Genomic DNA, 72,089 nt, shown 5'->3' on the forward strand with positions numbered 1-72,089 from the left:
GGAGGAATGGTTGCCAAGGAAACTGCACAATTGCATCAAACACTTCTGACTGTAGTCAACCATTTGTCAGGGCGTGAGGAGTTTGTCACATTAGGATGGAGGTCTGGGAGCGGGACAGCTTTCTCTGTTGCTTGTAGTTAGTGATTTTTTTCCCCCTAAGATGAATTAGAAAGCGAAATCTTGGATGAGTTGGCAGTTTGTTTCAAAAAGAGCTGAGGTATAATATCTTGGACTAGAACATGTGGGAAGCAGGCTTTACTTCCAAATATGTTGTGTTTGTTAGGCCCAGGTATGTATAAATAAGTATAGGTTCTCTATTCATGTGGGTTGATTTGAGTATTTGTGTATATGTGTTCATAACACTGTGTAGAAAGGGTAGGCTGGTTTGGGGAAGGGACAGGGAACTCCCCACTTCGATGGATTCTTCCAGGCCTCTTTTGCAGGTGAAGAAAATTTCTGTGGGGTCCCCAGGAACCACATGGTTACTCACTCTTCTGGACTACCTGGCTCTACTTGTAAATTGGGATTCAAACAATTTGTTGTGCAGTCCAGGAACATGCACTTTTACAAGCTCCCCGGGGAGTCGTGTTGTTGATGATATATGGACCAAACCCGAGGAATCTCAAGTTTAGGAAACATCCAAAGATTGATTGACATATGTCAAACTTAGGCATCTATCTCCACATGGTCCAATTGCGTGTCCTTCCACTTTTGAGCGCGTGCGGCGGGGGGCAATTAAAGAGCAAGGGATAGGGAAGTGCATTTTAGAGAGTACCCTCAGCTAGCCCTCTTTCTCCAAAGTCCAAAGGAGTCATGAGGTCAACTGTCTTTTTAAGGTTCAAATTCCATATTGCTAAACGCCAAATTCTGGTTTCATACCACATTGGAATGCAGCTTACATCCCCTTAAAAAAAAAAGGTGTGTGTAGGAGGGGGTGGGATGGACGACTTACTTGACAGTGTTACAAGGAGACAACTGGAAGCAAACATTTGACACTCCAGCCCTGGAATGCTGTAAAAATTTAATTAGGTGGATCCATTAGTCATGCCCACATGCGGGTTTCATACAGGGCTTACAAAAATGCAGGCTGCTGAAGGGGCCTTTCAGCCCTTCCTGTAAATGCCATTTCCCTCCTTATTGGGAAATGTGCTCTCCCTGGGACTTTGGAGTCAGGCTTTGTATTTAGAAAATAGAGTTAGGGTGAGATTAACTTATTTTTTTCTGAAAGGGGCTGGTAGGTCCAAATGGGAGCCCACTTTTAATAAGGGAGTTTGTCTAGCCTGACTGCCTCTGATTCAGCAGGGGCGAAAGAGGTGATGCTGGGGTCCTGCCTTTGATTACTTCCTGACTCTAGTTTCCAGGTTTCAGGTGGCAGAAATGAGGTCATGTTGGGGACTGCCTGGAGATGAGCCTGAGTCTGTAGCTTGTCTTAGCCAAAGGGCCAAGAGGCAACAAGTGTGGCTCTGTTTCCAAGTTGAAAAGATACAGATTCTCAATTTCCAAACCAGGGTATGGAAGGGGCCTTGGACCTAGAAAGCAGACTTTGGTAAAGTTGAGGACCTTCCATGCACATAGCTTGACTTGCAAGCAGACATTTCCTGCTTAGGAACACTCTGGTTTTAAGTCTATTTATCCAGTGTGAGAAAGTAGAGGAGAGCTATTGTCAGGATAAGGAATCGGGCCTTCTTTGACATCCGCAATCCAGGAGCTTCATCCTCATGGGGTGCTGAGCACCCAGCTGACTGCAAAGGACTTCAGCACAATATTGTTATTTAGGGGCCAGGGTCCCCTGCAGATGGGCGGGGAACATGTCTTCAAGCATTTCTTCACACTCTCAATTAAGATGCGTATGTTAATAAGTCACTGTTCCTGTCCAAGAGGAGGCCAGTGTGTCACAGGGAAGAGGGATTTCTAAGCAAATAACTACAGTGGACTTTGATACTAACTATAGCACTTGTGAGTGAATAGGCAAAACATCAAGTGACTTAGGTCCATTAGTATACAGACACACACACACACACACACACACACACACACACAGAGAGAGAGAGAGAGACAGAGACAGAGACAGAGACAGAGACAGAGAGAGACACACACACACACACACACAGAGACAGACAGAGAGACAGACAGACAGACAGACACTAGGTCCCAAGTTTGGAGAAGCATAGGCTTCTCTGTGGCTTCCTTGTGTCACTGGAAGTGGCCTGACAGTTCAAAAAATTTTGCCAATAGTTTACTCTCTGCTTTCTGTTTTTGGCTCAAGATGTGGCTCTTAGCATCCTGCTCCAGCCCGTGGCTGCTGCTTGTGGACATGCTGGACTCTTCCTCCTGTAGAGCCAGGAGCCTAAGTAAACCCTTCTGTCTATAAATTACCTTGGTCATGGTGTTTTATCAGAGCAATAGAAATGTAATTAATACACACACACACACACATGTCTATATAATTTTTAAAGTAGTTTTAGTCTTTGAGATGGCTCAGTGATTAAAAACACTTGACTCATAAGCCTTGTGACCCGACTTCCACACATCGAACCCATAGAAAGGTTCTCTGTAGAGTTGTTCTCTATCTTCCACAGTGTACGCAATAAAATAAAAAAAAATTAAAGCTGAGAATGCAATCTAGAAATGTATTAGTTTTGAATTCAGTTAAACATGAGGAAATTGAGAGCCTCACAGTTATAGAGACACAAACTTAGAGAGCCGGAGAAGGGGAGGGAGAGGCAGAGGGAAAAGGGAGTTCCAGTACACTTCCATTGAGAGCAATTAGCAGCAACAACAACAACGAACCTAGATTTTACTGTAGCTAGTCTTTCTATTTTTTGGGTTCTTCTTTTTCCTAACCTTTATCCCCCTAGTTTCATCCTCTTATCACCAGATAGGTGAGAAAGAAGGATAAAGGAGAGAGAAAAAGAGATAGAGATCCCTGAATCTATTTTCTCTCTCATTGTTTCTTCTTTGAACACAAACTACTAACAAAGCACAATCAACCTCCTGAACCACCAATAGCCATCAATCACACCTCTGGGGTCCCAGCATTTATCTGTCCTCTGAAAAGCTCCCAGAATTCCAAAAGTCACATAATCACAGAAGCTATGAGTAGTAGTCAAAAACACACTTTCTGCTAGCGCGAGAGGCAAATCATAGCTGTTGTGGACAGTCCAAAGCATCCCCACATCCCCACACCTGTGATTAAAACAAACACATATTCTTATAATATTTCTGTGTTTTTTTTTAAAGAAACTAAAATTCCAAAATTGTCACTACATTTTACCAACCATATTGCTGAACCTTAGAAACTTAGGAAAGACTCCGACCCACTCACATGTACACATAACATTAACATACCTTATACATACAATATTAACATACCTGTACATACAAGATTAGCATACAGCTTCAATATAATAATATACCTGTATTTATGATATTAACATGTCTGTATACATAATATTAACATACCTGTACATATGTTAACACTGCTGTATATATAATGTTAACACACTCATATATACAATATTAATATACCCACACATACAATATAAACACACCTGCAAATACAATATTAATATATCCAAATGAAAACAAATCCTTACTGCAATATTTGTCAATTAAACAGAAAAGCTAACTTTTTTCCCCAAAATGTTTTCAAAGTTTAACGTTTCCACTGCGATCTGTAGAATGCATCCCATGTAGACATTAGACACATTTAAAGACTAGAGATAAAACATCAAGAAATGACAGAACTGAGGTTTGAATCTACGATTGTCTCACAATATTAAACCACAGCATATCCCAGTGTCATCTCAGCATGAGGGGTATTACAATCCAGCAATGTGTGCTGCTGTATTTCTAAGTCAATCTGGTTTGGGAGCTCTTGAGGGATGAACAGGAGCCCACAGATGTCTTGCTGGGTGAAGCTACCACAGTGTATAATATTCTGGGTCCTTGTTCCTTCTAAGATAATTTTTCTTTGAGATAACGAATCACTTTCACAACTAATGACCAATTGTCTGTGAAGATTCTGGAGTTTGGCCACTTTTTGATGAAGATCCAACCTCGAGCAAACTCTTTGGCTTGGTGAGATTTCAGACTTCAAGCAGTGGTTCTTGGACTGCATGTTGGGTATGACGTGAATAGAGAAAACACTAACTCTGGGGAGGAGGAGCCCTTGGGGGAAGCTATTGGGTAAACCATGATGTACAACTGGATAGAGACTGTGGGCCTCAGAGACTCAGTAAAGTGTGGTCTTTGTGCTTTCATTATCCAGGTATCTGCAGGCATCTTATCTTGGTTCCTCTTGGATTTCTACATACATGATGTATGTGGGGCCTGTCACCATTTTGTTTGTATAGTCGCCCAAGGAAAGTTAATAGACCAGTCTGCCCAAATATCATTGTTCTCAGTTTCTCCAAAACTTTTTTTTTAATCTTGCTTTTAACTCTTAGACTTCTTTCCAATGTCTGAATGTTCACACTCATATGTGCACATGGACACACGCTTGTGTGAATTGTGCAAGCATGCATATGTGTGTATGTGTGTTCATGTGCCCATGTGTGTGAGCACATATATGTGGCTGGCAGAGAACAACCTCAGATGTTATTTCTTTAGACACTCTCTACTTTGTTTCTCAGTGGTCTAGAACTTGCCAAGTAGGCTAAGCTGGCAGGCTAGAGAGCCCCAGGGATCCATCTGCCTCTACCTCTCCAGGGTTGGGATTGCCAGCGCAGTGTATCCTACCTGTCTCTTTTTATGAGTTCTGGGAATCAAAATCATCTCTTCACACTTGTATAGCAAGCACTTTGTTGACTAACCTTTCTTACCAGCCCTAGGACAAGGTTTCTTAAGCACACTGCTCAGAAGCAAGGAATGGTTCACATTACAGCCTTAGCACTGGTGTTCAGTGCCCAACTGACCTCTACAAAGAGTGTCTTGACCTTTTTCAGAGCCGTTTGCCCTTATCCTGAACACAGTAACTTGCTGGCTTCCACTCTGATCCCAACCTCAAGTGAGCTAGCCCTTCTCATGATATCCATGGGGACTGAAACCTGAGGTTTGCATAGGTTTAGGTCGGCCTTGCCGAACTGGCTTTTGGGCTGAGTCGGCTCAAACTAAATGTACATCATGTGACAAGTGGACTCAGTGACAGCATACCCTGGTGATCCAGAGCAATGATCCTGGGCTCAAGCGTATATGGAATTATTGGAAACAATTAGTTTGCTTGTGTATGGGGATTGGATTGCTCACTCTGGGGATGGCTTGAGACTGATGCTTGCAGTCACCATATTTCTATATCGGGGGCATCCAGGAAAAGCATAAAGGCTACTCTGAGGTAAGGAAATCTGGGTCCACTGGGACAGAACCCTGAGGATATGATTGCAATTAAAGTACCCAGCTGTGGCATATGACCTGCATAGATAAAGAATCCAGTTATGCTAGAGGCCAGGGTCATCACTGGATTTCCCAGACTGTGAACTAGTCAGTCATTTGGGGTATGTTCCTAAGCTAAGTTGAGTTGAAGCGAGTCTCCTGAGTCCTGGTAGCACTTCTGTTTAGGATGCCCCAGGCCGTTTCTACGTACCTTAAAGTCTGCTATGAAATTCTCAAGATGTATATAAAATTTATAACGAGTTCATTTTAATTTAAGATAGGGATTCATGAGTGAGATATAAATGTCTTTAAATTGTAAAAATGGTGACAGGGTGACAAAAAACGGGGCATCATTGACTTCCTGGTGACTGCTGATGCTGTTGCTTAGCAGTCCACCACAAGACCTTCAAACCACACTGTCACATGACCTGTATAGATAAAGAGTTGGCCTGTGTGCAAAATCTAAACCCAGTTTACATCTCTGAGTTTACATCTTGAGTTTTCACTTTACGCTTTTTCTATTGATCGTATCATGAAGGGATCCATTTTAGATACATCAGGACAAATTGTATTTATTCAAATCAGTGTCTTTTTTTTTTTTTTTTGCTTTTTATGGTATGACTGCTTGACTGTACTAAAATACATACATGGATTACACACCAGAGCTGTACTGCTGGATCGACAAAAGTTACAAGACTTTACTCTGTCTAACCACAACCAGCTTCCTTGACACTTCTGAGATAAAATCTTGGAGGGAAGTTTCCTGAAGAAGGATGTTCTAAGGGAGGAAAAACAACCCACCTCCACTTGCTAAGCTTAGCAAATTGGCATCGCAAAGCTTCAGGAAGTCCCTGAAACTGACCAGATTCACTTGGCCCTTCCCTCCTCAAGCATACACAAGCCCACTGCTGAGAGACACTCTGAGAAGAAGTCAAAGTACCTGGAAGAGACTCAGACAAGCTGAGTCATCTGGGAAAGACAAATTGTGTGATACACTTCAGTTTTCCAGCTTTCATGAACTGACATTCATGCTGGGGTAGATTTTTGGTGATATAGTCATGGTTGACTCATTTCTGCTCCTGCAAATAACCCCAATAAATTCATAGATGCATCAAGATGGATTTTGGGGGTTTTAACCTTACTTTTTGTTTATTACTGTTCCTTGTCTGGAGTGAATTGACTTTTTGTTTTGTTTTTTTTTGTTTGTTTGTTTGTTTGTTTTGTTTTTTAATATCCTCAGGAATAGTGCCACACAACATAGGACTCTCCCTTAGACTGTGATTGACTCTGGGGAAGAAATCAGAATTAAATCCACTTCCCACCCCCACCTTGTCATCACAGTCTCTTTGCTGTTTGAAGGTAGCACTTCAATTCTTCTTATAACTTCTCTTTTCTTGGCCAGATTTTTCTCCTTCACCCCACTCTGGGTACATTTCAAGGGCCCAGGGATCACCTTAGTATAGTGTTCATCGTTCTTCCCAGAATACCAGCTGTCAGCATAGCATTGAAGGTTTTACCTTTCTACCCTGGGTACCGTATTTCTAAGTGACCTATGGCTGGTGATCTCTCTGGAAACCACAGACAGTTCTCAGAAGTGAGTGACTAGATAACGTCTGGGGCCAGAGACCTGTGCTTCACCAAGAGCTGTAGACTCACAGAAACAAGCATGAGAAAAGCAGATGATACTCAATGTCTTTAAAATCACCTGATTTTCAGCCACCCTTGGGAAATATGGGTACAGGATATCTCACTGCTTTTCTCCTTCTCCTCTTGTTTTTTTTTTCTTCTGTTTCCTTTGTCTTTTCCTTTTCCTCAATTGCAAACACATCTGCTGCTGTTACTGTACCCCAATTTGGATTCATGACTAGAGTCTGCCACCTCTCTCTCCAGTTTGTCAGCATTCTACTACTCTTTATCCAGAACCCTGATGTTAATGTTGAAAAGCCTACAACCAGAATGAGACCTTGGCTCCTTCTCATTTCTTGGGTCACACTATTCTTTCTCTGTCTTTCCTATGTCTTTGACATTCTCCCTTGTCTTCCAAAGAATGCTCCTGAGCAATCAACGCTTTGTCTCTACTTTAATTTCCCCTCTACCAGAAAATGGGTTCAAGGTTGGGCCTCTAAGTTCCCTGGACTTAGAGATGTCTCAGTTACATTAACGAACCCATATTTTCTCCATAGCACAATCCCCAGTTAGGGTTGCTTTGACCCCTGAGAAATTCGGCCAGGTTGGACACTTTCTTCTTGTGACATCTTGGGGTGCTACTGGAATGCCATGGGCAGAGGTCAAAGATGCTAAGAAGCATATGATATAATAAGAAGCCAGGAGGATTCATTTGTCTCTGAATATTGCTAATACCTGAGATTGATAAACCACCCTGTTATGCTTTGATCTATACAAGTCTGCCTGTCTCTGTCTCTGTCTCTCTGTCTCTCTGTCTGTCTCTGTCTCTGTCTGTCTCTGTCTCTGTCTCTGTCTCTCTCTCTCTCTCTCTCTCTCTCTCTCTGTGTGTGTGTGTGTGTGTGTGTGTGTGTGTGTGTGTGTGTGTGTGATTGAACCCAGGGCTTTATACATGCTAGGCAAGTGTCCTATAGATGACTACTCTCCAAGCTCTAAATTTCTCTTGCTTATCAATTTTACCTCCAACTGCATGCCCTGCCCTAGGGACAAGCTGAATCAATATATTTGTTGAACAAATAAGGGACATCTCCTTCCTGGAGGAAACATGAGACGATCAAACCAAGGTCACTTGCAGGTTCCTGGTTTTCTGTCTCAGGAAGGAGTCTCACTGAGGGGTGGTACAGGGAAAGGTCCATGGGCAGGCTTCTTGCTGAATAGATAGACCAGCCTCTTTGTTAGCACACACATTAGCAATTAATACTCATGTTTTCCAAAGTGCTTATAAACCACTAAGACACTTTGCGCCTCTAAGTCAGCTGAGTGTTCACCTTTTGAGATCTTATTGCCCTATTAATTTGCCACATAATATGATTTTTATTAGCTGCGCGAACTTGAGCCATTTAGCTGCTCTCAGCTCAGTTTCTTCAAGATGTCTGTGCAGATGATCATACTCCCTCAGCCCCAGGGAGGAGGAGTCAGGTGATGCTTAGAAAGTGCTCAGAACATTGCATGGCCTGTCTTGGCAATTATAAATGCCTTTTTTATTACCAACAACCCTTCCGTGAAACCAATAAGTATAACTTCCTGGGATGCACAGTACCTGGACTAGGACTGGTAGATGGCCTTATATGTGCATGCACAAGGAGGGCAGTACCAGGTGCCTTCCTTAATCCTGCTCCACCTTATTCAATCTTAAAGATTTATTTTTTTATCTATATATATATACACGCGCGCGTGCATTGTATCTGTGTGTGTGTGTGTGTGTGTGTGTGTGCGTGTGTGTGTATACATGCATGTGGATACTTGGTTGTGGTGGTAGTGGTGGGGCAAAATAGAGTACTGGATCCCCTGGTGCTGGACTTACAACAGGCAGTGTGTTATGGGTACTGGGAAACTGACTATGGGTACAGTCTAACTAACGCAAGAGTAGAGAGTATTCTTAACCCCTGAGCAATCTTTCCAGTCACCTACTTTGTTTTTGGAGACAGAATTTCTTACTGATCCAGTAGTTCCAGATAGGCTGGACTAGCTAGCTGGTAAGTATCCTGTCTCTGTGTTCCCACACACACACTGCTACAGTCAGACTTTACGTGGTGGTGGGGGTTGACCGGAGGGTCTTACATTTGCACAGCAAGCTTCTTCTCAGCTGAGCCATTTCCCCATCTTGTGGATGGCAATGAATGGTTTTTTATAAATGAAGATAAATTCTTGACTGGGATACTGAGGAATCTTTAAAAATGCAGTTTTGTTTTGTTTTGTTTTGTTTTTCTGAAGTTTCCAAGCTTTGAAATATTGGAAATATGGGAAAGAAGTTGCCCAAACCACTCAGTGTGAAGCTCCATATATATATTTTTTAAAACACACAGTCAGAAAATTCTTTCAGTACTTTTAGAGATTCCCAAAGGGGTGGGCTGCTGAAGAGGGCCCTAGAGTTCTGTTGAGATGGACAGCATTTGAATTCTTGGTGGAAAGCAGCACACCTCCATATAGGATTCTGAACAAGGATTTTGGCCCGAAGACTTACATATAGAACCCCTTCCAGGTTGCCTTTCTCAAACTTTCTACATAGAAATGGCATTGGTTTGGAGCCAGAGGATGGCTTCTTTGCTACAGTTGGCGAGAAGGGTGAATGAGTGCCCCTGGAGCCAATGAGTCATTCTGGCCTGGCACAGCATCCCCAAGCCCTTGTGGGGAAACAAACAGACTTTGTTGGAAGAGACCATTTTTTTTGTGCATGAATGGTCCCTAGTCAACACTCTCGAGGAGGCCTGTAACCTGTGCCTGCCCCTGGCTTGACTCGGAGAAGCCACAGTGGCTGAGGAATGGGGGTGGATATATGGGGCTTGGGCCTTGGTTGTTGGTATGGAACAAAGAAGATCGGCATCTGTGTCCTGGGGGACACTTTTGGTATGCTCAACACTATCAGAGGACGGAGAGAGATTTCCTTGGGATTGCAGGGTGTCTAAAGAGATGCTAGCTTCTGACTCCAGCTATGTTTGCATGCCTGATCAGGATCAAGGACCAGACTCAACATTCAAGTCCTATTCCTTCTTCACCCTTTAGGTGGGTTATGGCCCTGTGTCATTTCCGGAGTTCACTTCGGCCGTGTTTATCCACTTTTATCCAGGAACTTCCTGATGAAACTCAGCTTGGTGATGTCACAGCGTAAGAATTATTTTCATTGTCTTGGCAGCTGTCATGAGAATTTCTTATAAGTAGACACCCACTCTTTGGAGAGCAGTAGTCAAAAAGGTCCCTTAGGGAGATGTGGTGGGAACTGCTTTCCCTTGGTATAAATGTGGACATGTTTGTGTCCAGAGGCAGACTGTATGTTACTCATGAGAGGATAGGAAGGAGACTATGAGAGTAAGCTGAAGGCAGAATCCAGTGGCGTCACCAGAGTCTGATTATAAAACCTTTCCTGTGTCCAGGAACCCCTTAATGAAATCATTAAACGCCAATGAGTAGACACATTGTATTCGGAAATTGTTCTAAGAAATAGGATTTTTAAAAGAAGTTTTATGTGTATGGTTGCTTTGCCTGCATGTATGTCTCTGCCCTGCTTACATGCCAGGTGCCCTTGGAGGCTAGAAGAGGGTATCAGATTCCCCTGGGATTGGAGTTACAGATGCTTATGAGTGCTGGGAATCAAACTCAGGTCTTCTAGAAAAGCATTCAGTACTCTTAACTACTGAGTCGTTTCCTTAGCCCAAGAAATGGGGATTTTAGCACATTTGACAGAGGCAGAGTGAAGTCACCTGCAGGTAATTTGTGAATTTAGAAGCCAAGAGAAGAACCATGAGGAAATAAATGTCTGGGATTCACAGCAATTCTCAGATAGCTCTGGATTCTTGTGAGTGTATGAAATTAGGGTTTGGGGTGATTTTTACAGGAATGCTCTAGGAGCGAGAGCCATGTGTAGCATCTGACATACATCATGAACAGCCTTCTACTATGTTGTCCCACTGATAACATCTTTTCTCCCCCTCTTCCTCTAACGAAGACCAGGGTCCTGAGCTTAATCTGCTGAGACTCCTTGTGATCAAAGGTATAGTCTGGTCTCCAAGGAGGAGGCTATGCACCTAGGGCGAAGCATGTCCTAGTTTACGCATTCCTTGGAGCAGGACAATGAACTGAAGCTGCATGGCAGGCACGTGGTGAGCCTTGCACTCATTAACCCAGATGGAGGTCACAGCTCCGTGCAGGCAGCTGCTAGGAGACAACAACTTGTCAAAACTTCAGGCGAGAGAGAGCACAGGGTTCCAGTTCATTGGAACCCAATTCCTAGATGAGCCCCGGCAGAAGAAGAAGCTGTGCTTGACTAGCCCCAGAAAGGCCCAGCAGATGTTGTGTGGGCCTCCTCACTGCTGAGCTCAAGTGGAGCCTGGGCTCATCACCCAAACAGGGCCCCTGGGAGTACACTGATGAGGCTCTCACAGTGCCAGAAGCACCCCCAGTGCAAGGCTGTCCCCATTCCCTCTGGGTTCTTCTGGCCCCCTGCCAGCTCCTTTGGAAGGGAGGGGCGGGGACGGGCAAGCAGTCTCACAGACGGAGGACTCTTGCAAAAGACACAGCAATGCTTCTGTATGACACCACTTGGTCACAGGCTGCAGAGACTCCAGTGGGGCTGGGTTGGGGAGAAGATGGAAGTTGGGTGTTTGGGGACAGCTCAGGTGTTATCCTTCCTCAGGGGAGGGAGGGAGAGCTGAGCCTGTGCAATGCAAACAGGTCTCAGAGCTGCTCTGCCCTTGGCTGTGGCTGGGAGAATTCTCCCAGCCTCCTTGAGGCCAAACAGTTGCCTGCCTCAGAACCAGAAACACACTCCAGAAAGAAGTGACGTGTGTGTGTGTGTGTGTGTGTGTGTGTGTGTGTGTGCATGTGTGTTTGTGTGTATATGTATATGTAACTTGACATCTACTGCCAATGTTCTCTATGGATATGTATGTACATGCATTCATTTCCTGTGCATGTAAACAGTAAGAGTGTATGTACATTGTGTATGTTTTAATGTGTTTGCCTATTAAGTGTATTGGAAAGTGTACACAGTTCAATGTTTCATATGTAACCATGGACAGTGAGTAGGCTGTGTATTTTCTTCATGTGCCTTTAGTGTCAGCATTATAAGTATGTTTATGTGTTGCAGGAATACGTGTGTGTGTGTGTGTGTGTGTGTGTTTGTATATACATAGAAATCATGCATATTGCATATACAGGCTTCCACATAAGTGTCTCCGTGTGTGTATGTGTATGTTTGGCCACATGGTTAATGATGTATTTATTTCTATATGTACATATTCAGGCCTACACCTGTGTGCACTTAGATCATAAATGTATGTTTTTATACATGTAGTTCCAAGATGTCTCTGTCATCCTCTTTGGTATGCAGTGCATGCATCCAGCTGTTGCACGTGTCCCAGGTGTGTGTAGCTTCTGTGTGTCTGGATTGTTCATGAGCTTGCTGAGTGAATGGGAGCAAAGCTCAAGGTGGACTCAAGAGTGTGTCTGTGCCGACCATTGAAGCATCCTCAGCCCCAGTACTGCAGGGCCTTCCCTGTAGACCTTGCTTCACTTTATTCAACCCCATGAGATTGATTGTAGATCTTGAATGAACCAGTTGGTGCCTCTGGACCTTTTCACACATCATTTCGTGTCCCAGAATGCTCCCCTTCCCCATCTTTCTGACAAGCATCCACTGTTCACTTTTTTCTTGTAAATTGCGTGCGCGATATAGAGTTCCATTTCAATCTATTTCAGTTCTTTCCAATGTCTCCTTGAAATGGCCCCTCCCAGGCTTCAATTATGGCTTTGAATACATCTCCTTCAAAGCAGTGCTAACACTGAGGGCTCTTACTTTCCTGTCTAAGCTGGTAACCACAAAGACAATGGTGGTAACCCTGTCCTCTGCTTTTGAGATTCTTATTACCCCAGGCCACTGGTTCTTAACCTTCCTAATGCTCTCCAATCTTTTAATACAGTTTGTCATATTGTGGCAACCCCAACGATGCAATTATTCTAGTTGCTACTCCATAACCATCATTTTGCTACTGGATTAGGATTATGAGTCCTAATGTAAATATCTTATACAGGATATCTGATATGCAATCCCCAAAGGGGTCAAGACCCATAGGTTGAGAGCCACTGCCTTAGACCCTATTTGAAGCACGTGTGCTCAGCCCCTGGTAGCTGTTAAATAGATGGCTCTATTTTTACTTAAGATACGGGGTCATCTTGCCTCACAAAACATCATGAAGTGGCTTGTGTAGCTAGATAGGAAGTCAACTTGCCTCCAGAGACCATGTATGATGTAGTTACACCATCCCTGGGCTAGAATTGGAATCTTCTGATTTGCTGATTGAATAAATGGAGGCATTTACTGAGTGTCTGAAGTATGTATAGTTCCATTCTAATACATTTTTGTTTGGGTCCATTTCACGAGGTAGACAGACAGTGGTAGTATGTCTATGGGAGTGCACATAAACATGCGAGTAATATTTTCTATTTATGAATGTCGAAATTCCAAGATGTAAGATCACCTCTGAAAGATGATATCCTGAAGACTGTAAACCTTCAAATTGAGGTAAGAACCACCCTCAGAAAAAAATGTACCACAACAGACAGAATAATGGGCCAGATGTTCATCTCCTATGTTCCAGAACCTATAGATACAATAAGTCACATGGACCATGGGAATTAAGGTTGCAGAAGGAATTAAAGTGGCTAATTACCCGACTTTAAGAAGACTGGATTATCCTGGATTACCTGGGTGGGTCCTATATAATCAGGAGAGAGCTTATAAGTGCAAGGCAGGACAGAGGAGGAAAGTCTCTGTGTTGTGGTATAAGGCCAACTAGCCCCACCTTCATCTACTGTGAAGACGGAGGATGGGACCAGGATTGAAGGCAGGCAAGAAGTTTCTAGAAGCTGAAGGGGCAAGCTAGTGATAATCTTCTTGAGAACCTCTAAGGGAAATGCAGGTCTGACAACACCTTGCCTTTAAACCAGTGAAACATATGTAGGAGCTGGGACCTCCAACATTGAGGGAAAATGAGTTTGTGTTGGTTTAAGCTGCTAAATTTGAGACCAGCTGCTTACAGAAGCAACCGGAAATGGGGAAAGGGCCAGTCTCAGGTCAAGAGAAACTGGTCTTGCCTTCAATTAGAATCCAGACGGGACCTTTAAAGGATCAATGTGCAAAGAGGATAAAGGCTGTTGAATGAGACTCATTATGAATAAGTCACCACTGTACATTCACAAGAAGTTCACGGCCATGGTCCAAACATGCTGAGCAGCTAGTTGGCTTGGTCTTGTGCATTTGACCAAGCTTCAATGACTTGAGGGAACTACGGTGCTATTATTCCTACTGCTAATTTGGGGAGAAACAAAAGCCAAGTCCACCAGGCAGTAACGAAACCATTTTGATGACAAAGAGATATGAACTCAGCCTTCTGGGTCCTCTGTAGTCAAGACCTTTGTGATAGTGAACACCAAGCCAGTCCTCAAAGGTCACCCTGACTCCAGACAGATCAACTCTTCTTGGAGAGCATCCCTATTGTTCAAAAACTCCCCGGTTGGCAGTGGCCAGTTAGCATCAGCGGCATCAATAGCAATAAAATGAATAATTACATATTTCCCACTTAGCTCATTGTTGGGGGCTGAGTGAAAGAGCCACAAATAGGACTACTAACGAAGCTCATGGGGGAGACTGGGCCGAAGCCGAGGGACAGCTAGGGGTGAGTTCCATTACTGCAATTAGCACACTGTGTAAACAGCACTTAAGGGCTCTATCTGGGAGTTTGTGGTAATCCATCTGAAATAGACAACCATTTTATGCAGGGAGGAATGGAAGGGACCTCATCCAAGTCAATTTAACAGTCTAGTCTGCAAACAACCCTCTCCCCCCTTGTTCCCGCTTTCCCTCCCTGTCTCCCCTGCTTGGCTCCCAGCCTCGCTGCTTCTAAGCATCCTTGTTCAGGGGAAGGGTCAATCACACGCTCTAAAGCACCAGGTGTGCTTGGCTTCGTAGCAGTGCACAGGCACAGCCACGGGGAGCTTTTGCTCAATTTCTTCAATCTTTTTTTTTTTTTGTCTCAGTATCATTTGTGCTTTCTATGGACTTTTGTCTCAAAATACAAGGGTAGGGAGCCACGTTTTCTGTAGAGGGAGGGTCCCCATGCCGGGGATCCAGATGCCCCTCAAGATTCCTGCTCGGACCTTTCTTTTCTTCTTCTTCTTTTTCTCTTCATATTCTGATGTGTACATTTATGTATTCGAATGTAGTTTCTTGGTAACTATTTTGTCATCCCACTGTATTCTGGGGGAAACTCAGTCTTCTCAGAGATGGTTTAGAAATGAAACTGCTGGAACTCCTTTAGTTATTTGCTCCCTGGTTAGAAATTAGATTTTTCTTTTAAATAAAGATTTTTCTTTAAAATGTCCAAAATGACCAGTAAAGTTGACACATGGAACAATCAAATATGACCAAAAGCATTGCTGGATAGCTTGTAGGCACATGCACCTTTGGCTTCATGTCTGACTCTCTAAATGAATGGATGCTTTATAGTGCCTTGCAACTTGAGCATGCTACCTTGCTGAGATGATATGACAATTCAGATCTTAGCCTGGGACCAAATTCAGCTCTCAGGCCCCTCTGAGGCTATGCACCTACTCCATGGATTGCTTTAGAATATTCTACCCAGCTGGAGCCAGGGCTGTCACTCTGCCTTCTGTCAAGAGGACTTATGGTATAGGGTCCCCTTCCCCAGAGTACAGAGGGCTGTAGGACTTGGTTTGGTAAAGAACAACACAGCCTCTGTTAAAAGGCAAACCACAGCCTGAGGAAAGCGCAGGGCCATGTCTGACTCATCCAAATGACTCATACCTGGGATTACTGAGCCTCAACTAGGCTTCCTGCAGCCTGTCGGAGCTTGCAAAGAGCTGTGAGGAGACGTGCAAAGAGAAAACTCTTGCATGCTGTCTGTGCTGGGGATAGATCCAACCATCTAGGTCTGGGGCCAGCTCCTTGCAAGTAGCCATTATCAGAAGCACGCAACCAGATTGCTGAGGCTCCTGTTGGCATCAATGGAAAGACCACGTGAAGTTGTCCTTTTTGGTCCAGCCAGCGTGGGGTACTCTTTTACATCATAAGTCTCGGGGAGGAACAGCTAGCTTCAGTGTGCAGAAGAAGGCACCACTGTCAATGCTGGCACAGAATCAGAGTTGTCGGGGATGTGTACCTTCAGGGGCACCCAGACACTACTGACGATCAATCCTCCTTGTAGACGTATCATTCTGGGTCACCCCAGCCATTACCTATATCTCTTTTCATTGAAAACCAGGTTATCGCAGTAACTGCACCATCTCTCTGCTAATCCTTGTCCTGTTAGATTACCTTGTGACCCAGCTCCTGAGGTTTTTCCTGAGGAGAACTCGGTACAAGCTCTTGCTTCAGGTGCCTGACATTCCTCAGTGCTGATCCACAGCTCTGACTCACTGAGCGATTGGGACCACAGAGAAGCCAGTATATTTCCACTACTCCTATTGGGGGGTCTTTGTACCCCAAGAGCAGACAGTTACCCAAATTCCACCCATTAAAAAAAGAGAGAGAGAATGGGCTAATTAAGCCCGCCAGCCTAATTTTGTGCTTTCTAATTTCGCCCCTTTAAATGCATCATAATTATCAGATGCAAAATACATTTTCAAACATAGAGCCACTGACGGGAATATTTTTAAATGTGCCAGGCTAAGATGGGAGTTAGCCGAAGAAGCTGGCAGTATTTTTAACTTGTGTCATTGGGTGGGAGAAGGCATGGTCTCTCTGACACTCTCTACTCTATTTGGAAGGGGAGCTGTGTATAGTTGTAGTGGTTGGAATGGGTGTCACTACTGCTATGGCTGTGCATGTTCCTGGGTGGCATGTCCTTGAGGTTGTGCTGAGCCTAGATGGGAGGGAGGTCCCAGCCCTGGGACTCTGGGATTCACAGGAAGGAGTGGAGTGTGCACTCCCTTTGAGACGGCAGGAGAAAGTACATTCCATGGGGTCCTTGTGACCATCTGCTTCCAGCCTTCTCTTATTTGTATTTTTAAAGTTTCCAATCATTTATTGTTCATTACAGGGGCTTCTTTCTCTCTAACCTATCCAGAATGGGATGGTGTAATTCCATTTACAGTAAATGTTGGGAAACATAGGTAAATAATTGCCTATAGTATAATGATGTTTGGAATATTTCAACATACTTTCAGAGGGAATCCCTATAAGTCATTTAATATATATATATGTGTGTGTGTGTGTGTGTGTGTGTGTGTGTGTGTTTTGTGTGTGTGTGTGTGTGTATGTGAAACATAATACATTTCTGTGGGTTCAGCATCAAAATAACCATGGAAAAGCACCACCAGTGATTAGACCCCTTAGGAAGTAGAGGCAGGAGGATCAGGAGTTCAAAGCTATCTTTGGCGAGTCTGTGCCACACGGGACTTTATCTCAAATAACAAACAAAGCCATGAAGAGCAGGTTAGCACTGAACTTGGTCTTTCCCTCTGCATGTATATGCACTTCTATTCTGTGAGGCCTTTCTTTTACTAGATGGGAAGTCTACTCCTTCCTTCCAGGAAAGAGAATGCCACACAGACTTTCCACATAGACCAGCTGCTTCTGCTAGTCCTCCATCAGGCCCTCTGAGGATTTGGGGTTGTTGGGGCAACATCTCACTGCAGGCCTTGGCTTGTAAGAACAATAATTTGTATGCATGGCTCCGTGCTGGCAGAGTTCTAGAAGGCTATGTTGCCTGAAACCCATTCTGATCAAGTGTGATGACATTAATAACTGATGGCCCCAGCAGCATCATTTGTAATTGCCCAAATGTAGAGACAAACCAAGTACCCATTAGTTGGTAAATGAATTCATGACCTATTTGTTAAATGAGGTATTATTTACTTTAAAAAATATAACAAGTGCCTAGTGCGTGTTGAGACATGAATGCACCTTGAAACCCTAATACTAAGTAAAACAAGCCAGCCACATTTTGCACAATGTATGCATTTGCGAACTGTGTGTGTGTGTGTGTGTGTGTGTGTGTGTGTGTGTAGTGTAGTGTAGTGTGTATATGTATGGTATGTGTGGTATGTGTATGTGGTATGGTGTATAATCTGCATGTGTATGTATGTGTGTATTGTGTGTGTATGTACTGTGTATATGTATGATGTATGTGGTATGTACATATGTGGTATGGTGTGTGTATATGTAATCTGCATGTGTATGTATGTGTGTATTGTGTGTGTGTATACATGGTATAATGTGTGTATATGTGGTCTGCATGTGTATGTCTGTATGGTGTATATATGTGTTTGTGTGTGTATGTGTGTGGTGGTGTGTGTGGTTTTGGTGCTTCTTAATTCCAAAAAGAGATTTGAAGCCAAGTCCAAAGGTTTGCATGAATAGAAAAGAAACAATAAGGATAAACCAATCATGAGAGGAAACAGAAGCACCGAGTACCACAGTGCCGTAGGCCCCAGTATTTTCTGGTGCTGGTTTGACCCTCAAGCAGGTTCATTAGACACAGGTGGCTGTGCCTGTCTCTGTCCTTTTTTATGTGGAATATCCAGACTGGGCAAATTCATGTAGAGGGAAATTAGATTTGTTGCCCTCAGAGGCTGCATGCAAGAAGGAGCATGGAGAAGTGGCCATGAAATGACAAGACAGGAAGGGTCTCGTGAAGCTCCCAAAGGCTGATGCAAGAAAAGGCGATGTAGCAGAGCTGTGGTAACCTGGAGCCAGGAAGCTCAGTTCAAATTCTTCCCAGTCATTTCAGATTGCTTATGAAAAATTATTACAGCAAAGCTGGGCCGGGTAGTACAATTCTTAAAACCCAACATTCAAGGAGCATAGGGCGGCAAGGCTAGCCCTGGTCTACATAGTGAGATCCTACCCACCCAAGAAAGAAAGAAAGAAAGGGGGGAGAGAGAGAGAGAGAGAGAGAGAGAGAGAGAGAGAGAGAGGAGGGAGGAGGGAGGGAGGGAGGGAGGGAGGGGAGGGAGGGAGGAGGAGGAGGAAGGAAGGAAGAAAAACAAATAAAATGTCTTCCGAGGTTTTCTCATAAGCCTGCATTGCGCACTTAGCCATGCTCTCTCCCTTCTTGCCTTCTGTTTTTAATGCTTCCATCCCACTGCTATCGTCATCTCTACTTATGTCAGCTGCTGGAGAGATGGTTCACTAGTTAAGAGTGCTTTCTGCTCTTCCAGAGGATCGGGGCTCTGTTGATAGCACCCAGATCAGGTGACCCACAACCATCTCTAAGTCTAGTTCCAGAAGATCCAAAAACCCTTTTCTGACCTAAAAGGGCAAATGCACTCACATACATGTTTCCATAACAGCACACGGTTAAAAATAAAACAGTAAGGCCACTTCTATCCTATCTATATACATGATGCTGTTCCTTCATGTTAAGTCTGGGTTACATAAATGAAGGGAAATACACCATGTCCATATTTCTGAGACTGGATTAATTTGCTTAACAGGATGTTCATTGGCTGTCACTTTCCTGCAAACAGTGTGATTTCACTCTGTATATCAGAAAACAACTCTACTGTCCACATACGCCACTTTCATTTACCTGTGTCCCCGTGGGTGGACACTGGTGTGGGTTTCATGGCTCAGCCACAGTGTTAAGTACTGCAGTAACACTGATGAGTCTCTAGGATAGGTTGAGTTGAAGTCCTTTGGGTAAATGCCTAGGGGTGGGTCAGGTATTTTTTTTTATTTTGTTTTGCTGTTGTTGTCATTGTCATTTGTTGTTTGTTTGTTTGTACACTTCAATGCTGAACTCCATGGTGGCTAGACCAGTTTACATGCCCACCAGCAGTGTATGTAGGGTTTCCTTTTGTCCACATCCTTGATAGAATTTGCTTTTGTCTTCTTCTGATTGCCTGACATTCTGACTGCTTCGCACATCTTATATGTATGATGAAGATATCAGTAGGGCTTGTCTTGATTCATTCAAGATTCATGGGGATTAAATGACAACTGGGTATGTGTAAAGGGGCCCAGAGCTACACAAGCAGAATGCATATTTTTAAAATAAAATACAGTCATTTTGAAATTGTCCCATTTCCTTTTGCTACTACAACAAATCACTCTAGTCAGTAGCTTAAAATAACACAATTTTATCTTACTGGAGGCCAGAGGTTTAAGTGTGTCCCCAGGGCTGAGGTCAAAGTGGGGCAGGGCTACTTTCACTCCAGAAAGTAAGGGGTGAGGGGGACAGGTTCTGCCTTCTCCAGTTTTTAGACATCCCCCACCTTCCTGGCTTGGTGCCTCATGTCATTCCAATCACACCCTTCCTCTGAATGTCCTGTCTCTCTTTTGCAAGGGCTTTTATGATGCCACTGGGGCTACGAGGATAGTTCATGTTGCCCTCCCCATGAGCATCCTTGGGTTGTCATGTCAGAAGACATTCTGTGTTCTGGGGCTATGATATGACATCATTGGGGGAACCTCAAGAATGTACCACAGGAACATCCTTAGTTAGCAAACAGGCTTCAGGGTTCCTGATTGAACAGCAAGTAGGGGAGCAGCTGAGACATACGGGGTGAGAACAGCTATGACTGTAGCCCAACACAAAATCATATAAAATATTCTTAAAACATTCTGATTTCTTTCTCTTTTCCTTTTTTGTGGTACCTTATCTCTTCAGTAAAAACTTTGTAGATGACAAGGTTACATTTCAAGGACAAAAGGCTGGGGGACAGCTGGGCTGGGACTTAGTGCCTAGTTATTCTAGCACCTTCCACATGGCCAGGCTTCAGAGGTTTTACTTCTCATGCCGGTAGCTGCTTCACACTCTGGATCTTGGCACGTCCTATCTCACATGATTGAAACACCCTCACTCCTGGTTCCCTTGACACTTCATCTGTCGTCTCCAATGTCACCTCCTCAGTAAGGCTTGCCTTGGCCAATCAGTTTAATATTGCAATCCCTTTTGCCCACTCTTCCCTTTCTCATATTTCTCCACGGTATCCTGATGTCCTGGAAAATGCATGTGTCTGTGTGGTTCCCTGCCCAGCAATGTACCACCAATGAGGGCACAGTATTTGATGGCCTACCTTATAAGACTCTCAGTGGGTCTGGTATGTGGGAGGCACACACTGTCTACTCTCTGGATGATTGACTGCATTAATCCTCGACTGGATTCCATTAGAGTAGGGGCTTCTCTGTCTCCTGCATTTCATGATAAGCTCTTGGCAAGAACACACACACACACACACACACACACACACACACACACAGAGAGAGAGAGAGAGAGAGAGAGAGAGAGAGAGAGAGACAGACAGACAGACAGACAGACAGACAGACAGACATATAGCATATAGCATAGATGTGGCTTATGGAAAGCTGAGAGATATTTTCATTGACACACCCACTGGTTCTTTGGCTGTTCCTTGATCCAATCAGGCAATCAGCTACCTGTCCTTCCTGCTCTCTCCAGATGTTTAAAAGTGTACAATGAAGTCCTGGGGAGATGGCTCAACATCGCAGAGTACTTGGTATGTATGCAAGAAGATCTGAGATCAAATTCTGAGCATCCACAGAGAAGCCAAGCATGGAATTCCTGCACCGAGGATGGATTGGGGACTGGAGCAATCTCAGTGGTCAGCCAGTCTAGCAGAAATGTCAAGCATCTTGTTCAAAGACCCTGTCTCAAGTGTGTAAGGTGAAGAGACACTTAATGAACAACTTGCTCTGATTTAGCAAGAGTTCATATGGGTGCATGTACCACTCCCCTCATGTGCCCCCAACATATACCATAAATATATACACATAAATATGGCAAATACCATGTATAACAGAAAACCATATGGCACACACACACACACATACATATACACAACTGATAACAAGCAGAGGTCTGGGAGGGAATAAATTAAAATAAGAAAGGAAGGAGATCCTGAGGAAACTAACAGGACATGAGGGAGGATGAAGTTGTCAACAGCTGTAATTCTACCTAGGTAGCCATCGCTCACCCAGAGCTGGGATCTGCATGGAACGCTTTAGCACTATGAGGACTCAGAGGGGGCAAAGGCCAAGTCTATGTTACACTTCCCAGATAAAGGGAAATCATTTTACTTATTATAGGAAAACCATAGCCTAACACAAAAGGAAAACAAAAGAGCCAACAGAGTCCAGAGCCATGTCTAATATGGGTAAATCATCTTGGAGACCCAACCCAACTTTTTACAATATAAATAAATAAATAAATAAATAAATAATTAAATAAATAAATAAATACATAAATAAATATTGGGAGCTGCCAGAACTGTGTAGAATGGGTTCCAGGCTGCCAAATTAACAGTTAGGGAAACTCTACCCTTCACCCCAGAACTGGGTAACTCCACCCTTCCCCTCAAAACTTGGTAGGGGTCCACTGTTCTGTCTCTGAAGTAGGGCAATTTATTGCAGTGGTACAGTAAATCCAATAGATCTTTGAGTGGAAAAGAACCCATCGCGGTCCTTGCCTCTCCAGGCAAATCTGGCATCTAGAAGGCCTACTAAGAACTAAACTTACTTTAACACAGTGAGAGACATCAGAAGGCCTATCAGGACTAAACAACTTTGCAGACAGAGAAGCATCAGGCCACCATGTTTCTCATCCATTTTATTCAAGTGTGCAGGAAGATGGATAAGCAACAGCATCCTGGAAGATTCATGGAACATCACCATTCAGGGCAGCAATTTCTCATCAATTTTGTCCAATGTGGTTCCTCAGTGGATGCTTGAAGCACTTGAAGGACCAGAACCTCAGTGCAGGTTAAGAACTTGTGTGTTTTATAATTAGTTTCTGTTTCCCTCTGATTGTCTCCCTACTTTGGAATGCTCTATTGAATCCTTTCCATTTTGGCAATTTTTCTCACTCTTGTTCTGATAGCAAGGGTGATCGTTGAGGAGTCAGGCAAGATCCTCACCCCTGTTGCTCTGAAACATCTACTTCTTCAATGACCCCAAATCTTCATTAACTCCTAACCAGCGAGGATACATATTGCTTTCAAAATCTGTCTAATTCCCCCAAGATCTCCACATAAAGCCCTTACCATGGAAATAAAAGGAAATAATAGAAAGAGTGTTTCAGATCCATCTCCTCTTCCCTGGGCTACCAAGAGGAAGTGCTTGAGACAGAGATAGGCAGAGGGAATGAGAATTTTCAACAAACAAACACAATGAAAAGGTCTTAGAAGCAAGCCAGAAATATACCCCCAGGAGCACTTTTCTCCCTTAGAGTTTCAAATCTAGGGTTCGTATTACAAGTACCAGTGTTGGCTCATATCTCTTCCTGAAATGGCTGTAGAACTGGAAGGCAGAAGAATGGACACCCCATTTTCTCTCTAGCCTTTTAATTATTCTGTTCTCTCAACAGCTCTGTAATTGAACCCTATTTCCAAGGACAATCCTCAAGGTTTCTGTGCAATCCTAAGGTACCTACTCCACCCCAGATTCCAGAGTATTTTCCCCCACCAAAATTGACTTCAGTTTCCACCTCTGACACTCTGGGAGGTACAAGCAGAGCCCCATTCTCTTTGGCACTCCTTGAAGTAGAGCTCTGAGCTAGACAGATGGGTGGCCCTCTGCATTGCACCCTTATGGTCCAAGGGAGGAACCCAGGTCAGGATCGCAACTGATCCAAGGCTTGGGTGAATACCAAGAACAGTTTTCATGTCACGCATAAGAAACCAGAGATGGGAGGGAGGGGCTAAGGTGCCCTAGCAGCCACTCAAATGCCATATTATGAAAACCGCAGCTACAAAAGGGTTGGAACAGTCTGTTTCAGGGCCCAGAAGTCCCTCCCACTTCTCCAGGGAGTACCAAAGCATCTGTAGCAGGCCTTCTTATGCTCTTGTGTGTATAATCTGCCTTCACAAAATAAGGTTAAGCCAAGGGGATACTTACTTTTATTTTTTTTCCTTGTTTAAAGACATTTCTGACCTAGTTAAAGATGGAAATCCTAGTTTCCTATTTCTGATGGAAATCTTGAACTCATTCCCTTATAAAAATACATATGTGCTAAAAAGATTGTATTCAATTTAAAAGCTACTTAAGGGGAGCTGGCAAGACGGCTCAGTGAGTAAAGATGATTGCCACACAAGCCTGGTGACCTGAGTTTGATCCCAAGAAACCATATGAGGATAGAAGAAAAAAAAATCACTCCATAAAGTTGTTCTCTGACCTAAACATATGCTTCTTGCCCCCAACACATATGTTATACACACACTAATAATGAAAAATTAAAGTTTACAATAACAAACTCAAACATGTCCTTAATAATTCATAACTATAATGCTTGCTTTAATTTATGGATTATTTTTCTATGTAGAGAATGTAGGCTCCAAGAACCTAGATCCCATACTCTTATAAAGCATGGCAGAACATGTCCTTAATAGAAATTCATTTACTTCCAAAAACTCTAGTTGGTTCCTTCTCTAAACACACTGAAATAAAATGACTAGGGTGGTCGTAAACAGCAAATATTCACTCATGGTTCATCCAACTAACACATTCTTAAAGTATCTATTGAGTGTTCCTGACACTGATTGAGAGGTGTGCTCCAGATGTCATAGGGTTATATGTAGCTCATAGCCAGTTCCCCCTTCCCGAGACACAGCCTTGAAGGAAGAAAGCACAGCCTATTGGTAAATCCTTCAGTCAGAGTGAATGTTCAGAAGTTCACTGTGGAGACAGGGGTGGCTTTGCTCCCGATTACAACAGTGGCTGGGGATAAAGTCAGGAGCACTTCCTCCGGAGCTGCAAGCCTTGAACTGAGCCTCAAGATGAGAGCTTTCATTTGATACTTTGATGAGATTTACATCTTGATGTTGAATAATGTGGTTGGGCCGTGTTGTCGTTTGACTTATTCAGAAGTGATGGAGCAGGGCCTCATGCCTTTGGGGACTGACCCTGCATGTTAAGCCTTTCATAAGATGGCACTGTAGATGGCAGGCCAAAGGGCACCCTGCTAACCTCCACTAAATGGCCAATTAAGTGACGATAGTAGAGCAGAGGAGTTCAGAGTTGAAGTGGAAGGGATTTTCAGCATTACCATAAACGTGTTCACTCAGCAAAACTCTCAACTGTTCCCCATGGTAGGAGCCCTTAGTTCTCTGTCTTACTTCAGCCTCAAAGCCTGTGCAATTTTAAATGTTGTTTCTTCTTTTAGAAGCTTGGGTTTCCATCTACCCAGTAAAAGAAGCCTTTCATGGCCCTCCTGCCACCCTAAAACTCCAGGAATCTCTTGACTCAACCCTTAAGAAACAAAGACTTCAAAATGGCTGTCTTTGAGGTATCATGTATACACAGTGGCATACGCCAGTGGACTGCTGACTCAGCCTTCACAAATGTGTATCATGCCACGTAACCTTACCCGGACCAGGACCCAGAGTGTTTCCACCAGCCACAAAATGTCCCTCCCATTAGTGCTCCACCCTGAACCAACCACTGATTTGATTTCTGTCATGGCAGGTTCCTTTTGTGTGTTTGGAAACGCCACGTCCCCAGAATCATGTAGGGTGTACTTTTGCGCCTGGCTTCGCTGCTACACTGCTGCTTTTGAGGTAGTTTTGGCTTACATTGTGTGTGCAGTTTGTCAGTCATTTTTCTGAGTAAGATTCCATTGCACGAATACTCTGCAGTTTGATTTTCCACTCTGAATTGGTAGACAGTTTGTCTCTACCCCATATTTGATATCTAGGAGGAAAGGGGCCATAGGCATTCCTATAGAAGGCTTTCCACTGACTTATATTCTTCTTGTTTCTTTTAGCAAAACACCCAGAAGAAGTTAGATTGTTCTACACTCAAGTTTTTGAGAAATCATCATAGTCTTGTTGGTTTTTTTCTTTTTATGTTTTATAGTTGCACCAGGTAGATCTGGAAGTGTGAGTGGCCCCATACCCTGTCCGCCATTGAATGCTACTTTTCTCCGTGGCAATTCAGGTGTGTATAGCAAGTCAGCAAAAATTTCTCTCTACATTTTCATTTCTTCTACTTCCTTTCATTGCAAACCAAATATATATATAATATATATTATTATATATATTATTATTATCAAGACCCTTTTAAAGAATAAAAGATAGTATAAACTCTGGTTTGTTTTCCTATCTACTTTGTTTTTCAACAGAGGAAGAACTTTTTTTTTTTTTGGCTCCTACTTTTATACCATTTTGTCCATGGTCACTTGACCCCATCACTGTGGGAGCTAAGCGTAGAGAGCAAGGCTTCTTGCTCCAAGACAAACAGGAAGTAGAGAGCATGAGAAGATGCTAGGGATAAGCACACCCCTGTGACTAACTTCTACACCTAGAAACCAGTCTCTGGCTTATAACATCTCCCACTATTGTCACCAAATTATGAATCCACCAATAGATTGATCCTCAATGAGGTTAGCATCTGAATAATCTGATCCTTTCCCCAAAAATTCATCAATCATGGACTAAGACTTGAACTCCCAGCCTGTTTTAGAGATATTTCCTATTCACACTGTGGCAATATGTGATAAATGTCTTGCCTTCTGTTTATGTCCATTCTCCTTCATGCTACTTTCAAATAGAGCTTTGTTTCTCAGACCCTTTACTTTTTCATTTTTGTTTCTAAATACTTTTTTTTTCCTGTGGATAGTATGCAAAACCATCCCTCATTTAATGAATGAATGAATTAGTGAATGCCCCTCACTAGTAATCTTTGCAATCCATAAACTGAAATAAACTTTTTCCTTCCATAAGTTGCTTTTGGTCATGGCATTTGTTACAGCAAGGGAGTGAAGGCAGATGACATGGCCTGCATAGGTGGGAGCCACTCCCACGGCATCAAGAGAAGAGATAGATGCAGTTTGGGAACTCACATATGAAACAACCCTAGCAAGTGCTGCTTTAGAGGAAGTAGGGAATAGTGAGCCAGCAGACCTATCCCCAGCTGCATCTTCGATATTCCCAGAGTTGTCACTGGACCTGTAGGACCCTAGAAGTCACAAGTGGAGATGGAGGAAGCCAGCCAAAAGAACCTCAGGGTTGCATCAATCAGCCGAGCCATGCTGTGAGGTGTAAAAGGTGAGCAATTGCCCCACAATAGTTAATCGTGAAATGTTATCATAGGCACAGATGCTAGGCTTCCTCTCCAGGATCTGGACCTTATAAGAAATTCCAGAATGTGAGGGACGCATACTGGGGATTCATGGAAGGCTATCTCAATGGTAGAGAACTACTGCCCTGTCTCCCTTCTCAGGTTAGGTTCCCCAAAGAGTGATGGTTTTTGAGGACTAGAAAAGATATCAACGCAGCTGAGAGAGTGTTTCCTAGATTTAACTTTGGCTATGATGATCCCAGTAGGAAAAAATGTCATAGTCTGGCCTTTGAGGGGAGGTCATACTCTATTCTCCTCTTCATGATGACCTGGGACTGTGGGGGTTTGAGCACTTCCTGTTCCTTCATTCAGTAAATGCCTACTGTACATAGTACAAAACACATACATATACTATGAAAATTCCTGGCCACATTGAGTTCAAAGTCACACTCTTAAGTTCAATATGTAATCACAAAGGAAGTTAAAACAATTATTGTGCATGACAAATGTGGGAACAGAGCCACACATAGGGTAGAAGCACTTGAGGCAGGATAGCCTTGTCAGGGAGTATTTTTAAGGGATTATATATAAGCTGGTATAGAGGACTGGGCACACTAGCCAGCAAAGAGGAAGAACACACATACAGGACGGTAGAAGAGAGAAAACTTTGTGTTTTCAGGATCTGAACTGGGAGTCCCTCATTGGGGTTGGATCTCAGACTACACGACACCTCCAGAAGTTCATAAAACTTCCAATACAGAGCCACTGAGTTGGGCTAGACCACTCTCCCTTTACAGATGGTTGTTATCTAAATAGCTGTGCATGAACTAAAGTGTAGCTAAGTGTGGCTTCTGTAGCTGCAAGTTGCATTCGTTCAAAGTGAGGATGGTCCATGTTCAATGTCTGTTTTCGGTTGCTAGGCATCAGTGGGGAGCTCCTCCTTCATGAGCTGTTTTTCTGCAGAGGACACAGAAATTGTAGCCTTACAAAAATATTTGGATTTCCATAGGACAGGAAATAGAAGAGGAAGAAGGGTGTTAGGGAGACAGCTCATTTGATGAAGAGCTTGCCATGCAAGTATAAGGATGTGAGTTTAGATCCCCAGGACCCACATTAAAATTCAGGTATGGTGGTATCCGCTTAGACTGAAGAGGATGTGTGGACCTAAGCTGTATCAGTTGAGGAGAGCATGGATCCCTGAGTCTTGCTGGCTAGTCAGTCTAGTCAACTTAATGGGCTCGAGGTCAGTGACTGATCCTGTATTAAAAGATAAGGTGGGTCAAAGAAGACACCCAGTGTTGATCCCTACCAACACATGCACATGCACCAACACACACACACTCACTCACACACACACACACACACACACACACACACACACACACACACGTTGATAAAGCTGTTAATAAGGATGTTCTTCTAAATAGCAGTCCAGACAACCTATGATGGAGGTGACCATCACACCTGCTCTCTTTAGCATGAATAGGAAGAACTCAAGGGCTGAAAAGTTGAGTCTTAAGAGGATTTGACCCATATGCCATCAGCATCAAAAGCAGACTCAAGCAAGAACTTTTCTATCCAGTCTAATCCACAGTCAAGGCAAAAAGCTAGTCCCGCATAGATGTGGCAGGAAAAAAATGAGTCCCTAATGCCACTTTAATACATCGTTATTAGTGAAAAGGCAGAACCGCAACATGAGACAGTTCAAATGAACAGGCTAACTCGATGGTCTTTGATGTTACCCACCCCCATGTTGGGTACACCTTACTTGATACTCCACAGATTGTCCAACTAGAAATTGGAACATTTGATGTGCAAGAGAAGGCAGGTTCCGTGGTTGTTCATTGCACTGAGCCATGTGCTAGACATTGAATTGTGAGCGATGGCGTCACATATAGATCCAACCCAAGGGCAGGCAGTAAAGCTTCTGTTTTAGTTCATGGGGTCCAGGTTCTGTGTGGGATGATGAGGAATGAACAGGAAGCTCGGGTGCTGGAAGGCAGAGGTGGTTTTGACTCTTCTCCAACTTCACAGAATTTCTACTTCTCTATGGAATGGTATCAGGACTACCTGGTTTCCAAATGGCCATGTTTCCAGAATCACCCACAATTCTTTCATCCCTTCCCTCCATATTTAACCAACTTCTAGTCATTTTCAAATCTTGCTGATTGAAGCCCATGAATACCCAAAGGATTTGCCCTGTTAGAGCGGCCATAGCTCACCCCTCATACTCTCTTGGACTATCTGAGTCTTTCTCTAAGGAGATGTTATGTCCTTGGAAGACAACCACAATCCCTAGAGCCAAAACGACTCTCCTGGAAGTTGAAGCTGACCTTGTCACAGCATTATCTGCACCTTGACACACGCAGATGAGAAAGTCAACTTCTACAGCTGAGAACAACACTCCTGATTATCCTTCCCTCACTGGCTTTGCACTTTCCCTCTGCAGGATTGAATCCTCATTTTCTATCTTCCGGTGTTCCAACTCCCATTTGTTTGTTCTTTACATCATTTTAACTTCCTCCTTCCTGGCCACTTCCTATGAGTTTGCACCTCCACTTCCTTTCCCTGGTTCATACTGTATCTATGTGGCCATGATATGTATGTATGGGTGTTTTGTTTTGCAGTAAGTTCTGCTATGTAGCCCTAGAAACCTGGCATTCTTTGAGTGGTCTAAAATGGTCTCAAACTCAAGGCAATCCTCCTGCCTCAGGCTCCCAAGTTCTAGGATTATGGTTGTGTGCCTTAACTTCTGCTTTAACTTTTAGGGGACAGCCACTGAATTGAACTGCTCTTTATGTCCCACCAACCCTCTTACCCACCATGCAGTAAATGACCTTGAACATAGGAAAACACAACCATGGTGTCTCCTCAGTCTGAATCTTGACATGGTGTAAAGACCTTTCAGATGGAAGTTTACGCCCCCTCTCCTTTACCTCCCATTACGTAGCTACCGTCTCAGGATCTTCACCTGTAGGATGGTGATGACAATTAAAGAAGTCGAGAGTCCCATCAGAGAATGGTATCCTCATCACTGATGCTGTCCTAGGGAGTCCCTCTCAAAGTTATTCTTAGACTGGCCATTCTTGTTTTTGCACTTGATTCTCTTGATGGATTTTATCTGATCCTATGTTGGGGGAAGGGGAGGGGAGAACACAGTCCTGTGGAAATACTCTTCTCCTCACCATGGTAGGCATTCAGTGACCCACCCAAGCCCCCTCATGTCTGCCTCCATTAACAGGATGGCTGACTGAAGGTATTCTGAGGGTATGGTTAAAAACCAGAAGAAGAAGAAAGAGTAGAAGACTCTTGAGTGCTAATAAAGTATAATATTTGTTATGCAAGAGGTTTTTCTTCTCCTCCCTCTGTGTTAAATGTAAGCTGAAAAATGTCTAGCCCTTATCTCTGGCCTCAAGAAGCTCTCATTATGAGGCTGTGACCTCATTATCTGTCTCCTAGATTCAAATAAAACTTCAGTCCTCAATTGAGCAAAATCTAAGAAGCAATTATGTTCAAGAATCCAGGGAAGGCTTCATTCTGTTCACACTTATTACCACATCCAAAATAAACACAGTGGGGCTTATTAACATCTGAAGGTGTCAGTGTGAATGAGGGTCCTTGAGAACTCAGGAGTTACGATGGGCACTTTCTTTCAAGGCTGACTGCACTTATCAGAGGAGGTCAAAAGATTTACCCAGTATTAAATCCCATTCAAGGCCTTCTTCTGTTCTGCTGTTCTCTGACCTACCGCAGACCAAAATACTCATTCTGTCTGTCAAATTCAAGTTTGGCCATTGTGCAAGCAAGCCACATGACGCAGCAGAGATCTCCTGGACCAATGTTGGCAAATCCCTGGCAAACATCACCGATTCTCTCTTGTTTCTGTTCAGAGCCTCTCTCAAGCCTCAGTTGTATTTCTGGGCTTTTAAGTTTCCACAAGGTCTTAGCTGGCGTCAGGTGAGCTGTTCTGCTTTGGAAAGTGATGCACATAGTTGAGTATCACCTTTTTTTTTCTTTTGTAAGCAGGGAGGATAATTATGGGCTTCTCACTTCCAGTGAACATGCTAACTATGTTTCAATCTTGTAGGGACAACACTTTACAACCATGGTGACCTTGAAACAGTTAACATTCACAAGAAAGTAAGGTTCAAAAAGAGTTGTTAGACTTAACTACTGTTGCAGTTAGTTTGAAGCATAAATGGTGGGGACAGAATCAGTAGCACTTCAGAGATTATTCTACATTCCTCACATCCTAATAACGTGTCCTGAGTGTGTGCATGTCTATGCTCTTGTGCCTATATAGATATGCCTATGTTTATAGAGGCAGAAGTGGACATCAAGTGCCTTCTTCAATCATCCCCTCATCTTAAAATTTTTTGTTACATTAAAATAATTTGTTGTGTGTGTGTGTGTGTGTGTGTGTGTGTGTGTGTGTGTGTGTATCTGTGTGTACGTGTCCTCATGTGTGCACACATATGTTGGTGGAGGCAGAGGTCCATGTGAGCTGTATTCATTGTTCTCCATATTTAAGGGTATTTTAAACTACATTTTGAAGAGTGTATATGTGGCTGTGTGTTCAGAGAATAAGCTGTGAGGGTCAGTTCTGTCTTTCTACTATGTGGGTCCTAGGGATTAAATTCAGTTTGTCAGGCTTGGTGGCCAAGCACCTTTACTATTTATTTTGAGACAAGATCTCCCCCTGAATATGGAGCTTGTCATAGGGTGGGGGACATAGCGCCAGAGCAGAGATGAAGTCCTATCTTCCTCCTCATGGTAAGAGAGACATGCGGCAGGCTGCCTTCAGAGATTTCCTTTCAGCGTTGTAAAAGCTAATGTTCTTTATCTTAAAAATATTAAATCAATTCAATTACAGCCCAGAAAGCAGAATTTCCTCCCAGGTGTATCCAGAGAGCATTGATTGGAGCTTTCAAAGAGAAGAATTCTGCTAATGTAACCATGTCTCGATCTGACAGAACTCACCCTTTCCAAACACCCACACTTGCCACAGAGACCACCCCTGTTGTTATTTGGGGAGACATGAAGAGTCAATCTCTTGAGTCTTATGGTTTACTCCTGCCAAATCTGCCTCCTCTGGCCCAGAAGAGACTGTTCCCAACAGGGATCAACACAGCAGCTGCTTTGCCAAGATTTGCTGGGACATTTTCATAGTTCTCAAATCTGGGAAGGCTACGGATTTCATTACACTCAGTTCTACTCCAGGAGATAATGAACTAAGTCTTGTAGGTAGCTTTCACCACCTTTCAGGACCCAGTATGCAGTCAGTTTGAAGGATAAATAACATGAATTTCTCTTGTTGAGATCTTAACTAGCCTGGTGTTCTGCCTGTTGAGGGGGGGGTATTCCTCCTCTGCCCATGAAATGAAACTTTCCTTATCTATGTAGCCACCGGATCTTTCCAGTCCTGGCAGACAGCATTTTTCCTCCAGAATCTATGAGCAGTTAAGCTAGAGTTAAGCTTTGTAAGAACAGCTCAAATTAAAAAAAATGCTTTAAATGAAATGCACACAAAGCAACATTTTTTCCTTCCATTAGTCAGGGTGGAGATGGGGGTGGGGTGTGGGACTGTCCATCACAGTCTAGAGTTGATCCACCTTTTCTCAGTCGCATTTTGCCATTTACTCTGTGCACAATCTGAAGATTTGTTCTTTTTTTTTTTTCTGATAAGCTCTCCATAAGTTTTCTGTATCCTGAATTGTCAAGTCAATGAGGATTATGAATGAGCTCAAAATAGTTATAGCCCATCATTGTGGGGAAACCAAGACACAAACCTAGGGAATCACAGCCCTGGTCAAGAGCAGAAAGCATAGATACATTGATCCTTCCTTGGTTGCTAGTTTTCTTATTATTATATACTTCAGGACTCAGCCTAGGGAATAGTGCCACCCCTGGTGGGATATGCCCTCTTATAGCAATTACCAATCAAGACAGTCTCTATCAGACTTGCCTATAACTCAGACTAATCCAGATAATTCCCCTCAAGACTCTCTTTCTGGGTTATTCTATTCCATGTCAAGATGACTGTTAAAACTAACACACTCACTCTGTGTTCTCTGTGTTGTGAGTCCCTTAGAGCCTCTCAGCCTGTGAGTATTGCTCCCCTAACTGTGACAACATATATGCGGAAAACAACTGAAGAAGAGACATTTATTTTAACTGTTTCATGTTTTGGTCTTTGTCTCCTGGGTCCATGCTTCTGTGCCCATGGTGAGACAGAAAATATCATGGTAACCCATTTTGGTCGTGGAGGAGTTTGTTCAGTTTATGACAACAAGAAGCAATGAGAGAAGAGACTATGGACCTGGTATAACTTTCCAAGGGCACTCTCCCTGTGGCTTGTTTCTTCCTGTTAGATCCCAGAAACCCTTGGTACATAATGCACCAGTAATTAAACTTCTAACACCCAAGCCTGTGCTAGATGTTCCCCACTGAACCAGAACACCCACTTATAACCTAGAGGCTTGAACAACTGAATGTTGAAGGCTCCATCAGGGTTAAGATTCTATGTGTTTGTGTGGAAGGATGGAAGAACTCCGGAGTGTCCCAAATAGTAAGATTGGAATAATGAGAGTGATACCAGCCATTAAAGAGGAACAGTGGTGTAGAGTCAGAGGATGACATCAGGAGGCCTGAGGACGACATCTTGCCTCTGCCACCTATACCCTTGACCTACTTACTCTCTTGCTCACCCTCCTCAATTCTTACACATCTGCTCTTTTTTTTAAAAAAACGTATTAATATTCCTTATGTATAAAATAGAAATATGGATCATTCCAAGGTAAATATAAAGTTCTTAATATACTTTTGAGATGTGAGCTGTCATTAACTGCCAACTCAAAATAAATACATTCCACGAAATGGAATGTACATGGCACATGGCATGTACATATATAATCAGGAATCTTTCTTTAAGTGTTATGGTATTTTAAATAAATTATTAAATTTATATATTGTATTTGGGGGTGGGGTGCTATAGTGCATGTTCTTGGGATCAAACTCAAGGTAGCAGGCACCTTTACATGCTGAATCATCTTAGTGGTCTGGAAGCTATGGATTTTCTACTCATTCCTTGGGCGAATCACTGGATGTTTGAATAATGACATACCTGCGTAAAATGAAGACAGCACGTCCTGTATTGGAAGATGTGGAGTTGGATGCTTATAAATTATTTAGAAGTGAGACATTTGACAGGAACAAAATGATCCTGAGATCCTGAGCGGCTCCAGGATGTACAGTTGTCAGAATGTCACCTTTAAGTTGTGGCTATTGATTTACAGTTCACATTCTTGAGCACACAGGCCTCTGTGCTAGCAGAGAGGGAAAAATCAAATTTTTGCATCTCAGAGAAGGAGAAGGCTAAGTAAGGATCATCTGTCGGAAGTATATGGTGTGTGTGTGTGTGTGTGTGTGTGTGTGTGTGTGTGTGTGTGTGTATGAATGTTTCAAGGGCTTCCTATTGAGAACCACTTCAGAAGTTTGGGGAATTATTTAAATTTTTTTATTTCTTTAAGAAAACCTATTACATTTTATTTATTTGGTGTGTGTGTGGGGGGTGGGGGTATGTGTGGGGGTGGGGAGGTGTATGTGTGTGTGTGTAGATCAGGGAAGAACACAAGGGAGAGGATTCTCTCCTTTCTACATGTAACTCCAGGGATCAAACTCAGGTCCTCAGGCTTGGTGGCAAGTGTGTTTACCCACTGAGCCATCTTGCAGTCTTATCATAATTGGTGTTTCAGAAGAAAGCCTTGGGATTGACTTACTGTTCTCTACTTTTCCCCTCCTTTCTGCCTCTGTGTGTGTGTGTGTGTGTGTGTGTGTGTGTGTGTGTGTGTGTGCGCACGTGCACACATGCCTGTGGCGATCAGAGAACAACTTCAGCGGTGATTTCTTAGGTACCATTTACCTTGTTTTTTTGAGAAAGGCTTGTCATGCCCAGAGCTCATGTGGCTTGGGTTAGTTGGCCTGCAAGCTCTAGGGATCCACCTGTCTTCAATTCCCCAGCACTGGGATTGCAACCTTGTTCCACTCTGCCATCTTTTCACTTAGTTCAGGGTCTGGGGGATTGAGTTGAGGCCATCATGCTTGCCTGGCAAACACTACAGTGACTGAGTCACTGACTGAGTTCCCTTGTTTCATTTTTCTTAAGTCAGACACATATAAAAAAAACCTACAAAATAACTTGGTTTTGCCAACATTGTAGTAATGATTTTTACATGCTAACTCATAAGTATCTGTTTCTGTAGAGAAAATTTTCATGGATATTAATCATGTTTTTTTTTTTCTTCTTCTTTCTACGTTTAGTCATTTATTGACTGAATGTTGGGTTTGGGGGACGCTAAACTTCTAGGGTCTAAATTTTCTAATTTTTCTTAAGAGAGTTCTAATGGAGTACAGCGCTTTCCCATGAGGTTGTTAGCTGGCTATCAGTTGATCAGAGTATTTTCCAAACTCCTTTTAAAAGTTTGTTAGGGTTCTAGGGTAACCATTACCTTTGGCAGACACTTTCAGATAAGCGCTCTTGTAAAACTGTCCATGTGCATTTTATTTGTCTATGTCTCTAGAATTTTAAATAGAGTGATAATTTAAAAATACAATTTAATTTACTTAGTTGTAACAATAAACCCATCACCCATGGAAAACAACCAGGGTTTCGTTTTACACTCTCACAAATGTCAATGGTGCTCACCTTATAAGGCAGTTCAATCCTCATATCTTGTTTGGAATGCACATTGGAAATTCTGCTTCACCGAGATATAGATAGAGCTCAAAGGGGGAAGTATTTAAGCAATCTTTAATATAATTATTGAGGGTCTCACAGCTTGACAATGGGTGGTTTCTTTGAGAGTCATTTCAGTGTAGAATTTGAAACTATAACAATACAGCTTTAAACACCGCTCCATTAAAATCCATTGGCCTATCTTGGGTATAGAAAATATTTAATTCATGTACAATTTTGTGACATTAAAAAACACCACCTGAACCCTGAACTTCCACATCTATCTACTCAGACATTCCCGGTTACCCAAAAGTGCACTGGGGCAGAAAGTTGATGGAACTCTATGCAGTCTCATGTGTGATGTTCAAGAATAGACATTTCATTGGTTATACTTGAATGGTAGAAGAGGTTCTCTGATGTTTTAGTGACAGATGTAGATACCTACAGAGAAACAGAGAAACCTTTCTGTCTATATTATAGCTCTCTAAAAAGAAATATGATAGGGTTCACAGAGGGCCTTTCCCAGGGATTCTATAAATCTCTTTGCATCACACATTTCCATATGGAACCTGACAGTCCAGTAGCTGGCCCAGGTCAGAGATCCAGGTCAGCTCCATGGTATGCAGTTAAAGAAGCTAGCCCTGGTGTTTCACTACTTAAAGGCAGATCATTCCTATACTCTTGCCTATGTTTAAAGGTCTGCTTTCTTTTTGAACAGCTGGGTGAGGTTAATGGCAAGGCTGCCAATGATTCTTCAACTCAGAGCGACTGCAATGGGCGTGTGATGATACATGAAAGCTAATTATTAAATTGTCTGGATTTTTGTAGGCTACTTACTAAAACATAATGACTTAGTTACTTTTCTGTTCTGGTAATAAATCATCATGGCCAGCAGCAATTTATGGGAGAAAGAGTTTGTTTTGGCTTATGTTTCCAGAGGGAGAAGAGTCAGTCATGACAGGGGAGGTGTGGCTGAAAGCTGCAGGAAGCTGACAGTTCATCACTTCAAGCACAGGCAGGAAGTGGGGAGAGTGAACCGGAAGTGGCGTGTGACTATAAACTTTCAAAGTCCTTCCCCAGTGATGTACTTCCTCTAGCAAGGTTGGTAATAGAAGAAAGGACAGGGAAAGTCAGACAAGAAGAATCTGTGGAGATCCTTGATGACCCAAATTCAAAATCTATGCGGGCTAGCATCAGCAGGTAGCAGGGAGACACTGAGGGTCTTTGGATAAAGGTAATCATAAAACTGGTGCCGTGCTGAAAGAATAGTGCTTTATCTTCCTGTCTGTTGCTGCAATGAAATACCCTGAGCTAAATCAACCTGTGGGGGTAAAAGGTTTCACTTGGTTTACACTTCCAACTTACAGTACATCATTGTGGAGAAGTCAAGGCAGGAGCTTAAATCATCATGTTGATAGTCAAGGGCATAGAGAAGCAATGCTTTGCTTCTCTCACCTTACCCTGCTCACTGACTTGCTAGGTACTAAGCCAGTTTTCTCTACTCTTTATAATAGAGTCCAGGGCTAAACTATGAAATGGTGCCATCCAAATTCAGAGTAGGTCTTTAGACCTCGATTAATCTAACCAAGGAAATCACTTACACTCCCACAGGAGAATTTCCTTCCAGGTGATTCTGGGTTGTATCAAGCTGATGGGTAAAACTATCCACCACAGATGGACTGAAGAGGAAGGAGCCTGGAGTGGCAGGTCAGGTGACAGTACAAAATACAGATCTCAGCAAACAGAAAGGGCAGTAATAATAGAAGTATATCTGATCTGTAGCTAGCAGTGCTCAGACAAAGAACCTGGTACCGTGTTCTCTCTCTCTCTCTCTCTCTCTCTCTCTCTCTCTCTCTCTCTCTCTCTCTCCCTCCCTCCCTCCCTCTCTTTGTGTGTGTTTGTGTGTGTGTGTGTGTGTGTGTGTGTGTGTGTGTGTGTGTGTGTAGTGAGAGAGGGTTGGACATGCACTAACAATCCCTAGATACCTAGTTGTCTCTGCCTGTCCAGTGCTGGGTAGGGAAAACTGGCAGAAATGCCTAGAATAAAGAGCCGGACGGGGTGAGGAAGGTAAGGGAGGAAGGAAGGATGGATGGTAAGGAGGGGAGGGAGGGAGGGAGGGAGAGAGAGAGAGAGAGAGAGAGAGAGAGAGAGAGAGAGAGAGACAGCACGCAAGCATGGAAACATACACATATTTTGGAATTTTGCTCCCCCTCCTTCCTTGTTGGTTATTTATTGAGATGGGTTATTGGGGTGTTCTGAATATAGAAATACTTAATGTTTTAATGAATGCACTCAACCCTTCTTTTTTCCTTAGTAGTTTTCTTTCTTGGGGCTTGCTACTTTAGAAAAGAAATCAAAACTATTTTTTTTCTTTACCAGAAATATTTAAAGAATGCTCTGTGTTTGCCTTTGAAAACATTCTGGGGAGGTGACTTTGGGCCATAAAGATTTGAATGTTTGGGTCAGTTCTGCCTCTCAGCTTTCTGGTTTGTTTACTTGGAGAGCTTGTAAAGACCACTTAATTCTCAAGAACTATTTGAAAACAACCACATACAAATACTAAAGAAAGGAATTGATTCTTAAAAAAAAATGCTTTCTGGGTCTGTCAAGATAGCTCACAGGCTAAAAGCACTTGAGGCCAAGTCTGATGACCAGACAAGGATATACAACTCCTTCAAGCTGTCATCTGACCTCTGCATGCCCATATGCATACATACATACTTGTGCACACAAACACACATAAACATAATACATACATAAACACATGAATATATACACAAAACATACATATATATCTAAACAATATGCAATCATATTCAAACACATACACATATGCAAACATAAACTCACATACATAAACACAAACATATATATACAAACACATACACATACAGTCATGCACAACCACATTAATACACACGTACACACAATCATACACAAACATATACATGCATATGTACACATACACAGTAAATTAAGATTAAATAAAATATGATGATTCTTTTTTGTAACATTATGACATTGGAATAATCTAGAAGCTTTAGTAGCCTATGTGGGCTTAAAGGTCCTACAGGCAGTGGGCACATAGACCTCCACCATTGATGAGCTGATTTGGCAGATAATTTGGTTCAGGAAAGAGAGCAGCTCAACTATACAGTTGAATTTTATTTAAACAGCTGCGACTTAAACAATACTCAATGAACTAGTCTTAACATTAAGTTTATAATTGAAAATCCTCTACCTCAGCCTGGATGTAATACAATATACATAGCATGAAGACCAGCACACTGGCTTCTATATCACAGTACTAGGTAAAATGGAAGCGGCACAGTACATTCTCTCGTATTTTGTTTACCTCCAGACTCCTGCTCATCTGCTTCTTAGTAGATTAAATTCAATGGATGTAAGATTCAAAATGGTGCTTGACTCTATTCTCTAGATACACTTGTCTGGCTTCTGAGGGTACCTGCACACTACACACACACACACACACACACACACACACTAAACTTCATGCTTCATGACCACATTAACTTAAAGTGGATCATGGTTACAAATGCTAATTAAAATGTATGAAACTTCTGGAACAATAACAAACAATTCTTTAGGATACAGGTTTACTCAAAGAGAACAAAGGCTTGGTACCAGAAATGCCATCCATTAAACCAGCAAAATGAATCCCATCAACATTAAACTAAGGCCAGTCTGAGTCCATGAGAGACTGATGAAGAAGATAGAAAGACAAAACTTCAGAGTGGAAGAAAAGATTTAGAATCATGTTTCACAAATGAATACCCTATAGAATATATATGTCTTCATCCCTTAAGAATATGGACAAAGAAATGGGGATAAAGAAATGGCACAGGAGTCGAGAGAGCTTTCTACTCTTACAGAGGACCTGAGTTTGGTCCCCAGGGCCCACATAGTGAGCTACAACTCCCAATAACTTCAGGTCAAGGGATCCATCTTCCTGTTCTGGCCTCCATAGTTACCTGCACTCACATGTACCCAGACCTACATATACACCTATAATTAACTATAAGAATAAAATGTTTTGAAAGATACGAAGAAAATGGACATGGGAGGAGTAAGATATTTTGTGGAAGAAGATATTGTGGAAGGAGATATATAGACAACAGAGTAGCACAGGGAAGCATGTTACCAGCAATTAATTTAGTAAAAGTATCACTATAACCTTATGTGATTGTCATATGAACCAGTCAATAAACTTTAGATGTCCTTTCACAAAACATCCAGGACAACATCATTCAAAATGGAAATGGTTCTGAACTCCTTCAGCAGTTGAATGGTTAAACAACAGAAAGGAAGGGGGATTGGTAAATGTAACAACTTGTATCAATACAAGTAATTATGGGGAATAGGAAAAATATCGATGTGCAAAGGTTTCATGCCCCGGTATATCAGATACCTTTCTGTTGCTGTGATGAAGTACCATGATCAAAAGCAACTTGTAGAAGGAAGAGTTCATTTTGGCTTACAGTTCCACAGGGCTGCATCCATCTGATAAGGAAGGCATGTCAGCAGGCATCTAGAGAAGGAACCTCAGACAGGAAGCTAACAGACCAAACTCCAAGTAAGAGGAGACTATAAACCCTCAAGGCCTACCTCCAGTGATGTACTTCCTCTGCCCAGGCTCTTAAGACCCACCTCCAATGACATACTTCCTCCAGCTGGGCTCCACCTCATATGGTTCCATAAACTCGGGAACAAATGTTCAAGTACATAAGTCTGTGAGGAACATTCCTCATTTAAGCCACCACACTACATGATTCCACTTACACACCATTCTTTAGATAAGAAAATTAGAGAAACAGAAATATATAGTTTCTGGGCATTGAGGGATTAATGAGGGGACAGCACTGTTGTGACAAATATTGAACACAAGGGCCGGTCCATGTGACAAAGCTATGTAGAACTGATGAGTGAACCCTGACACGTGTGCCTCACGGTTCTGTCACTGTCAATGCTGGGACGCTAGGCTACAAGCTGCAAGTGTTATCATTAGGGGTGACAGGTCAAAGGCTACGTGGCATCTATTTGGGTCACTTTGTGCAGCTTCTCCTAAACCTTTAGTTTTTTTTTTTCAAAAGAAGTGCTTATTTTTTTTAAAAAAAAATAATTATAAGCTTGTTACAAAGTAAAAAAAATCAAGTTTACTCATTTTAATCATTTGCATTATCTTTTTCCTTTGCTTCCTCCTCTCCCTTTCTTCCTTCCCTCTTTCCTTCCTTCCTTCCTTCTTTGTAATTATTGATTATTCTGTATTGTGGAGTCCAAGTTACTTAGGGGCAACATGGTCTGAACACAGAAGATGGGAGTGAAGGGTGAAGAGGGACACTGGGTTTAAGATCAGGAGTTAGAGGTGCATTTATTCATAGCAAAGTCACTTATTAGGGACCTCTTCGCATGTTCGTGAGAATGGGAATGAATTATGGGGAGACTGAGTCAGCTAGAATATTACTCTGGCCTTGGCAGGGACTTGGCGACACCCATGGGCTTGGGAATTCAAGTCCATTACCTCTTCCTCAGGAGGCGGTAATGACTGTCAAGGAAGAAGGAGACCTCAATTTAAGCAAGCAGCTGTTTTTCCTTCCCAACAGCAGGGTAAATGGGCTCCAGTTGGCCCTTAACGAACTGATCCATGCAAAGAGAGAATGTAAACAGATTCTCTGAGTGAACACAGTGTGAGAGACACGCTGTGTGTCTGGAGCCCTGCACAGGTAATGCACTGAGCAAAGACCCTCTCGGGCCAGGCAGGACAGTGGACTCCATTTCTGTAGCATCTTGCTTTGGTTCTTTTCGTAGGCTTCCATTCCAGGACTTTCTCCTTTCAGAAAAGCCGTTTGAAGCTGCAGCCTGGCAGGGCTTGTGGTTTGTTGAGAGGAAGCCCCTGGATGCTATTCTTATCAGTTATCAGTTGTTGACCTTCCACACTTCCCTGCGCACTTCCCAGTGGCTTTGCACTCGGATTTGTCCACGGATTTGCTCCTAGCTTCGGAAAGGACTCCATTGTCACACTGGAGGGCTGCACAGACTTCACTAGCTGGTGACTGTCAGCTGTGATTTTTCTGTCAGCTGCATCTCATTATCCCGTCAGGATTCCCTTGTGCCAGTGTATGGAAACAATGTGTAATCACTCCCCACTGATTGCAAAGCACTCCAAGCTCCTGTGTGGGTCTCAGTCCATGGCCACTACCACAGCTCCACCTGTTAAGGGTCCCCAGCTGACTCCATGACCCCACACTGCCTTCAAAGCCGGGACTCTAAAGTTTGGAATACTTGGTCAGTCTCTCCTCATAGGGTGGAGAGGGAGAAAAGGCTGGTATCACAATCACCACACAGCTATGGGAACCCTTTTCCAACAGGGAAAATTGGTCAGGTTTCATGTAATGAGACTCTGGAGGACCTTCTGAATTCATATCCCACCCCCCACAACCTGTGTGTGTGTGCATGGGGAGGGGCTATGTGTGTATTGTGGGAACAAAGATTGTCCAAGTAAGAGCAATAAAATGTTAGAAGGAAGATAGCAAACGTACCAGGATACAGCACAGGTCCTGAGTTGCTGCCTGTAATGCTGGACAAATTAATTTCCCTAAGCTTCAATTTTCTCATCTGTGAAATGGGAAATGCGCTAGTCAGAAGTATTAAGAGATCCTTCCATGGCTAAATGCAAAATTAAGCATCTGATCTGAGACTTGCAGCTTGCCAGATGTGGGTATATTTAAAGTGATTTGAAGCTGGGGAAGATGCTCCACCAGTACGGGCATAGCTTCGGTCTGTCTTTTCTAGACCAAAGACTAGAAGAAAGAAAGATACTAGGGCGAACACTAAGCTCTTTGTGTATGAACTGTATCTCTGGCCAGAACATTTTCTCCTCAGTGTCCAAGCTGTGTGGAAGGGCGGTATCAATGATTTTGATTTCCGTTATTTATCTATGTGATAGTGGGGGAGAATTTTCTTGCTGAGTCCAAAGTGAAATTGTACTTATCTCCAAAAATTCTATATTACTCTTCCTCCTCCTCCCCTCCCTCCTCCTCCCCTCCCTCCTCCTCCTCCCCTTCCCCTCTTCTCCTTCCTCCCTCCTGCCCCCTCCCCCTTCCTCCTCCTCCCCTTCCTCTCTTCCTCCTCCTCCCCCTCCCCCTCCTCCTCCTCCTACTACTACTACTGTTATGTGTGTGTGGACACACATGCACATACACCACCTAGTGCACGTCAAGACATGTGTGGAGACCAGAGGATAACATTCGAGAGTCAGACCTTGCCTTCTGCCATGTCAAAGGCAGGGTCTTTCAGGAGGCTAGGATGAAACTATCAGATCCCCTTGAGTTGGAGTTACGGGTGGCTGTGAGCCACTCATCCGTGCTGGGCACTGATTCTCTGAAAGAGCAGTGTGCTATTACCTACTCTAAAACTCTGCAATGTTTGGAACACTCCCTGTTTTAGCTTCAGGGAGGAAGTTCAAGGCCAAGTTCCCTGGAAGCAGTAAAAAATAACACTTCATGCATTTTGTCTGCTTCTCACCAGCATCTCTTGATGCTGGCCTGGTCTTCATGTTTTCTTCGTGCATCTGATGTAGGAGGTAGTCAGGGAAACGGTCACTTCTCTAAGGGCCCTTCACAGTCACCTCCTATGGGGCCTTGTCATTTGTGAGGTTCTAGGTTTTCACACATTGTGATGTTTGTACCAATGCTTTGAAATTTAGTAGGAGAGAATTCCCAAGGACATTGACCAACCAAGAAGAAAAACTACTCTACTTAGCAATTCTCTTCCCGGAAGCTGTTTTCCCCCCAAAACTTGGTTTCTCAACCAGTGTGCTTTTTCATTTGTAAGTTTGTGAACAAATGGTTTTATGCCTTTAACGACAATTGGAATGGGAATTTCTCATAGTCTGCATAATATAATATGTGCCAATTCTGTAATGTGTTTCGAGCATGTAGAGAAATACAAATAATAATAATCTAACCCCGTGCAGCCATTACTCCTTTCTGCAAACTTTTTATTTGACCATATTCACACTGAATGGTCTCTCTAAATAATGCATTGTGGCGAGATAGTTGAAATTCCTTGAACTTCTCCCATTTTGTTTTCCCAGAAGTAACTATGCTGAATGTCTTGTCAGTCAGCAACATGGATTTATACTTACATTCAGTATTTAAATGCCCATAAGCAACATGTACTATTTTTCTACTTTTTACTTAACCAATAAATTTCTGCAACTTTCTTTTTTCGAATAACATGTCTTGAAATTTAATGATGATGGTGGTGGTGGTGGTGATGGTGATGATGATGATGATGATGATTTTGGTATTAAAGACCTAATGTAGGATCTGGTACATGCTACCTCCCCAGCTCCTAGGATAGTTCATTTTGAATTTTTTGTCTCTGGTTGATCCTTTTTTTTTTTTTTTTTTTTGCCTGCCAAAGGAATATTTCATTTCAAGAAGACATAACTTGTCCATCCAATCTCCTGCTGATGGGCAATTCTTGTGGCTTCACATTTTTGGCTCTTATGAACGTTTTAGTTTACAATAGTGAACATTCTGGAACATATACGATGTGAACATGTATGCAAGCCTTTCTCCAGGAATATTTTAGGAACAAGCTGATGAGATTCCATCAGGTCTATACTGACTGGTTTTGTGTGTCATTTCGACGCAAGCTGGAGTTATCACAGAGAAAGGAGCCTCCCTTGAGGAAATGCCTCCATAAGGCATGTAGCTGTAAGGCATTTTCTCAATTAGTGATCAGTGGTGGGAGGGCCCATGGTGGGTAGCCCACCTGCGCCATCGGTCCTGGGTTATATAAGAAAGCAAGCTGAACAAGCCTGGGGGTCAATCCAGTAAGCAACATCCATCCATGGCTTCTGTATCAGCTCTTGCCTCCAGGTTCCTACCCTGTGTGAGTTCCAGTCCTGACTTTTTTTGGTGATGAATAGCAATGTAGAAGTATAAGCAGAACAAACCCCTTCCTTCCTAATTTGCTTCTTGGTCATGATGTTTTGTGCAGAAATAGAAACCCTGACTATGACAAGGTCCCTGCTCAGATGACTTAGGTATCTGCAAACATTTATACTTTCTGCTGTGCAGCTGGAAGTTTCTGCGCTGTCACTTACTGCAAAGAGAAGTTCCTGGGATTAAGATTGAGAGTCTGAATAAAAGTCCAAATATTCAGCGGGTGGGGTGAATTGATGCTATGTCAATTGAACTAAACAATAGTAGCAAGATTTTAAATTTTGAGTTTTAAATTGAAAATGTAAGGTACGGATACAATGAGTTTTGAACGGATTCTCACCTCATTAATTTCTTATCCTTTGCTCCTCTCCATTGGATCCCGTAATTCAACCACACTTCTACTTTTGTGTCTTTGTGTTTGTGTATGATCCAGGAAGTTTGATAGACTTGTTTGCAAGAGCCTGGACAGAAGACTAGTTAATGGAAAGTTAATTGCGTCTATACCACTGTGAAAAATGACAGCCCTATCCCCAGCAGTCCATAAACTGCCAATAGCTCTGGTAGGAAGCATTAGGCTACATAAGTCCCTCCCCACCCCATGATGTAGCATCAATAGTCTCAGTCTTGCTCAACTATTAGCTGTTCTGATGTCATGGTTGCAATGCCCACATCATGGCCGGAAGAGAGCATTTCACAGCACTTGTCCTTGTTCTCTGGCTCTGACACTCTTTCTCTCCATTCTGTCCTCTGAGATGTTCCCTAGACCTTGGAGGAGGTAATATAGATGTCCCGATTAAGGCTGTACAGTCAATAGTCACTTACTCTTAGGGTTTTGGTGGTGGCAAGTGATTGTACTAACTGCTGGATGGTGGAGGTAATGATGAGAGCGCTATCCTTGTCCTTGGGTGTAAACTTGCCTAGGAAAGCATTTTCACAGCATACCTTTTAAACAAACAACTGTAGTAGATTCCCCTTTCAGGTCTGTGGCCTACCCATTCCTGAGCTCTAGAGCCAATTTCCGGTTCTAAACATGAATTCCTTCCTATGGAGCTGCTCTAAATGTCAATCAAAAAGTGGTTGGCTGCCCCTATAATTGCCATACCAGCATAGTACCTGTGGGAGCATCTTCTCCCGGTGGGTCAGACTTCTCAACCTCAGCCTCTTGCATAGTAACTTCCAACACAATGCATCCTAGCCAGGATGGGAGAAGCTTCTGGTTCACTTCCACCTTGATTTCTCTGTGTCCTGCAACCTGTATGGTGGGTATCTTCTTCTTAATGAAGCTAACTTATGCAGTAATTTCCGTGAGATAGTATGTATTTTGACAATAGCTTTGAAGTCCTTTTATCAGTCATCAAAGATAAAAAACTCTTTTAAATGTTCTATTAAATTTTTCGTTTTGCTTCTCAGATTTAGATCTTAAGGTGTGGAATTGGTGCTTTCTATTTGGCCAATCTTGATTGCAAACCTGATGAGACTTGGAGTCATCCAGGAGATACACCCCAGGGTGTATCCAGGAAGATTTCTCTAGCAGCTGTAACCATGGACGAGAGATAGCTTTTGCCTTTGCTTTCCTTTAAGTTTAATAATCATAAATGCGATGTGAAAGTTTTTAAGTGATACGAACCCATGGAATGTGCCACAGCCACTGAAAAAACTATGGGGTGATTTCAAGTGAGTTATTTCCTTAGTAAATCTTTCTCCAGGACATTAATGATCATTGGAATGTTAACACAGAACATAGTATAGTAATTGCATCTAACTCTCCAAACAGCACATGGTTCGCTGGGCCACCTTGGGAAGATTCTTCACCATTCACACTAACTACTAATCACTCCTGTCCTCCTCTAAGCATCCTGTCTCCCTCTATCTGGGTTTGCTTTGTCCCCTACAGTTTGCACTCCTACTACACCTTTCCCTTCTAAGACGGCTGTGACTTTAAGGTCCATACAGCATTTGCTAAGGCATTCCTGATTTAAAGGGGAAAAGAAAGAGCATCTGACAATTAGCATTAGATAGTTAGTTATTGTAATTATAGTCGTTATTATAATTGCATCTTCTGACTTGTGAAAGAAATTAAAATTTGAACATTACTCTGAGACTGTAAAAATATTATGGGCCCTAAATATTGGACCTTCTGAAGTCATCTGCATATCTTTCCCCTATCCCTTCTTTCCCCCCACCTCTCTCTTTCTCCTCCTGCTCTTCTTTTCTCTCTCACATTTCTCCCCCTATACTTTCTTCCTCTCTTCCCACTTCTTCTTCTTTTCTTCTCTCTCTGTTCTCATTCTGTCTGTCTCTATCTCTGTCTTTCTCTCTCTGACTCTACTGTCCCAGATTCCCCATTTCTTTATTCTTTCTTACTTAGAGTTGGTATATTAGCAAATAAATGTAAAATGTCTCTCATTTATATATCTTGCTTGTAATTTTTTTGTTCTAAGTAACAAAAACAAACAAACAAACAAACAAAACCAAACTCGAGTCTAATCGTGAGGTCAGGTTTTCCATGGAATCATATGAGTATCTTTTCTGATGTTTTTCATTCCTTCATGAGCTTTGGATTATGTGTGTATTTTCTTTGCTTGCTTCTCTAGAGAATGAGATCTAGAAGGACCCTCTCTTGGTGACAGGAGAGATTTCACATTCATATTACATAGGGACACCAAATGTGCCTCATACTTACAGACCATATAGGGTACTAGGTAAATAAATCCAAACAATTATTTAAGGACTAGGGGATGTGACTGTTCAGTTAGTCACTTTCCTTGACCTCTTCCTCTCTGATCCCTGCAATCATACAATTCCTCATTGATTAATTACAGCTGCCTCCTTGTCCACAGAGATAATTTGATGCCATTGGATGCCTTAAACCAGAAGTAGTATCGGACCCTCGCATTTAATGTCATTTCCATCTCCACAAGCTCTTATCACAATTGCTGTGGCCATTAGTTCTGCAGTTTGAGGTTGCACAGCAAAACTAGCAGGAATGTCTTTTTGCCATGTTATAATTTCATGGATAGATTTGTTCGTTCTGTAGATCTCAGCAACCACAGTATATTATTTTTCTCTTTTGTTTATTAAGTCAAGGAATTTCAGCTTTCTATGTAATGACAGTACTCTTTGGCACGTATTAGAATGATTAGCATCACTAATGATGACTTGAGTTCAGGCTCTGTGATCCTTTAACACCTAACTAAGTAGTTAATGTGGGAGTAGTGTGTACCACATAGATCCATTGTGCAAAGGGATGATTCATGTCAGGAGGATGGGTCATGTAGGATGTCATGAGATTTTATTATGCTTCTCAGAACAGTGTGCGATTTAAAATTCATGATGTTTCTGGAACTTTCCATTTGATATTTTCAGACCATTGCTGACCCTGTTTAGCTGAAACTAGACTGTAGAACCAAAGATAAGTTGGAGTACTCCATCAGTAGCGTATTTTGAACAAATGAAAAAAAAATACTCACTTTAGAGAGCTAGCTAATTTCCCTGTGTTCACAAGAGTCCTGAGAGAAGGAATCAGGGCTTGAAGAAGGACCTCCTCTATGACTTTCCAAAGCTTCTACATCCTCCTACCCATCACAGCATCAGGCACACGAAGTCATCTGTTTGTGCTGTTGTTAACTTTTAAAATGCCACTGTGAATGCAGCTAGAAAAACAATGGGACCAGAAAGAGATGCATGCAAGGTGCTTTGAAATCTGTGTCTCCATACCAAAGTTTGTGCGGGAGATAAAAATTGGAACATATTGGAGAAGATGTTAGATCTAGAGACAGTGGAATCTCCATTGAATGCAATAAGGATGACAATATATTTTATATTATGTAATAGTTATAATGAATAATACATAACACATATATTAGATATAATTTGTAATGCATGAGACCCTTGTGACCTTATATATCTTGGATGATATTATGAGAATCTTTCTTTACATACTAAAGTAATTATAATAGCAATATAACATTTTTAATTTTTTGAGAATGTTATATAGGATTACTATATTTACAACATTTCCACTCTGTCTTTCCTTCGAACTTCTGTTTTTCTCAATCTCTCTAAAATTCATGACATCTTCTATAATTAATATTATATACAGATATACATAAATATATTATGTAACATTGTGGGGGAACAAAAGAAAAGAAAGAAACCAGTGTCTCATATCCAAGTTGTTTTCTAGTCTCTATAGCATTGAGCCAAATGGAATGCATGAAGGTGGGGGCTAGAGATGTGGCTCAGAAGTCAACCTCAGCAATCTTCTTTTGTTGTTGTTGTTGTTGTTGTTGTTGTTGTTGTTGAAGGATCAGCTAGTAAATATTTTAGGCTCTGGGGACTATTTATTCTGTTGCAAAATCCACCTGAGTACCACAACACAAAAGCATGTGGAGATTTGGCCCATAAGCATTACTTTGTAGACATCTAGCAGGGTCCATCAGGAGACAAGTGATTTTCCCCCATGAGACCTTGGGAACAAGTTCTGCTAGAGGGTTAGAATATAAATGCAATGTCTATTTCTAGCTTCACATCTGGTGTTTAACCCAGGCAAGCCCCTCCTTCACTAGGACTCAGTATCCTCATCTTGGAGGTACCGATCTTTTGGCTCTTCAATAGCTTCAGTTGGCATTCACTTTCTTCCCTCCTGCATGAGTCCTCAGGGCTCATCTCCTTTCTGTCCCAGCTTCTGTGGAGATAAGAGAGATCAGAGACAGCTCTGCTCCAGCTCAAGACTCACTTCCAGTAGCTTCTCTGAGTATGAGCTTTTCAGCAAAGACTAGAGCTCCAAGGGCCAAGCTCCAACCATGAGTCACCAGACTGGTGGAGATGCTATGACTTGCTCTGTTCCTTCCCTTTCTCCAGGCATTGCCCTCTGAGGTTGTGGGTTGGAGCCTGGCAGTGTGGGAGAAAGGGGCATCTCTCTTCCCAGCCCCACCTCTGGGTCATAGGTAGGGCCTGCTGGGCTCCACCCACAGTCCTTGGACCTGTTCCTCATACTTATTTGCTTGTGTGTATGTGTGTGTGTGTGTGTGTGTGTATGTGTGTGTGTGTGTGTGTGTGTGTGTGTGATACCTGGCAACCTTTGTACACTTCCATGAGAACCAGTGGGCTCAGATCTCAGTGTTACCCCCACATCCTCTGCTTAGAAGACTCAGGGCTTACCTTGTCTACTCAGCTGGTCTCCACTTCTCTATAATGTGCCCCCACCTCTGAGAACATTCCCCTGGTTCCCTGGGTATTGTATTCCTCTGTTGCTACCTTGGTTTTCTTTGTATGAGTAACGCAAGAACGTCTGGGACTGGGCATGGCCCGAGTATTTAAATACTAGGCAAGCTGTACAGAAAGGCAGGGTATTCACCTGCTAATATTTCTATTCTCCAAGTGCAGAACAGTTGTTACTTCCTCACTCTGTGTTCATCCTAGGACAAACTGATGTGTATTGAACAAATTCCTTAAAAGTAGATTTTATTTTGTGCTTGAAAGAAAAACAAACATTTCCTACCAGGCAGTAAATGTAGATTCTTATCCCCATGGAACAGTTAGTTTTGGTGGTTCTCCTGGTTTAATCTTTTCCTTTGACAAATATTCTTGACCAAAAAATTCAGCTGATTGGCAGGTTGGATATCAGTGTGAGTGGGATGCCTATCCTGGGTCGCCAACTCAACTACATCTGGAATTAACTAAAAACTCGAACATAGTTGGGCACACCTGGGAGGGAGTCTTGCTTAATGAAATTAGTTGAAGCATGAAGATTTACTTCTGATCTGGATCTTTGAGATGTGAAGACACAAAATGTAGATGTTTTGAGGTGGGATAGCCCACATCTCATCTGGACCACATCTTCTGCTTGAAGTCTGTATAAAGGGCATGGAAGAAGGGAGCCTCTTTCTATTTGCCCGCTTGCTGTGGCTCCATCTGGCATATCCATGCCTCCATGGGCATTATAGCCTACTTTCTCAGGATTCCAGTGTATATCGAAGACCAGGTGACATCCTGTCTAGTGGATTGAACAGTTATCGGATCCTTGGATTTCCCTCTTATAAACTACCATTGTTGGATTACCTGGATCACAACCTATAAACCATTCTAATAAATCTCTTATATATACACGTATATGTATACATATATGTGTACACATATGCATATTTATATGCATATAATGTATATATCTACATACACACACACACACACACACACACACGGCAACATCCAATGGCTGGGGGTCTGTGCATAAGGAAGTTTGCAGAGGAAAGAGATAGCATCATGCATATGCAAGTTCCATTCTTTTTCTTGAGTTAGTGCCTATCATCGCTGCTGTCATCTATGAACACCAGACTCAGTACTTTAGCTTTTCACCATTGACTCAATGTCACTAACTCTCCAGGTTGCTTCTAGGCCTTCAGCATGGATCTAAACCCCAGAGATTTTCCTTTTCTTAGACTGGGAAGCTACTGGCATCTCTTCCTCTCTAGATTAGAGATGGCCACTGTTGGGCTACCAAGCTCCTGTACTGTAAGTCATTCCATAGATTCTCCATTTTAATGCTTTGCACACATTCTATTGGCCCTACCACTTTAGAGAACCTTTTCAGAGTTGAAGACGACAGAAACAAAGAGTTCTTGGCAAGGGATTGAGACACTGAGTGATATAGTCTTGAGAGATTGTGGTCATTTTTATCTACATTTATTTCCATTGCATTTCTGTCTCCAGTGTACATACATTGCCTCCAGACAGGGGACACTGTCCAGCACCTATCATAGTCCCCATCCCTTGCATTTCCCTGTCTTTATATCAAAGTCATCAGATTTGAGAACACATCCTGATCCAAAGTTCAGATTTCAGGGTCACCCTGAAGGAGTGGATTAGTAGGTGGTTCAACAAACTGTGTCTCTCCCCAGTCCTGGGGATACCTGCATACAGGTGGTTTATATCATCCCCCCCCAGAATATTGTTCTATAGTTCTTATTCCTGGTGAATCAGTCTTATCTAAAGAGTCATGACTGGTACTCCTTGTGCGAATGACCCCTAGCTAGTTACTTTTTAAAATATAATCCTTCAAGCATCATGTCCACACCATATACTTTCCTCAGAACTGAAAACGGAGAACCAAGAATATTTCCTTTGTGGAGTGTGTCTTTGGCTCCTTACTCGAAGCCTTCTGGGATATCACTTGGTTATCTCTAGAGCTAGCTGGTATTGGAGATTCAAATTCCTCCCCACAGCAGCTGTCTTACCTACACTGTGGCTTTCTTGTTACCATGGCACCAGTGTTTTCTGACTGGCCCAACTGCTATTTTATTGTACATATTATTATCTGCAAATAAGTGACCACCAAGCCTTGTTGATTTTTTTAAATAATAAACATTTGTCTCTTCCCATGTTTATTATTACTCTGTCTTTAGAAATTCACACTAGAAATCTGCAAAGGATTTTTAACCTACTTGCTTTCAACCTCAATCGCTGTCATTATTATTATTATTATTATTATTATTATTATTATTATTATTATCCATTATTGCTATTACTATTATATTTGTTAATTTAGATGAGATTGAATTCAGGGTCTTATTAGGTAAGTACTCTCCCACTGAACTACATTCCCATCTTATTTTGTATTTTGAGATAGGCCCTCAATAAGTTACCCTTACTTGAACGAATTTTGTAGATCAGGCAAGTCTTAAACATGAGAGTCTCCTGCTTTCACCTCCTGACATGACAGTGAGACACAACCATGCTTAGACTCTCCTTGTTTTAATTTATTCAGATTGGTCATTGTTCTGTACCAACACTTCAAAAACTACCACAAACATCAGACTCCAGCCTGCTGTGTGAGATCTTGCTGAGATTCTGAAATGCAACATGTTCTCTGGTCTTGAATGGTCTATGAATGTCAATCCAAGAAGCAGTCCTGGCTGACACTATTTGTTCCCTCTGTAAGTCTTTGCTCTCCTTCATTGGCTGCCCACACTAGCTTGAACTTCTAAATTTAGGCTGACACGCAAAGACAAAAATTGTTGGTTAGTGCCGCTCTTATTCAAGTTTCCCCTTCTTGAGATTCCTCACACAGTTATTTCTGACCGTATTTCTTCATCTTAGCATTTGCTATCTTTCACACCAAGAACACTGCCTTCATCTTGCTTTCTCCTAATCCTCACTCATCCTTGAAGGTACACTAAATCTCCATGTAATCTCTTCCCTGAGTTCCAAGCCAGTCTCTTGTCTTCTGGGTATCCACTTTCTGGTACTCGTCCCTGGGTCATTTAACTGACTGCCATTTTATTTATGGTGTATCTATTTTGCTCAACTAACTAGACAGTGAGCAGCCTGTAGCAAAGACTGTATATTCTTTACATCACAATGGACAATATATAGTGATGTTTTAAAGAAATAGAAAAACAAGAATGGCTATTTTGAATTTTGTTGATGACAATCAGAGCTTCTGAGGGGAGTCACCAAGGGTGGCTGACATTTCCCTACATATATGCTTGCCCCTCTATGTACCAGTAACTTTGAATTTCTGTGACCAAAGTATGTCACAGAAATAACTCCTGGCAACATAGTTTTATTTTGGATCATGGTATCTGAGGGTTTAAATTTGTCAGGATGGGGAAGGCATGGTGGAGTTCATGATAGTGGAATTGTGTGGAAGAGTTCTTCATATCATGGTGGACCAAGAATCAAGAGAACATTAGAACCCAGAGGCATATTCTAATCTTTGAAAGTCTAACAGTGAGTGAAATGCTTTCTCAAGTGACATCATGCCCCTTAAAGATCCCATAGCCTCCTAACACAGCAGTCCTAGCATGAAAACAAGTATTCAAACACATAAGCTGATAGGGGACATTTCAAATTTGAACTATCATATATAGAATGTTGTCATTTGCCTTGCTAGTGGTGGCTTACTATAGAAGTCTCATCTTACAACTCCCTTTGTTAAAGATGTCTCTGATCATCTCCAGTTAGTCTGTATTCTTTGATGTCATTTCTAAACACACTGCAGTCTTCTTTTGCAATAGTACAAGTCACACTTGAACTTATTTTGATTTTGCTGCTTTCCACATTTGCTCTTCTTTCTGCAGAGGATTCTGGACCCTTGCATGACCCCACCCACTTTATGTTGGGTCCTCTGTTAGACAATCTAAAATCAAAGTGGGAAGGACAAGGACTGTGGTTAGTAGATCTACAGTCACACATATTATTGTAATTATTCAATAAATGACAATGGTTCTGGATAAGGGTTGATACTGTTTTCTATGGAGTACTTAACAATGTCAGGAAACATTTTCATTTTTCACATCTAGGGTAAATTTTCTGGCATCTAGTGGGAGGGGACAGTGAAGCTAGGCAATGCTCTATAAGGTAGAGTAGCAGTATTCCAAAGCAAAAAGATATCCAGTACCAAAATATTAATGAAATGGAGATTCAGAAAACTTGATACCCACCAATGTCATCTAAGCGAGTTCCATTCCAAATACAAAAATGGGCTTCTGGATAAACATTCCTTGGGAGCTTCACAATGATGTCATCTTGTCATCTTGCTGTGCCGTGTTCACTGTTCTTTCAGAAGATGGGTTGAAAATGTTGTTCCCATTAAAAGGCAATGGCATTAAAGAGACACTAGATGCTGGTCTAGTGAGATGGCACGGCAAACAAACAATGGGCACATAAGGCTGACAATCTGAGTTCAACCCCCAAATACACAGGAGATGGAAGGAAAGAATTGACTTCCAAAAGTTGTCCCCTTCTCTCCACAAATACGTTGTGGTACCTACCTATCTGATCTCTCTCTCTCTCTCTCTCTCTCTCTCTCTCTCTCTCTCTCTCTCTCTCTCTCCTTCTATCCCTCCCATATTTCTCTCTCACACACACACACCTCACAAATACATAGATACATTTTAAATTTTAAACAAAAAGAAACCCTAGAATCTGTGTCCTATCCATACTGATGCCATGTCAAACATCCACATTCAAAGTTCTAATCCCCTATAAATGTGAGAATGTCTTAAAAAACTTCTCTGAAACCAAGGTTCTGTTGGTAGGGGAATTTTATTTGTGCTACCTAACTGTCTCTAGGGACTTCAACCCAGATTCCAGAGGGCTGAATCCAAAGATCCAGGAGTTTTGCCCATATTCCCCAGTTACCCAGGCATCCAAAGTGTTATCTTGGCACAATCTGCATTTGGGCATTTTCAATAGGAATAGAAGCACAAGAAAACGTGTTGAGAATACTTAGGCTGATGGCATGCTGGGGTCTCCAGCAGGCATGCTTAGAATGGGAGTCTGACGACTTCATGCCTTTGATTAAATCCCCACCACCCTTCATCTGCTCTTGAGCCTAGTCTATCAAAGTCCTACTCTTTTCCCAACTTTCAATGACCTTAGATGCTCTCTCATTCTCTCTGCTTGAGTATCACCACACTCTCCTAGTACCTTGGACAGCCTCATGCCTTCTCCATTTCTGTCTTTGCACATGATGTTCCTTTGACCTTGGATACTCTTCCTCTTCTGTGTTATTTCAGTAACCCTTACCTTCCATGTGTGTGTGCAAGTATGCTTCCCATGGACCTCTGATGACATCCAGGTCAGCCCACCCTGGGCTTTCCTAGTGTCTTTTCTCACTGCCGATGGCAATAATTTAGTCTATAATTATAAAATATATCACTCTGTGTTCATACATTTTGAGATATTGAAATACACAAAGTGTAACTTTGTAATTTCAGTACTTATATATTGCTTTGAGACCTCAATGCCAAGTCATGGTCATGCTGGGATACTGCCTTCCTTCTGAAAGCTCCTTATTTCCCTTTGACTGTATGGCACTGTGGTGATCCTCCAGAATTGTTATCTGTGGTCTGAGTCAACATCCACCACCCTGTTCCTTAGAATCCAAGCTCACATTTCCCCTCTACAATGAATTAACTAATAATCACAAAGTCTAGCATGCTTATCTGTTGTCTTTGTTACATTTTAAACTCAAAAGAGTAGGCAAAGGGCATATGGCCTGACCTCTAAGATTTACAGTGCAATGCTTGCGTTAAATCAGTGGTTCTATAACTTCCTAATGTTATGATCCTTTAATATAGTTCTTCATGTTGTAGTGACCCCAATTATAAAATTAACTCATTGCTACTTAATAACCACAATTTTCCTACTGTTATGAAGGATAATGCAAATATCTGATATGCAGAGTGTCTGATATGTGACCCCCCAAAGAGGTCACAATCTGAGAACCACAGTGTTAAATGCTTGTGTCATTTGATCTTGACATTTCTAAGAGTTGAGAGTAATTGCTTATTCCCATTGAACAACCGAGGTTTCTAAAAAAAATGTTTTATATGAAGGGGGATGAAAGGGAGGAAGCTCTCAAGCTCTGAATATTGGGGTGGCATTATGCAACACTTCTATTATGGGACACAGTGGGAGCTCCTGTATCATGGGGACTACTGCAGAGACACTTTCTCAAAGTACTTTGTGTCCTCATAGACTTGCCCTGTAGATGTTTCTTTCTAATGAAATGTTTAAGTCAATCAGGTAGCTGAGCCCCTAGAACCAGCCCCTTCAATATGAGATATGGATGAAACCATTTCTGGTTTCCATTGGTGTACCAAGCAATGTCTAAGATGGCCTTGGGAGTCTCTGAGTTTTGATGTTCCTAGTGTCATCTAGTCAAGTGTGGGCTGGATCATCTTCCGGGTTCACTACTGACAAATGCATCATGGTAGAAGTGCCCGCATGCCTCTTCCAAGATGTTCCAAAAATGTCATGCCTTCTTTCTTGCTCATGCTGAGGGAATACAGCTGCCACCCTATACAGTGCTTTATGGGGAGTCCTGATGTCACTAATGTGAATGAATATCCCCAAATCAACAACAAACTAAGGTCCTTGTCCCAATAGCCCTCCCCAAAAGGGATAGCTGACATAGATAGACATGTGATAAAATCTGGCAGAGAAGTCTTCTCCATTGTGTCTTGAGAAAAGATTATGGTCTTGTCTGGCAAATATAGTCATGTAAGAGGTTTGATAGCTTGGATAGGAACTGTCTTCAGAAAGCTCATGTGTTAAAGGCTTGGTCCACAGCCCCTGGGGCTACTGAGAGTGTGGAATCTTTAGGAGATGAAGCCTAGTAGTAAGTTCTTGGAAGTGTGCCTTTGAAGGGCTCATGGAATTTCTGATCTCTTGCTCTTTCCTTTAATATCCTGGTCATAAAGTTAAAAATCCTCCTTACTACACACTCTAGAAATAACCTTAACACCCAGAGGCTCGAAGCAACAGGACCAGTGAGTGATGGGCTGAAATCTAGAGAGTAAACCATTCTTCTTCTTGAGCTAATTTGCCGGGGGGTTATTTGTTGCAGTAATAGAAAGCTGAGTAAGGGATTGCATCCAGGTAAGTCATGCTTGGGGTATCTACCCCATAGAAACTCTGGGAGGCATGGAGGGTCTAGTGCTTACAGATAAGCAGTGGGAGAGCCGGGAATGGTAAACACACAACATTGACTCTTGAAGGAGAGAGATGTATAACCTGTTTTCCATCGGGAAGGCTGGAAGCATACATGGTTAATAGCCTGTGTGCCTGTAATTTCCTATCTGTGTGCTGCAGACCACATTGGACCCTCCAAAGACCCTTATCATGACATTGTATTTCTCATCTTTATGGAAGATATCACATGTACTTCTGATGACCTATGTTCTACGTCTATGGCAGAGACCGTTCCAGAGCCTCCCCAAGACCCTAATCATGAGGTTGTTTTTCTTAGTCAATCTATAGAACCTATCTTTATGGAAGATAAAACACATTCTTTACATGACGTTTCAATGCGGTCATGCCTTAAGCTTTATTGTGCACACAGAATTAGGTCATTATCATGAGGAAAATTTTTCACCAAGTTGTGCTGGGCTTAAATACACCTAAAATAAACTACTAGGGGTCAGACTCCTAAAGTGTAAATCAACACTAGCTACTCAGTCGTGCGGAACTGAACCACCTTATGCCTCCCACATATGGTTACTTTCTGGACACAATGTTGGCACAAGAAACTCCCCACAAGAAACTGTGAGAAAATAGATATTTGTTGTTTTAAATCACTAGATTTGAGGACCTGGTTGTTACGCAGCAATAGATGACTGATACACTTTTGTAGCTAGCACCGCACTGTAGCTTTTTGGTTTGTTGGGGGTTTTAGTTTGTTTTCTTTATCTTTTTGTTTTGTTTTTGTTTCCTGTAGGAATAAATTCCCTTTTTGACTTTAACACTTGGATATTCATTACAGTCTTTGCATGTGGTTATTTGTCCCTGGGTTTATGCATTCATTTTCAGAGACCCTTAATATTGATCATAGACCTGCTGTACAGCAGAATGAACGGTGAATTCTTGAATGTGGGGACTTTGCCTAGTCTTTTCGTCACCTCAGAACCTAGCACAAAGCATTCAGATTTTATTTATTTATTTTTGAGCATGCCTCTCTCTCTCTCTCTCTCTCTCTCTCTCTCTCTCTCTGTGTGTGTGTGTGTGTGTGTGTGTGTGTGTGTGTGTGTGTGTGTGCATTTGGAGGCCATGGTACAATGTCATATGCTCTTCACAATTTTTTTTGAGACAAAATCTTACCTGAGGCTTGGCAGTTGAGCCTCCATATCCTCAGACCTAAAAATCACAGGTGCACGCCACTGTTCCTAGATGTTTTAACGGGGACTCTGGAGACTTAACTTGGGTTCTCAAGTTTGCAAGACAAATCTTTTACTGACTGAGATATTTTTCCAGCCTGTGGGTATTAGTCAGAGTTCTCTAGAGTCCCAGAGCTTATAGAATTAATGTGTGAGTGTGAGTGTGTGTGTGTGTGTGTGTGTGTGTGTGTGTGTGTGTGTAATTTTGCATTGTAGACTGTGGTCCAGGTACTCCAACAATTGTTGACTATGAACACAAAAGTCTAAGGATCCAGTAGTTGTTCAGTCAATGAGGCTGGGTGTCCCAGCTTGAATCATAAAGGACTATACTCTAATGGCAGTGAAGAAGTAGGTCGAGGGGAGTAATACAGGCAGAGGAAAGTTCCTGTTTTAACGCCCTGTGTCTTCCAGCAGGTGTGACTTCATGCCCTTACATAGGCTTCCAGCAAAAGGCATTGCCCAGATTATAGCTGGATTAAAGATGTGTCTTCCTACCTCAAAGATGGGGACTGGAAGTAGATTTTCCCACTTCGAATTAAGCAGAAATCTTTCATACACACGCCTTCCATTTGGGAGTTTTAGTTAATTCCAGATGTAGTCAAGTTGACAACCAAGACTAACCATCATAGCATACTATGCAGATTTTAAATGCTACAGAAAATCCGACGAAACTGGATTCAGACTGTTTACCAATCTTCTAGGACTCTCATCTCTGAACCCTAAAACCTTCACAGTGGGTAAAATGGTCCACTTCAATCCGAAATGACTAGCTCAAAATGAGAAAGAACGGTTTAAAAAAATGTTTTAATTTGTTAAAAGATTCAACCCAGAATGGCTCTGTTACTTTTTCCCTGCCCTCCTATATCTTGGTCCAGGGATCGATGATAACCTCTTAGAAGGCGGTAACAAGTTATTTTGGTCTCACTAAGAATGATCATGGAGCAACTGGTGTTTCTTTCTGAGTTAATAAAAAACATTTGCTGCAAAACCACAGGGCCCTGCAGATAAAGCAATTGGCAAGAAATGGTAGGCTTAAATACCAGAAAACAGCCCATATCCAAACAGGTGTGCCATAAAGGAGCCTCTCAGTATGCAGCTCAACCCAGGCAAAATTGCTTAAGAAACTTTCCTTTTAGTCTGAAAAAAAACTTAGACCCCAAACCAGCCCTCTAGTGTCCTTTTCAGATGCCACAGCTGGAAAAACAGATCTTGTCAGACAGTCCAAAGTAAGAGTTGTTTTAATTTTTTTTTAAATGGCCAGATAAACAAAGCCTGGGGAGGGGACTGATTACAGTTTTGTGAATGTGGCCTTGGGCGCAGGTCTTGTGAAAGACCTTTTAGAACCTTCCAGAACTTTCAAACTTTAAGAGCTATGTTTGCCTCTTTGAATTAGCAGTGACCACTTTGTGTTGTGTTGGGATGTATTTAAAATTATAGGATAGTGTGTGTGTGTGTGTGTGTGTGTGTGTGTGTGTGTGTGTGTGTGTGTGTGTGTGTGTGTCTGCATGTGTGTGTGTGTGTGTGTGTGTGTCTGTGTGTGTGTGTGTGTGTGTGTGTGTGTCTGTGTGTGTCTGTGTGTGTGTGTGTGTGTGTGTGTGTATGTCTGTGTGTGTCTGTGTGTGTCTGTGTATGTCTGTGTGTGTCTCTGTGTATGTGTGTGTGTGTGTCTGTGTATGTGTGTGTGTGTCTGTGTATGTCTGTGTGTGTCTGTGTGTGTGTCTGTGAGTGTGTGTGTGTGTGTATGTGTGTGTGTGTGTGTGTGTGTGTGTGTGGTGATGGTGGTGGCTCAGTTTTCCTAACCATGTGGGTCTTTGACTTAAGAGCACACATGCCTACAGAGAAAGCTTTGGTTTGGTTTCTATTAAGACCTGCTAAGTGCACAGGAAACGTGGCTTAGAGCCACCGGGGATCATGTAAACTATCTTACTTTTTATTTTTCTGGCCAGGAACAAAGGTAGGCTGTGCGAGAGTGTCTGGAAGTACATGAGTTAAATATTTCCCACTGAGTTGTTTTGCTGTTTGTCATTATTTGTTCTTTGCCAACCTGTGTGGAGGAAGGAAAAAGTCAAAAAACAACCTTCACAGGGATTAAAACCTCTGGGAATAGTTAAGACTTACCATGGCTCAGTGGCAGGGAGATAGTGTGTGGTTGCAGTGGGAGTGGGTGGTCTTTGTGTCTGCAGTTCAAAGTCTGACTCCACTGTTGCTGAGAAAGGCGATAGTCACGTCTAAGCCCGTTTTACCTTTAGCATGACCTTATATGCATAGCACCTATGAAGATTGACCGTGTGTACATGCCAGGCATGTGCAGACACAGAAAGATGATATCCTGTGAATATACATATGTGACATCATCACCTTGTAGCCTAGACTGGATTGAAACTTATAATCCTCCTGCCTCAGCCTCCAGTGGACTAGAATTATAGGCATACAATATCCTGCCTGGTTCATTGTTATAAAGCAATCTACCCATGGCTTCTATTTGAACCATTGGGCTACTCTGCTTGGAGTGTGCACTTTGGGTACATTCTTCTCAGCATGCATCCTTAGATTTCCATGCCTTCCTCTTATTATAGCTTTTATTAATAAATAAATACATTTATTAGTAAATAAACCAAACATGGCTTCATTTAGTTCTTTTTTGAGGGTCTCACTATGTAGCCCTAGTGGGCCTAGAACTCACAGACTCTGCCTACCTCTGCGTTCCTAGTTCCTAGACTAAAAGTGGGCGCCATGACACCCGGCCATTTATTACAACTTCTGATCTGTGCTATGAGGAATGCAACCAAAGCCAGAGTGAAAACCAAAGCCGGAAGATGATCGTTTGTCCAAGCTGTTTCAAAACATGTGATTCTGGACTCAGTCCTGCTTTCTTCCTAGCCAAGTGATCTTTTCCAGCTTCATCTCCCTCCCCTACAGAAGAGCAGAGTGGGAAGAAGGTTCTCAAGTTGCTCGAGTTCAGGTAGTAACACCTGTGCTGGTTTGCGTGCCAAGCTTCCTCTCTGCACATAGTCACATAGACTTCACCTGCTGCCTCCGTCAGACGAACACTCCCCTCTGCTCACATCTAACAGACCTTCAACATCCACCTCATAGCCAGGACCCACCAGACTCTGCTTTTTGACTTGTGCCACATTCAGTGTTTCAGCAGATACAGCCCTACTCTGGCTGGATCTAGGAGGAATCTGGGCTTCCTCTTAGAAACTGCATTTCCTCTAAGAAGTGATGGGGGTGGGAGGGTCTCCCTTTATGTTCTGAGGAACAAAAAAACGTTCTCTCTTACCCCTCCTCCCTTCCTCCCTCCCTCCCCTCCTCCCTCCCTCCTCGCCCCAACAACTATTATAAATAGGCAGTCCTCTTATCTGATCACCCCCTAAATGTTTTTCATTTGAAGAACACAGTTAATTTTAGATAATTGTCAGAGATAATCTCAAACCTGTGTGTAACACGGGCCCTGGGTCTAAGTTCTTAGAATCTAAGAACGGCATGATTTGTCTAAAGGACCTTGTCTGGGCCCCACTGACTTGCCTCACACACACACACACACACACACACACACACACACACACACACACACACTCTTATCAGAACACAGTGAGGTTCTTTGCAGAATCAGAGAAGTGGCTCCCCTGTCCCCTCTCAGCTCCCTGTGTGGGATTTGAAGGCTGGAGACATACTCCACGGAGCTCAGAGCAAGATGGAGTTAAATCCGAGGCCCCCAGCATTGCCTGCAGGGTTAATTCTGCAAGGATGGAATGACCTCTTCCCCCTGAGCCTCCCAGGTCCCTCCTGGAGATCCTACAAAGATAACTACAGTCATAAATGTTATGCAAAGGCTGCCTTGAGACCTTTCTAAATAGCAGGCTGTTTTCAGAGCCTGGGCAGCATTTGTCCTGGCCAGAGTTAAGAGGTAAAGAACGTTCCACTCGTAAGCTTGCATGGAAAAAAGATTCTTGAAGGTTTTTTTCCCCCCTCTTTCTCTTTCTTCCCTTTTGCTCACAAGGTATGCAGAGGATTCAAATTCCAGTAAGAGAAGGTTAAAGTGGGTGGGTTTGCTGAATACAGTCATCGGTCCCTCCACCCCTTGGTTTTTCCATAAAGTGTCATAAAACGCCACTGTACTAACAAACATTTTGGGAAGGGAACAGGCTTCAGGCCAAGATACCACAAGCTTAAGGGTGTGGGGGTTGGGGTGTCTGAGCCCCGAAGCACAACTTCCTGTGCAGAGTCATTCTTCAAGCAGAGCTCGACTTTAGCAGTCGTACTCTACCAACAACAGAGTTTTGGTTGTCAAGGGCTTCCCGGCACAATGATAGACAGCAGGAAGAAGCCACATGTACCTATGTATGACTCAGAAATGTTCAGGAAGAACCAGGGAGATGGTTCAGTGGATAAATGACCTGAGTTCCAGCCCCAAATTATACGTGACGAACCCAACGCAGTGGTGTATTCCTGTAACCTCAGTATAGGGGTATGGAGAGAGAAACACTCCCAGGTCAGGGTCCTGGGAGTTCACTGACCATGCAGTCTAGCTGAAAAGGCAAGCTCAGCTCTGTAGGAAAGTCTGTCTCGAACGCTAAGGTTGAGAGCGATCAAGGAAAGACATCCACCAGCCTCTGACTTCCACGTGATACCACAGGTAAGTATACCTACATACATAGCTGATTATAGTCAGAGCATGTACCTCATACATACCACACACAGACTATACACAAGCACTCAAACACACACACACACACACACACACACACACACGCACACACACACTATCACCTGCACACACCACACCATATATGTGAACATAAACACATACCACATGGACATCGGCACATATGCATCTAACTCCTGCATACCACATACAGGCTATGCAAATGCACACATGCATATGCTACACCATATATGTGAACACACACACACACACACACACACACACACACACACACCCCACAGACACCTACACATTATACAGACACCCAAGATTCAAGAAAAATCACAATTATCCTAATTCTCCCTAATCAAGGCTCTACTTAAAAAGCATACAAAGATAAATGACTTGAATAGAGAAAACCAAATCTAAGCTTTTCCCCTAAAAGCTCCACCAGTATTTATTTATTCTCACTTTACTTTTGTGAAATACATACATGCTACTGATGAGAACAGAAGAGGTCAGGACCACAGCCATGGCAGAGGGGCATCTGAGGAAGAGGCTTACCTGTAAAATACTTCAAGGGCCTTATAACAAAATCAGTCTGAGTGGGGCTCCAGAGTAGCAAACCAGAAAAGAGCAGAGACCCCGAAGAAAGAAATATATATGAATGAAGATTTTTAAATATGATGAACATGGCTCATAAGTTATCAAAAATGGCTGTGTAGTCACTAGACAACATTGACGAGCTGACAACCATATATGGAGTCACAGCACCTATATTTGTAAATTGTGTCAACTGTACCCTCTGGGAGGGTTAGTTATTAACAAGGGAAAGAAATAATAAAAGATTAGCAGGAGAAAATAAGGGAAGTTATGTGACTTAGAGACACATTTTCTACATGAGAGTTGACATCACAAGCCACAAGGAGAAGCGAAAGGTAGACTTAATAACCAAACTGAGGATTTCTTATTAATAGAATACACCATTAGGATGAAGTTACTCAAAACAAATGTTAGAATAGAATAGTTGCACCTCTCGGAATACTCGATTGAAGATAAGCGATGGGAAACCTGAAAATTAATGAGAAAGGGGTCATCCAATCCAACACGCATAGCAGAAAGGGCTGTGGAAGGCAATTCACAGAGGTGGAGAGCCAGAAGGGTAATGTAATGTAACATGTCATTTCAACCCAGCAAGCCTTCAGATAGGGACTAAATGTAGTCAGTGAGAAACAGCTTTAGAGCCATCAGATGGCCCCGCATGAGAAAGCTGAATGCCTCCAAGTGTGGACCCGGGCTACTGGAGCCTATGCCCTGTGGTCCGCTCCAAGATTGATACTGGATATGACTGCCATTGTGACACCAGTAAGAGATGGGTCCTCTGAGAGGTGATTTGGTCATGGGAGCTCTATCATCCTGAAGATATTGATGGGGTGGTTATTTAAGATCTCTCTCTCTCTCTCTCTCTCTCTCTCTCTCTCTCTCTCTCTCTCCACCTCTTTCATATTTCTTTCCATATGCAGCCAATCTTCTGACACAGCAAGAAGACCTTTATTATCGTGGTCCTACTCAGCCTTCAGAACTGTGAACTCCATACACATCTGCTATATATAATTTACATAGTCTATAGGTGCTGTTGAAGCAGGAAAAGAGAGAATTGAGAAAACTTGATTCACCACATAAGCTTAACTCTAAAGAGTAAGCTGACCAAAAGTGACCATTCCAGTCCCTAACTCCATTTCCAGAACATCCCTAGGACCCCTTGCTAATGTCCATAAAAGAGAATGTTACAGGGTATTATGGGCCTGTGCCAGTGAGTTGACAGGCTAGGTCCTTGTGTAAATGTGAGGTTAATGAAGTAGCAAAGTCATAAACTTGGTGCTGGGTGCTAACTGTAAGGAAAGCTACCAGGCTGCCCTCACTGCTGTGAGGCTCTGGATAAAGCAGTGCTCTAAGCAAGACGTTAGATGCCTTCAACTGAGAAATGAAGAGGGGTCGGTCAATCTGGAAGATTCCAGATTGTAACAAGGGGGTTGAATCTGAAGCTATTCCAAAATAATCTGTGAGATGTCTGCTAGTCATATGTCATATACGGACCTCCTCAAGGAATACCATGATGGTCATTTGAGAATTCTTCTATTGTTAGTTAACCTGTCCTGATGTCAGGGGGACGATCCAGTGTTTTTCCATGCAGGTGCCAAGTCACCCCCTATTTATTTGCATTGCTTTAGGATCTATCACCATTTCTTTTGACTCCATACGTAGTCCATGCTTCAAGGTCAGTGTCAAGAGTTCCTCAGACACATCTGTTCATGTGATGGATTTTGTGAAGTCTACAGAATGTGGTGTTCAATGGTAATGGGTTTTCCAGATTTCAGGGTCTAGAGTCCTCTAAGAACTCTCTTGGAGGGATTGTCTAAGTTAGATTAGCTTCTGGCCATAATATGGAAAGACCAGTCTACTGTGGGTGGAACCATTCTGTGGGCTGGGGTCCCAGACTGAATAAAAACCAGAAAGCAAGCCAATCACAAGCTGTCATTATTCTCGCCTTCCTAATGGCACATGCACTGACATGTGCATTCTTCTACTGCTAGAACTTCCTCAGTATGACAGGCTATTCCCTTGACCAGTACCCAAATAAACCCTTCCTTCATTCAGTTTACTGATTGCCAAGTACTTTATCATAGGAACAGTTAAATTATCCAATACACATAGTAATGCAGTGATATTTCTTCTTATCAGAGTCATAGATACAATAGATTTTTTTCCTCTTCCCTTTACTATGAAAATAGTTTTAAGACCTTCTATTACCCTAAAGCTCATTAGGAAACTGTCAAGGCCTGGAAGCTATAAGAATAAAATGAGATGAGGGACAACTGGTCTATTTCTCTTTCTGTGGGCCATCCAGGACCAAAGGGTCCATCCCTGAAGCAGGAAATGAGGGATTAAAGCCTTCTAGTAAGACACAGCCAAGTATTCCCATTGTGTTTTTGATGAGGGGTCCCAGAGAGGTACCAGGAGCTGTATCCCTTAGAATGAGATAGAATTCAACTGTCTCTGAAGGAGATCCAGACTTTGGAAATCTCCCAAGGAACAATAATTCAACTGAACTAACCTGATGAACTGTTTTTTACATGTTTGGAGAAAGATAGTCAAACATTGACCAGTTTCCTAGAACTGAATCAGCTGGGCAAAGGTAGACTTTTATGAGGCCTCTGCAGTACACCCACAGAGCTGCTCAGAGCGTGCAGCTCTGCTACAGAATGAAGAGAGGGGGAAGCATGGCTCTAGTCCCCATGAGAGTCTATCCAGATGAGGCACATGTTTTTCGGTGCCTGGTAATTGTGTATTCAAAGATGAAATGCTGATGAATTCACTGAGCTTGATGGATTGGCTGTCTGCTCCGTGCCTGTGATCGGCAGGGTTTCTATACGGCTTATCTCATATCCTCTTCCCTTGCTCTTCCAAGGAAAAGGTTGACTGTTGGGAGGTTTGGGAAATTTTCCAGATCAGTTGGCTTTTCCCAAGCAGATCTGTATTTGAACTCAAATAGTTGATTTCAAAACGGATACATTTGTCTACCAAAGCTGCAATGGCAGAAGCCCTGCTTTGGAGGAATACTGGAGTTGAGAAGGGCCCAGAAGATTAGAGATCAGGGTCAGTTGTCTTCTCTCCATCCATTTTCTAGCAAGAAGGCCAGAAAATGAGTTATGTGTTAAACTGGAGTTCAGGAATAAGTACAATCATTAGAATAATGAAGGTGACCTTGAATTTCTTGTATGAACCCCACTCTGAAAAATTCATCTTGTTACCTGCCTTTTTTTTTTTTAATCTATTCGGGGAAACTGAGTTCTAACACTAATTCAAACAACTGATATTCTTGAAGCAGATCCTGTTTGACTTTTGAATCAGTGTGTTTGAAACACTAGTCCAAATTGCGCTCCCAAAACAGAGGAAGGCTAGGTACGGATGAGAGTGATGGCAGGTATGGTAATAGCCTCACATGGGCAGCCATCATGGTGATGATGTTTTGCTCTTGGTAAGGTTGAAGGTAGTTAGTATGGTGATACTGGTGGTGATGGGATGGTGAGCACGATCACAGCAAAAAGGGAAGGTGTAAATGGCTGTAGTCGTGGAGCAGGTGGTGATGATACAGGGGGTGGTGATAACTATGGTGGTGATACTGATATTGGTCATGGTGCCTATGATGGTTGTCATGGTCATGGTGTGGCAGCCAGGGCTGTGGGGGGGGTGATAGTAGCACTGTTGGTGATGGTAGGCTGCTGGTGACGCTGCTGCTGGTGATAGGGATGATGGTGTTGATGTTGGTTGTGGTGGCAATAGTGGTGGTGGCAGTCTCGGCAATGGTGGTGATGCTGGTAGTGGTGGTAATGGTGATAGTGGTTGTGATGTTAGTAATAGCAAGGGTGATGGGAGTGGTGTTGGAGGTGGTAAGGGTGATCAGAGCAGCAGTGGTGATAGTAATAGTCCTAAGAAGCGGTGTTAATGGTGACAGCGAGGATATTGGTAGAAATAATGATGGCAGTGGTGGTCGTGGTGATGATGGCGGTAATGGTGAGGTGATGGTAATGATGACGGTGTTGATGATAGTGATATAGATGGTAGTGATGATAGTGATGATGGCGAGATGATAGGGATGATGGTGAGAATGGTGGTGGTGATAGTGAAGATGGTGGTGCTGCTGATGTACTTGAATGATGGGTGTTAATTGAGCCTCTCAGTCAAAGCCTCCTTTTGAATATTTGGAAAAGGAGTCCCCTGGTCACTCTGTGCCTGGAAGGCCTGGTTACTTATTTTCTGTAGAGCGTGATTCTATTCTCTTCCATGCTGCAGGTTTCAGAGCCAGAAGAAGAAGAGAGAGAGATCCCCGTGACCATTTCTCTGAAGGTGGCCTTTGGCCACTCTGTACTAAAACACATGACCGCCCCCCCCTTGCCTCACCCCTGTCACATTAGCCTGGTGACTGGGCCCTGCCAGAGCCCAGCCCAGTCCAAAGGGATTTGGGATTCATGTCCCAAACAAGGCACTGATTAGCTGGTAATCAGGCGGTGATTAGCAGGTCAGGTCACATGCAGTTCAGTGTTCATTGTTCCCTGCAAAGTCCAGGGATGTTTGCCACAAGGCCCCCTGGCTAGTCTCCACATGTAATGATCGTCGTGCCTTGTGGATCTACTGGGGAGTATATGATTGGGTCAAAACTTCAGCTTTCCTGAACTTACACACTACTTAGATACAAAGGACAGAGGAGAAGAATGGCCCATCCAAGAGCCCACAGTGACCGGGGGCTGGGCTCTACAGATACACTGGGAGGCAGGGTACCCATCAACACAAACACTTGTTGCAAGTGATCTGCAGTTTTACCTGTAGAGCTCAGAAAACCTGGGTCTGGACTGGGACTGAACTACTGTCTAAAACTGTGACCTTGGAAAACGTAAATTACCTCGGAGCCTTGGTGTTCTCATTTATAGATGTCAATAAGAATGCTTCCTGTTGTTGGACATTTACATTTTAGAAAATGTGAGGTAAAGCAATTTATACCATCTATGGAATAAAGGAACTGATCAATAAGAGCCATCACGTATAGTACTGGTCCTTGCAGGACCATTATGTGAAAAATATGCTTATCTGAAATGCTTATATATATAATTATATATATATATTACATATATACATATATGCATAGATATAGGCATAGATATGCATATATAAGCACATATGCATATATATGTTTACATTATGGATGAAATATAACTGACTAAATTTCCCCACTCTGATGAACTATAAGTTGGAATTGTTTCTTTCCTAAATTGTTTTTTTTGCCAGGGTATTTTATCACAACAATAGAAATGAAGCACTAGGTATGTTGTGACCATTAGTTACTGGGTTGGTCACTTTCATGTTAGTATGACAGAATGCCTGACAGCAACAACTTTAGGGAGGAGGAAGGATGGTTTTAGCTCTTTCAGTTCCTCAGAGACGGGAAGGTGTCACAGAATGTCTCAGTCACAATGCTGGGAGCCTGAGGCCACCAGCGTTCATAGGGAAGCTGCCCAGAAAGCATAAGCGACATTAGAACAGGGGGTAGGTATGACTTGCATGGTCCGTCACTAGGACCTGTGTCCACAATCCAGCCTCTACCTCCCAAAGGGTTCGTGACCATGCAAACAATGCCTGAAGCTGGAAACTGAGCATCCAAAGATCAACCAAGTCTATCGGGTTCATTTCAGCTTCAAACCATAGCCAGTGTTCTGTCCTTCATAGTCAGTGCCCCTCAGATCACAAGGTGGCCCCGCTAAGAACACAAATACAGTTATGTTTGGCCTGAGATCCTGAATTTCCCAGTGATTCCTGAGCTGTACGTACACTCCGGTGATGATAATGTGTTCACAATTAAATGCAAATACAAAAGATGTTTCTAGATCATTCAGAAGACGAGGACTATGCTTCTCCCCCTTTCCTAAACAATTCTCAAAACTTCAACCATGGACATGTAAAGAAAACACTGAAAATGCAATACATTTTACTGATACACAGTTTTTCCTTTCAAGTCTTGTCACAAGGCCAGATTTTCCAGAACATTCCTTTCCCTGTTTGCCTGAAGCTCTCATTTTTTTTTCTTACAAGCACACTAGGCCTTTGCAGGGTCCTAACCACAGAGAAATTACTTTATGCATGCTTATTTTGGAGATTTTAGCTCTTTGAGGAACAGGTGGGCCCCAGCTCAGATATAGCAGCTGGCCAGAGTTCAGAGTCCAAAGGTGCACACGCTGACCAGGTTCAAGATGGACAGCTATTAATTTTGAGGAGGCTGGAGAGTTAATGAAACCTAGCTCTGGATCTATGTGAGGAGAAGGTGTTTCAGCTAATGGAGAGCAAAGGAGCTTTACAGATTAGCACAGAGATTAAGAAAATCCATCAAAGAGTAAGCCACAGAGAGGACCCCGAACCATGTAAAACGGCACAGGTATGTGGATATTTTTTCCCCCATCTGGGGTCCTTTCAAGAAAAAGTTGTGTGATTGAGACCATTCTCCCCAGGCAGTAAGTGTTCCTGAGAGGTTGATTGACGTCCAAATGTGCATACAGAAATATAGCTGGAATCCAAGTTCCATTGTGACCTTGGCGTTTAGCCGCGAAGATGCCGGATGCTACAGCAAAGGCTCCATTTTCTTCTATTGGACATGAGATGATCTTTTTAGGAATGTGCAGAGCTAACAGTTCTGGTCTCTGGTCATACACAAAGAAGATTGTTAGTGCCAATTAATAATAAATATTCATTTTAAACTCAGACTTTACTCTTCTTTCCCCCTTAATGTAAACTTCTCACCTGCCTACAAGAGTGTTCCTGCCTTCCTGAGGTCGCTGGTCCTGCCCTCTTCCATTTCCATGGTCCTCTACAGATAAATCAATAACTGTAGAGAGACAGACATCAACCTAGACTGGCAGCTAGAGAGGGAGTCTGATGGTTAATTGATGGTCAACTTGATTCCATTAAGAGACACCTAAGGATTTAGTGAGATATACTCTAGAGAAGATTAAATGGGGCAAAGACTCATTTAGAATCTGCGTGGCAATATCTGCAGTCACCAAGTACGTAAAAGTGAAAGAAAAGGAGGAGGGGGATACATAGATGCTGAAAGGCACATGCACGCGCACACACATGCACACACACACGCACACACACACACACACACACACAAAGAGAGAGAGAGAGAGAGAGAGAGAGAGAGAGAGAGAGAGAGAGAGAGAGAGAGAGAGAATCCTGGGTTTTAGCCTTTCCCTCTCTTTGCTTCTTAATTATCCATCCATACACGAACATGCTCCCCAACACTATACCTCCGACATAACAGACCTCTGTCAAACTATGGGCCAAAGTTGCTTCTTGTCAAGCATTTGGTTGTAGCCATAGAAGTAGCTAACACAGGAGGGATTGCCAGTCAGGACTTCTGACCCTGAATAGAGGAATTAGCTAAGGGATAGGAAGAGGTAAGCCAGGGAATCAATAACCAACCCATCTCTTCTCACCCTCCTCGGCTGTAGCCATGCACTTGTCAACATTTTCACTTGGTGTCTCCTCTGGCTAACGTCAGCACACTTGGTTGTTTTTCCTACCTCACCAAGCGGTTTCTCTATATACACTTTTGTATGATCAGGGAGGGGTATAGGTATATCACCAATGGGCATGCCTCTGCCTTGAAACATATTACTGTGATGCCAATGAAGCTCACTTTAAAAGGACTCTGGGCATCGGATGTGGTGACATACATCTGGAATCCCAGCCCTCAAGAAGCAGACCCAAGAGAATCAACTGCAACCTTAGGCCATCAAAGCTACATAGTGCATTCCAGGACAGTCAGAGCTAAACAGCAAGAATCTCTCTTAGAAAAGTATCACTTCAGGACCATACCCTCAAACTCAGGCTGTCACACACTCTCTTGGATACCCTTTCCGGCCCCAGGCTTCTGACATTCTATTTAGGAAGCAACTCATGAGTTGAAAGATTTTGTGTGAGGTCACCATGCTCCACTGGTAATCTCAAACTCATTGGAGACGAGTTCTGGAAGGAAAGAACTTCTCAAGGTTCCATGTACAAGAGAAGAACCCCTTACAGTGGGATCTAATCTGAAGCTAGAGTGTAACAGAGGCTGTTGTTATCACCTATAATGTCATCTTCTGAGAATCCACAGACACATATAGAAGGAGAAAGAAAAACAGTGAACACACAGGGGAAGAGGAACATTCTAGAAGCCCTGCCCATCTAAATATGACCTGCATGAAACCTTTCAGACAATCCACCCTGACAGATCCCTCCTTCCTTGGATCTCACACACAGCTTAATTTTAGCATCTGGCATTCATAAACACATTAACTGTTTAGAGGCCTGACTCATTTCTTGAGTTGATTGCCAGGTTCTTGTGAACAGTAAGGAGACAAAGAAGAGGGGATTAAACCCTACACCTTCAAACAGTTAT

Source organism: Rattus rattus, chromosome 17 (assembly GCF_011064425.1).
Source record: "Rattus rattus isolate New Zealand chromosome 17, Rrattus_CSIRO_v1, whole genome shotgun sequence".
NCBI classification, from domain to species: Eukaryota; Metazoa; Chordata; class Mammalia; order Rodentia; family Muridae; genus Rattus; species Rattus rattus.